At 37.5% G+C, this 72,089-nt stretch overlaps 2 protein-coding genes across 2 annotated transcripts; one reads left to right on the top strand and one right to left on the bottom strand.

Annotated features, from left to right (window-relative positions):
• Nucleotides 1-44,542: 44,542 nt before the first annotated feature.
• Nucleotides 44,543-45,130, bottom strand: LOC149849183 (uncharacterized). Its single transcript, XM_090007547.1, has one exon. The coding sequence runs from the start codon at nucleotides 45,128-45,130 to the stop codon at nucleotides 44,543-44,545; it is 588 nt and encodes a 195-aa protein (XP_089863673.1).
• Nucleotides 45,131-65,648: 20,518 nt separating this feature from the next.
• On the top strand, nucleotides 65,649-70,796 carry PNSB1 (NDH-dependent cyclic electron flow 1). Its single transcript, XM_089998883.1, has 6 exons — nucleotides 65,649-66,318; nucleotides 68,008-68,198; nucleotides 68,574-68,831; nucleotides 69,697-69,802; nucleotides 70,052-70,137; nucleotides 70,519-70,796. Exons 1-6 carry the CDS (start codon nucleotides 65,698-65,700, stop codon nucleotides 70,682-70,684), a joined length of 1,428 nt encoding a protein of 475 aa, XP_089855009.1. The 5' UTR covers nucleotides 65,649-65,697; the 3' UTR covers nucleotides 70,685-70,796.
• The last annotated feature ends 1,293 nt before the right edge of the window (nucleotides 70,797-72,089 follow it).

The following is a 72,089-nucleotide window of genomic DNA, read 5'->3' as shown; positions in this document are numbered from 1 at the left end:
GATGCCCAAATGTGAAGAGAAGATCAAGCTTTCATTGATTTAATAAAGTTGAGAACAACGACCAAATATTGACAAGACGGGCAGAGGACACAAAAGACTGGGACTGTGTCGTCCCTACAAGACTGACTGAAAAACAAGAACAAAAAGCAGGAAAACTTAAGGCATTATCCTCCTCATTTGGTTCCCTTGACAAATAGGGTTCCTTCGTTGGAGGCTTGGCCGACGAACCCCAACCCTGAATTGGCTAAATGTCGAGCAGGAATGATCGGTTCCACTATACCGTCTTCATTCTTTCCCATGCCTCGAAATGGCTGGTACCCATGCTTTATCAGCAAATCAAATCCCCTTTTAGCTTTGGAAAACTGAGGGTACAAGGGATGATCTTTGAAGGAAGTACAATCAATACGCCCTCCTAGCTTGAAGAAATGAGGTCCTTGCCATTGGACCATGGTTGTCGTATTTTCTTCTTTCTGAACATCCTTCAATTTCAACATCTCTAAACTTTCGTTGAGGTTGATTTCATCACTTTCTCGGATGCTGGGGATGTCAGTTGTAAACGTCGGACGGAGGATCATAGGCTGTGGCAGCCTCTCTTCGGGATCTTCTCCCAGAATGGTGGTGATCATCCCTCCCTTAGACCATTTAATGCATTGGTGGAGGGTCGATGGAACAACATCGACATTGTGGATCCATGTTCGCCCCAACAGAAGATTGTAGGTGGGCGGCACATTGACGACATGGAACAAAACTGTGTGTACTGAGTAATTGATGAAGATTTCTAAAAAGATTTTCCCTTTGGCAGTCTGCTCGTGGTTATCGAAGCCATATTGTAATTGGATCAGGCACATATTATTCTTTCAATCCCAAGGCTTTTGCTATCATCTTTGGGAAAATATTAAGGTTGTTGCCTCCATCAACAAGCACATGCGGGACAGTCATGCCTCTGGTCCTTACCATGATGTATAATGTATTATTATGAAAAGAATGAGGTCTTGGCAAATCCTCATATGAAAAAGTGATAGGCGCATTGGTCATCGCTTGATTCACAATTTGTGCCATATCTTCTGCAGTAGTGCCTGGCTTCACCTTGATCTTTCTCAACAGATTATTTAGCATTTCTTGATGCTTTGGGGAATCATGAGTCAGTTCCAAGATTGTAACATTGAAGAGTGTCGTGACTGGCTTCTGCAATGGATTGGCTCGCTCTTGAGCTGCTTTAGAGGTTTCTGCTTCTTCTGTAGGGATCTGCTTTTTAATGAACTTCTTGGGGAAACCAGGGACCCTTTTGTTCTCAGCTGATGAGTTCATCTGACTCAAGATTGAGATGATGTTCATTTTTTTTTGTGTAGGCTGGTCCCGATGCAGAACCATGACCTGATGCTGGAGACTTATATCCTCACTGGAGCATGGGCATATATGGTTTTGTGGAAGAAATGAGCATTCTGAGATGGTTGTTGCTGAATGATTTGGGAATGGAGCTGACAAGATTTCCATTTTTCCTTCCTCTTCATCTTCTATGAGGATATTCTTATCTATGCAGTTTTGTATCAAATGCTTGAGGACAAAACAGTACTCTGTATCATGCCTCATTGCCTTGTGGAATTTGCAAAATTGCTCTTTGAACTTTCCCATGATCACTGGAGGATCTGCGATTTTGGGAAGTTTAACCATTCCTTGGGACAACAGATATTCTAGGACTTTCTCTAGAGGCTGATTCAAAGGAGTGAATTCACGATCCCTACTCTAATTGTTGTGCTTAGATTTTTCTTGGAGATCCCTTTTTTGTTGGGAACCGCTCGTAAGAGGCCTGCCACTGTTCTTGAAGAACTTTCCTTTCCATCCTCTGTTTTGATCAAGCTTTGCATCACTGTTACTGTTGTTCTTGTTTCCACTACCATGACTGTTGCCTGGGGCATCGACCGAGCAAGCGACATATGCCTTTTTCTTTTGATCCTGAGTATTCTTGACCAGAGTAATGCCCTCGTATACTCCATTCTTCATTCCCATTTCGAGTCATTCGGCTCGTTCGGTCAGCTCAATAAATGATTTGGATGGGTATGTGGAAATGAGGCTTCTTAAAGGCTGTGAGAAATTGTTGAGGATAATTTAGAGGGCATGTTCCTCGGAGATGGGATTCCTCATTTTATTGCAAATACTTCTCCACTTGCGGATGAAATCTGTAATAATCGCAATTTTTACATTTAAAAATTTTAGTATTTTAGGAGTAAAATGGGCAGATCTGGGCACAGATCCAAGTTTCGGATCCAGAACCCATATCTATGTGACACCTATTATACAAGATAAACCTATTTAAATATTAAAATACGTAAATAAGAAAATAAATAAAATAAATATATAAGTGGGGTTTTGGATCCAATTATGAATCCACATTTTTTTAAACAAGGCCCGGATCCAACCCGTTGTTGGATCCCGAGTACGGGTCGCGGGTCGGACCCGGACCCGACCCACACCCTGTAAAACGAAAACAGTAGGGGATTTGAAAAGGGGGCAACCCGATAGGCAAAAGAAGGGGGAAAACCCCTCCCCCCGATATATCGGGTGTTAGGGTTCAGCTGAACCCTAACACGTAAGGAGATGGGGAGGTGGGGGAGCACACCGCAGCCGCCGGGAAGGTATGCTTCCCTTCCTTTTCGGGTGGCCACCCTCCTACAAAGGGGGACCCCCGAACCCCTCTTTCTCCCTCTCTCGCTATCCCATTCTCTCTCTCACTCTCCTCTACCTCTCTAACCCTCGAAGCACCCTCTGATCTCAGGCCTGCAGCTCGAGACCTTGCTGAGAGAAGCTGACCTCTCCGGTGGTGGTGCTGTTCAGGCCGACCGACCTCCTCTCGTGGCTGCCGCAACCTCCTCGCCGGATAATGGTAGGTTTGCTGTTTCTTTTCGGGAATGCTATGGGTCGAGCATGAGATGAGAGTTGTCGGGACACCCTAATCGCGAAAAAGGGGGGAAATCCCTAATTTGGGGTTGTCTCTCAACCCTAAACCGAAAACCCCAAATCTACGATTTGGGGGTTTCGGATTATTATGAAAAAGGAGACTATTGTGTTTCATATTTCTGAAAAAGGGAGAAAGATTTTTCGATGCTTGCTATAAGGTTCGTTTCGGTTAAAAAGGAAAAAAAAATTGTTTGCTGGGCATGCGTAGGTGATCCGACTTAGTAGGTTTGTATGAATGTATGTTATGTTGATAAAATTCTCTCAAGTTGCAAGCTCTTTAGATCCAATAATTGTAATCAGACATACTTATGACATTGGTTAAAATGTAGAATATTGGGTCTTAGTATCTCCATCAACCATCATACCATTTATCATAAAATGAAATTTCTATTGGATGTCGATTTTCCTGTAGGAACATCGATTTTTGTTGAATTAGTTAGTATCATTATTTTCTGGTTTGTAGCAGCACCCTGTGGTCAAAAAGGTAGTATATAGATGCAAAACAGAAATTTTGTTTGTCGACTTTCATGCAATCATGGTTTTCTTTCATTATGCTATGGCTTATTCCTTCTCAGTTGCCAAGGAAAACATAGAGCGGGAATGTTTCTTTAGGTCTGGTTGTTGAAGTAAGTTTTCACTGTAACATGCTTAAGATTCATGTTTTTAAGAAGATCTTTAGAATAAAAAAATTATGCACAGATCCATATACTCAAACAATCTAGCTAGAATATATGTATATCAGCAAACGTATACATGTATAGGTCAAAGGCTTCTAAAATTTGACTAAAATTGTGAAATATACAACTAAATCACTACACACAGCATTCTGGATCCTGAAAGTAGCAAAATACCAATGTTGGAACTTACATGGTGGGATATACCCAACTGTTTTAAATGAGCCATGGACCTTACAAAATGTACTAGATGTGCCTATATTGTGACATACATCAAGATGCTATGTTTTTGCATGTGGTATATAGGACAGCATATGCTAGTTATAACAAATTGTAAACATTTCAAGATAGTTATGAGAAGCATGTTGCACCTTTAACATTTTGTAAGCAGTATGCATGAAACTTCAATCTAGCATTAATGAATTATCAGTAGTGGGTTTGTGAACGTGGCAATTAGCATTTCTCTAAAATTTATATCTTCATTGATACTTATAAAGGACAGAGCTAAGTTAATGAGGGTTCTTAACAAAGAAAGTTTTGATCACTCTTTTAGTTAAGTAAACCATGGTGGTGATAGATAAATAAGAATAATTTTCCTTTATGTGTAATCGTTATGGTTTAAGGCTGGCACGTGAATCACCAAGACTGGTACTTGAAGGTTTCACCGTGGCACTCAAGATGAAAAGGTTAATACCCACATAAATATTAACTTTTGTGCTTGACTGGTTTAAAGGCACCATAGCACTCTGAGTGGGTTATGCAATGAATATGAAAAAAAATATATAAAAATAAATGGAGGTATGTGTACTTTGGCAAAATGACTAAGTTTGGGAACTTACCACTATGGTAGTAAGAGGCATATGGGAAAACACCCTATACTTCGGGAAAATAATTAAATGAAAAGACTAACCCACTCAAATTCAGGCTTACCTTGGAGAGGGTAGGTGGTACAAAACTCCGGGGACGCGTTTAACTGTTTTGAGCTAAAGTGACTCGTTGGTCCCCAGTCCTCGGAGTTGGGGGACCCGGACTACCAATATGTCCTAGGTGGTAGCTCTTTGTTCTTCTGCAGAAGTTATTGATGCATTATGTTTTTGGTTTTGGCCTTTAGGAGTTTCTCTCGATCACTGACCGCTCCCTTGGGATTTCAGTCACAGTTAGAATGTTCGGGTTAATAAAACAACTTTGAATAATATACCCCCGAACGTTCTTTTCTGTGATAGTTGCCTCGGCCTGTGTGTACCCACGGGATAAGACAAGATAAACATCAATTAGAACATGTTAGGTATCACCATGAGTGGAGTTACTAGGGAGACTGGTTTATATTCTTCTAGCATGTTCTGAGCTGGTGATGAAATGATGTCCTGCAACATGTAGATATGAGATAATCAAATTCGTATTGGGACTACTACACGAATGTTACGCATGATTGTTATTGTGTTGTATAAAATGTTTTAATTGCTTAATGCCTTGTTTAATTGTTGTCGTTGCATAAAATTTTTAAATTGCTTAATTATAACTGTTGTATAATCTGCATGCCTGCTTAGATATATGTCTGTTACTGCTGATGCATAGTCTGCTTTGTGCGATTCTTAATAGGCTGAAAAATTCACACATCACATACTAGACTCATGACATACCTGCATTAAGAGTACAGTCTTTCCTACTTAGACGTGGTAGTCTAATTCCTATAATTTTTATCATTTTCAGGCACAGAGTAGTTCTATGAGCGACGCGGGATGAGGCGCTGACCAAGATTTGATCTACTTGTTCCCTGGCGATTCTACTTTCTTTCGGATTGGAAATTTTATTTTGAGACTCATAATGTGAAAACTCTGATGTTGGATTCTATTATTATTGAAATAAAAATAAATGGTGTGGTTTGCTTTTTCCTTTCTGTATCGTTCTGAAATGCTTAACCCTGGAATCATTAGTTGTTTCCGCGTTAAAAAAAAATCCTCAAAAATCTGGGTTAAAATTTTGGGGCGTTACAAAATCTCTGGCCTTCTCACTGCTTTCCTGCTTGAGGTTGTACAAATGATTGAGCGTGGGCAGAGCTTCCGTGTTAAACAGAAATCGCTCAATGAACATGTTAACAACCTTGTCGAAATCTCTCAACTCAATGGGGTTGACATACTCTGCATACCACTTAGCAGCTATGCCTTCTAAACTGCGGGGGAAGCACAGGAAAAGAGCATGGTTATCTTCACTGAATCTGGCACATTCTGCAAAGAACATTGCAAGATGGGCCTTGGGATCACTGGATCTATCAAACTTAATGAATTTTCTGGGGAGGTTCTTCAAGCTGCTATCTCCATCTAATCCAAGGTAGAAGTCCTACCTGGTATATAATTTATTTCCTTTGTCTCAGTTTTGCATATCCTTGACTATCTTGGTCAGTGCTTGGATCAGATCTTCCGTGGGGACCTCGTACTTAGGTTTATTCACCGATACAGGCTCTTTAGCCATCCTTATAGACTGTCGCAGATTTTTTGGGATATACATCAACTGCTCTTCTTCTTCAAAATCCTCTTTTGCTGACTCTGTGTCCTCAGAGGTGGTGTCACGCTGGACCTTCTGTTTACTGATCTGGACATACCTTTTTATGGGCTTTCTCTTGATTTTGCTTTTAGATGTTGCTTTCGTCGGACCAACACCAGCATGCTCAGACATCATCTTTGACATCATTTTCTGAAACACTTTGTACATGGCAGGATCAACATCATCTTCCCTTTCTGAGCCATGTCCCCTAGACAATCTGGGAGAGTTCATTTCCTCTATCTCGCTGTCACTGTGTTGCTGAACGGTTTGCTTACCAGTTCTCGTCTGAACCATTTTTGAGATGCCAAAGTTTTCCTGTAGAATAAGGGAATGGTTAGAGTACTAAAGAAGCTCTTTTAAAAAAAAATCAAGAAAAGTAGAAATGAAGAGTTTTGGTAGACAATTTTTTAGGTTATTCCATTACCCTGGGATTGGGTCATCACAAGATTTGTGTTACCATTTTCATGATAACAGAAAAAAAATGTGCCTTGTTACCTAGGCGAGGTCGTCAACCATGATAAAGGATATTGAAAAAGAATAGGAGGAATGTCCCATTACCAGGGATGAGGTCGTCACAAGAGTTGTGACCATTTATGCCATAAAATAAGTAAAAGAATAAAATTTGGCCCAAAAAGCTTTTTAATAGAACAAAAGTAGACTTTATTGATGATAAATTCAAAGATAAAGAGAGGGTGGGCAGACAGTTTGCCACCACTCTTGATATTCATAAGGTACATTGGGTCCTGGAAATATAGATAGAGAAATGAAAGAGCCTCAAGTGTATTTGGCCGCATGGTATGCCCCAAATTACCGATCTGACTGCAGATTAAATTCTGGCATATGACCTGCCGGAAAACAAGTGCTGGCTCAAACCTGCCTCTGCGAAAACTGTCTAAGAAATCTCTCGAACTGATAGTCGACACAGAAGAATGGCCCCAGCAATCTGTACCGCTTGTAATGTGCATATGTGTAGCGAGGAACTGACTCTTTCCGGTCAAAGTAATCCCAAACAATCTCCTCCTGATGCAGTTTCTCGATCAAGGCTCGACACTGAATGGTTGTCTTTGGCTTCTTGCTGTTAAACCTGAAGGAATTGGTCTTTGATGGAACATGTCGCAGGAACCATGACTGCAGGGCATAGGTGCATCCTTCCACCAAGATGGTCTCTTCAAGAGCGAAACAAGCCAAGCCTCGGTAAAGAAAAGCTAAGGCAGCCATGGAAACTGAAAGCTAGCAAGACTGCTTGCTTCCCTATCTTCGAAAGAGTTGGGCAACTCTGACTTCAACAAAATTTTGGCCATCTTGAAAGAATGCTAATCCTGTTGTGCATAGGACCATGGCATTCTGAATTCTATCTTTGGCTGCTCGAGACAAAGTATCAACATCCTTGTATGCTCCATACTTGCGATAAAGTCCAAACAGGTCAATGAATTTATCTCCGCTGATCTCAATGAGAGGCCAAAATCTGCTCCTTGTTGTTCTGTCCAAAGCTTTGCGAACACTTACTTATTTGATGTTGATCAGGAACTGCTGCTCGACCGGATCATCTGGCCGACCAGCTGGTTCTAGCAATCCCATAATGTCATTGAACTCATCCATTAGTAGAGTCATTTCTCCCCATGAAAACCAAAATGTGCATGTACGTGGATTCCAACGCTCTGCCATGGCTTGAATCAGACTTCCATTGATGGTATGCTTGCCTACTGCCAATGCCATCTCCAATCCACAGTCATTCAAGTGGTCTGGGAACATACGCAAGAAGGTGGCGAACCAAGAATAATACCACCGGGGGAAGAAAGAATGACTCTGGATAACCCGATGATCTGGGAGTCCATCTCTTATTCGACTCGAGACATGATCAGATAGAATGAAGAGAATCAGATAGAATGCAGGACTTATGGATGCACTCTTTGAAGAAATGTGAATAGATTTAAACCTGAAAATTTTTGAAAGATCGAGGGAATTTAGAAAATGGTTTCCAGGGTTTTGGAGCATTTTGATATAAAAGAGAAAAGAACGAAGACAAAGGAAAACTATACATCTGGGTTCAAAAATAAAGAGGAAAATTTTGAATGATATACCTAGAATTTTGAAAAAAAAGTTAATATATAGAGAGAGATTCAAAGTATTACACAATTACAGCTGCACAACAAGGATGCACAAACAGTCACTCCCTAAAAGCTGACTTTAAATGCAATATTTGAAAAGGTTCGTAGGACCTTAATCCTAACTCTAAGGTTTAGATCATCGGATTTCAATCAAGGTATGTTGATATACCCAAGCCGAAGCTCGAAGTACGTGGCATAGAAATATTTCTCCGGTTCTAAGATAATGACTTCCCAACATCCTTGAGCACCTACCGATATACCTCGGGCTAAGGCCCATAGGTACGTGGTAGGGGGGCGCTAACCCAAATAGGTGGTCCAGTTGTGAGGCTCTCTCCCGAACTATGGTTCAGTGAGACAACCCAGCAACGTGAAGACCGGGACAATATAGGTAGGGATGTTTTCAAAAACATGTTCAACATGCAAGAAATTATATGGCTCTAATGCAAGTCCTAAAGAGATAGAATTTTAAATGAAGAGAAACATATACTTACATATATTGTTTACATTCAATCTTTAAAATTGAGGAGGGTTGTATTTCAGACCTAAGACTAAGTGATCATGGAATAATCTCCTCAATATGGTCCTACCAAAACCATACTTAAATCCTGTATGCATTATGTCAGCTAGGCAAAGTCTAGGCTCCTAAGGTTTGCATGGAAAAGAAGCTGACATTTAGAGAATAAAGACTTAGAAAATATCAAATCAAAGCAAAAAGGGCATAATTCGACTGGACAAAGACGGATCCCATCTCGGTCGCCACTCCTGTGGTCATGCAAAATTTTTCCTCTTGTTCCTTTATTCCTCCTTTTTGAAGGAAAAAAGAGAAGAAGAGAGAAACTCTTTTGCAAGGTCTCACTTGACCTAAAGAAATATTTTAAAAATCACTCGCCTCCGTTTTAAAAATTTGCGGGAAAAATGGAGAGACGGGATTCGCTCGTCGGTACGAGGTTCGACCGTTCCTGGCGCCTTTACCAGAGATAATCGAACCAAGGATCAAACAAATGCCTTTTGCTTTGCCTTAATATTGTCTAAGGATTTATTCTAAGTCCTAAATGCACAAAGAATCATGTTTCTGCAATGCAGAAATATATGCTTTTAAAAAAAATAGTTTGGAAATTTGGGATTTCCCAAGTGATTTTTGAAATAAATTCAATAATGAAATGAAGAAATGATTCAAAGGCTGAAAATTGGTTTGGAAAAGTTAGATTCTGAATCTAACTTAGAACTTGAAATAGATCTGGAAGAAGAGACTTGAAATTCCAAGTCCCGGGATAATCAGAGTTCGGAAAATAGATTTTGATTTAAAGAGAAAAGAAGAATTGGATTTTGAATTTAGATTTTTGAAATAAGAAATGAATTTTCAAAGTCAAGATGGACTTTGAATTTGAGTTTGAATCTAGAAATTGAGATGAACCTTTAAAATGGGATTGGAATTTGGACTTAAACAAATGAGAGAGTTGAAAAATGGAACCGAGTTGGAATTGGAAATCAAGTTGGAGAATTGGATTTTAAAATCTGAATCCTAGGTGGGATTTGGATTTGGAACCTAACATCTTGGATAGAATTGGGTTTTGAATCAGGAATATAAGATGAAATTGGATCCGAAATCCAGAATCCAAGATAGATTTGGATCTAGGATCCAAGATGGATTTGAAAAAAATCCGAATGGGACTTGAAGATAAATTAGTTTTTTAGAAATCTGGATGGGGTTTTGAAGATGGATTTGGATTCAAAAAATCTTGATTTTGATTTTTGAATCTTGAATCTTGAATTCAGAGAAAAATCAATTTTAGAGTTTTTACCCTCAGAACTATGATTCTTGATTTCAAAGTGAAATTGAATCTTGAAGATTTAAAACTTAGTAGATTCCATAATTTTTGAAATTTGAAGTAAAGAATGACTTTGATTTAGAAGATGAATCTGAAATTTCAAAGTTGAATTAAACTCTGAATTTTGATCTGGGATATTGAATTGAATCTTGAAAATGAATTTGGAAATTGACTTTTGAATGTAAACAATGAATTTGAATTTTCAAAGTTAATTTGAACTTTGAATTTGGATTTTTGAATTTGAAATTGAATTTGAAATATAGAGATGAATTTGAGATTTCAAAGTCAAATTGGATTTTTAAATTGAATTTTGAAATGAGATAGAATTGAGAAGATGAATTTGAATTTGAGAATTGATCTGAAAAAGGAGGAAGGTATTTGAAGGATTGTCTAAAAAACACTTGGGTTTTTCAAGAAAATTTTAAATGATTTAAAAAATATGATGTAATTCTATCCTAAATGATGAATGAATTTAAAGAATTTTGAATTTTGGATGTTTGAAAAACATATTTCATTCTTTAAGTGAATTTGAAATAAGATTGAAAATATAATACATTTCTGAGTAAGGCCATAAAATGTATTATATAATAATCATATTTAAATTCAAATAAAGAATAAAACATATTTTAGTGCCTTTATAGAGTTTAAAATGAAATTATCTCTCAATTTATATCCTAACTATGGAAATTGATATATATTTTGAGTTAATTTTAAATTAAACTCTGATAAAGAAATAAAATATTTGAAAATATGATGATTTTTTAATGAAGATCCAATGTGGATCCAATGTTATCTCATAAAAGATGAAAACCCTAAGTTTTGTTCACAATTTGACTAAGGCCATAAATGCAAATCATCAACTTAGGATTTGATCACCTCTTATTAGAATGGTGCACGTGCCATTCGTGTTCCCACTTATGGATTTTTGAAAAATAAGGGAAAGATGACATGGAACAATCAATTTATGATGTTTACATGCTCATTCATTCTAATCTAGGATTGGAAATTTAAATGTTCTCATTAATATCTAGCTATTACAACTTGAATTGAATTTGAAATTACAAATCCTAAGCTAAGAAAGGAAATGACATTTTCATACATTCCCTGCAAAACAGGGTTAGCATAAAGCAGAAATGCAAAATATGAGAAACACTAAAAAGACAGGTGGTTATGCCTATTCTAATGAAGAGGATATGTACAAGATGTTCTACCTAAAATGAAAATGCATATGGTAGGCCTTATGTTTAATGAGAAAACGTACGCATATGTATAGTGAAGATCTATGTGAGAGAGGCATATGCCAATGCCTTGGACTAGATGCAACCCTACTCGTTTTTTTTTGCCTAAGGTGTTATGCCTTAGGCAAAGGAAAGATGCCTATGAAGAGATGTATATGGGGGACTGTAGCAGTCCCTGGACTGTTGTGCATGAAGCTTTAGCTATCCGGGATTGTTGTGTGTGAAGGCATGGCAGCTCATAGATTGCTATTACTTGTGAGATACAACCATGACAGTCATGGGGAAGTCCAATATGCACTTAACAAAAGACTGTACTGCTAAAAAGGGAACTACCTATGCTAAGGCTGGGTCTGATGCTTATGCACTATGAGACATAAGGCAATGACTGCTATACAGATGCTGGGATGCTTCAGAGATTACGCCGATGGATTTTTGCCCAAGGTAATGCATATGCTTAATAGGAAAAATGTACATGTGAGGATGCATGATAACAGGATATGTATCAAATTGAAACTTGACTTTTGAATCGACAAAGCACACGTTTTGCAATGGATCACGTCTTGGTTTTGAGTAAGTAGGACAGCCTACTTTAAGTCAACAAACTATATATTTTATAGCAGTTTAGAAAGCTGATCTTGAATCAATAAGACATCCGGTTTCCCCTCAGCAAATCCCACAGTAAATCAGGAATTTATTTCATGATTGCAAAAAACAGGTGTTTCACATTAACTCAGAGAGATGTTACCAAATAAATCAGAAATCTGATTTTCCTTGTGAAAGGCTAATGCTCAGTAGCTTCATACAACACTCAATCTTGATGTAATTGGTGGCTGAGAGATGAATGTATGACTGACAGGTGGTGAGTGTGGTGGCAATATTGTAGCAGTGGGATGGTGATAGTGTTTTTAATGAAGCTATGACAGTGATTATAGAACTATGAGGTGATATGCCGTGACATAGTGAAAAGGTTCTATAGGGGTTATAAAAAAAATGCTAATATACAAAATATGATGTGTTTAATGATTGGAAAATGTAAATACATTGCTTGATATGTGAATTGGGAAACACACAGGGATTTAGTACATGCAAATGGAACGTTTGGTGTTTAGCTACTATACAAGCTGAAGATACTTGGTGATTTGAACAAACATAAACACCCAAAACTGAAAGGCATCCAATCAGTGAAATGTATTGAATAACAATGAAAATGTGCAGCATTAGGTGTGTACTGAAAGTGGATTGCATAGGTAACAGGGGAATGGCAGATGCTTTTATATGGCATACAAATACAGCTAGTGGAATGTGCACATAATGTGTATGTGTATTATGAGAGATATGGGAGATATCTAGTGGGGAAGGTAATGTGCCTTGATCATGTGAAGTTGCAGGAGGCACAAGGGCAGTAGGTGGTGCTCAATCAGGAATGCAAGGACTATGTAGAAATGGTCTAATGACATGCCAGACAATTCATATCAATCTAACCTATAACTGAATGTTAGGATGTTGATGTATACTACCTATCAATACTTATATCAACACAACCTATACTGACCCATCATGCATACAAACCGACACTCCGACCTCAATCGACAATGTATCCTAACCTCACGCACTGAAGTTATTTTGCTCAACACTGATATACTGTTAGTACAAAATAACTGATATATTCTTACCTCTAATTGTGTCGGATCAAATTCACTAACACATGATACCTAACATAAATTAATGCATGTTGCTTAGCCAAGACTGACCTATGCTCTAATGTGGGCTTGCTAACCTACTGACGGTTAACATAATAGCACAGACTAACTGTTAGCCCACATTAATACACACTACATGATGTCAGCACACTAACTGTTGGTATATGCCGACTGTAAGAGGCCACCCAACAAAATCTATATCAACCTTCAGTGCTCAGCACTGATTTATTTACTTATATGATTCACATACAGGCGGGTTACTTAATATTCTACTTCCTAACTCAAAGAAATCATAATGGGGCTCACATGTGATCTAAAAAAAAAGAATATCAGATATCAAAACACATATATAACACACTACAGATCTATTGTCGAGCTCAGGTATGGCCGTTCCTTGTAGAAGCTACCGACGAATGCGAGATATGTTCCATTGGAGACCAGTTATCAGATTCTTTTCAGGAAGGCCATGCACATAGATGAAGTTCAGTAATAATCAGCTTAAAAAAAATGATCATTGAAAATTCCTGCAACTGGAATAGTTCTGTCCCCTGAATAAAACTGGAACATGATTGTATATCCAAAGCCTCAAATCATTGCCTGATACCCATCTACCGATCTGATAATCGATTTCAATATCAGCAACATTCAGCAATTGCTGAAATTCTGTAGTAACCTTTAGCAATTTCACACAATTTTAATGATCAAACACGAATCAAAATTATTCATATCACTAGCAAACACTTTGCTCAATGGATTTTCAATCAAAAAAAAAACTCTCAAGTGTTCAGAAATTAAGAGGAATACACTTGCAGATATTCTGAAATCTAGATTTGATCATTAAGGATTTTAATATTTGATTATTCCATCAATTAGGTAAGCAAACTCTCGAATATTCAGTAGGAATCCGACATCCTTCACAAATCTGGACTCAGTTTGAAGATTTGATCCAGCTTTCTGACGAAATTCAGATTTTCTGAGTGATTTCAGATATTCCTCAGATCTGGAATCTATTTTTTATTCATTCAATGAAGAAATGGCAAACAACTGCTAAGTGATCAAGTAGTAAACAGAGTCCGAACTAAAGGAAAATGTATAAAACTACAACAAAAGACAAAAAGCCAAATATGAAGTGCAAGGCCAGATGATATGCAAGAATGTATTAATACAAATGATCAAATGTAAGACAGTAAATAAACAGAACTGTAAAGAAAGGAATGAAATTCCAGTAGAGGGGGGGGGGGGGGGGGGGATAATGAAATACGATATAGATCGATAAAATAAAATTAAAGACAATAAGGCACAACACAGTAAACACAAGATTTATACTGGTTCGGTCGAGTTACTAACCTACATCCAGTCCCTAAGTAAAACACTTGAGCCTTTCACTATAAAATATGTGTTACGTGATAAATAATACAACACCCTCTTCCTCAGAGGTCTACTTCTCTCAACAGAGAAGGGAAACACCCTCTTTCACAGCGGTCTACTTCTCTCAACAGAGAAGGGAAACACCCTCTTTCACAGAGGTCTACTTCTCTCAACAGAGAAGGGATACAGTAGATAACAGAAAGTTACAATACTTTCCTAAAGAACCTTCAGAATGATATGCAAAGTATGAATGCACGTATGAAGATTCTCAGAATGTTCTCTCTATGAAAAATGAATAGAATAATCTCTCAAAGGAACATAATGTTCTTTTCTTTTTCACACACAGTTGATTCTTTTGTCAAAGAGCTTTTCTTGTCTTTTTCTCTTTCTTTTTCTTAGCGCTTTTTCAGAATATCGAGTAGGAGTTTTTCTCTTTGAAAGCTCACATGTGTCTTGTGAAATATTATTTATTTGTATATATATATATATATATAGGTTTTTGAAATTAGTCGTTGCTTTTTGAAATGATTGTCCTTTTGTGAAGTGTCAGGTCATCTCAAAACATAATTTTATGAAAGAGTGTGTGAAATGATATGTGTACAACATTACTTTTTCAAAAAGTCGTAATTCCATAAATTTAATATTTGAGGTACACTATACGTTGTTTGTAATTAAAAATGAGTTTTAATTTGTAATGAGTCTTTTCTCATAATAAATTATTTATAGTACATTGAACGTTGAAGTATAATTTTGTCTTTACTCAATTTAATGATTTGTAGTATATTAATAGTTTTCTTACAAATCGTCACTTCTTTGGTTAAATGTATGTAAGTACAATAAATGCTTTGTTAAGTACTTTATTTATAAATGGTCATTTCTCAAATGCTTTTTGAGGTGGCATTTAATGTTTACAAAAAGAATGATGGCTTTGAATATAAGTCATCATTCTTGGGTGTGTATTAAATAAATAAAAAGTCTTTTCCAAACTTAATTGTCTTGTTAAACAATAAGTAGTTTTGTATAGAATAATATTTGTTTTCTCAAATCGTCAATTCAAGATGAAGGATTGTATATTATGAGTTAATACATTTTGTCTTTTTCTTTCATATTTGAAATCATTAGCTTTTATATCTTTTCAAGATGTTTTTTTCATAAATGCTTGTTAGAAGGTACAATTAATGCTTTTAAAATCATGAGCTATTATATCTTGTCAAAATGTTTTTTTCATAAATGCTTGTAGGAAGTACAATGATTTGTTTCAAAAAGATGTTTTTGAAATATCGTATCCTTTTTTGAAAGCTTAGATTTTTGTAAATACACGGCTTGTATGATATTTAAAGCATATAGTGTAATATGAAATATGCATGCTTCTGAAGGTTCTGTTACATATGAATCTAAAGAAGAAGAAAATCTTCATCTTGAAGTAGCCGATCTTCTTGGATAATCTTTACGAATGTATGGCCCATCAAGCTTTTTCTTCAGAGTAGTATGATTGCATCAAATAGTTGTACTTGATCAGGTTGTCTCTATTCTTTTTAGGTGAATTAACCTTGCATCAAATACTCGTTAAATGCATGACATATCATATTCAGTCATAATATAACATATTCATGAAGGCATATCATATTTATCATATCGCATGAAAGCATATCATATATTTATCATGTATGACAGCATATCATATTATGTATCATCAAAACATAGTTTCTCAACATTCTCCCCCTTTTTTATGATGACAATATATGCTCCCCTTGTCAGTAAGTCATATGCATAATGATAATTTGAATATGATATCATAAAAAATGCATAAGAAAAAAACATAAGTAAAAGTTTAAGTTTAAGAAATCGAACTTCTCCTACATAGGAGAGATAGGTTTTTCTCCCCCTTTGTCATTGACAAAAAAGAGGGATCAGAGTAGGAAAGTTATTATTACAGACCAAAAAAATATAGTTCATTTGGAATCAGACGAGGGATGAAATTTTCGAAGGAGAGCATCTTGGCCAATCTTCAGTGAGTGAAAGGTTTGCTGCAGAGAGGCTTGATTCTTCAGCAGGAGATGCTGTGTGTTCTGGACATCTATAAGAGCAGAGAATATATCTAGTTCAGATGTCGGAGCCGGATCTGCCTCACCAGAGCCTTCATCGTCAGAATGTTATGGGGGTGACCCTTCTTCGGAGAAGTAGGTATCATAAAATGCATGTGTAGAATAGGAGACGATGTCATTGTGAAGTAGCACATTTAAGTACTTAAGAATATGAGTGGTAAAATATCCAAATGGAAGTGAACAAAAGGTTCAAAAATTAATCATGTTGTTGAATATGATGCTCGACCAGTTGATTGGGAAGGAACAAAGGATTGCATAGATTAAAAGAGAGATTTCGTTTGGCACGAATCTCTTGGACGGTTGTTTGGGAAAGACATTGTGGGATAGAATCTGTGACACAAGCTGAGCATGAGGTTTCAGATTGCTCATATGCCACGGAAAGTGGGTGGATCGTGTGGAGTGAAGCACTTTTTTGAACACAGTACGATCTATAGGTACTATGTTTGGTAGTTTGATTTCATAGGATGGAAGGTTCAGAATGCACCTTAATGAGTGAATGTCAAAGGAAATTATTTTACCATGGACCATGGTGGTGACAGCTGTTTGGTCATGGTTCACTGAGAGGTTGGTATAAAAAATCTTGATGAGATGGGGATAATAAGACGCAGTGTTTGATGATCCTAAAATTGGAACAAAGTCTTGTAGGAAAGTTTCAAGATCAAAGGAGGTGAAGTCTTGAAAGTGAACTAACCTACCTGTTTGGATGGGAAGAGAGTTTACAAAATTGTAGTTGTGAATGAGATCTGGATATCTCAGTTCAGAGGATTCAATCATGCTGACATCATCAGAGAAGGATTTGGAAGAGGAGGCCATGGCGAGTAACTTGAGAGAATGAGAAATGAACTTGGAGAGTGTAAGTTGATAGAAGTTTTTGAATAGGTGATGAATTCGTGAAGAGTGAATCATTTTATTAAATAGAAGGATGAAATTTATTATAATAACAAGTGAATGACAATTGAAGTGAATAAAGTTTGGATTTTAGTTGAGTGGATTACTCGTGAATATCTATTTATATCTTAAGGCACTCGTCAATGAGAGATCAAATCACTCTTTGGAAGAGTGTGTGGATGAGAATTTATTATATTATGATAGATGACAAAAAGAACATAGTTTTGAAAATTATTTTTCATTATAAGGAAACCTTGATATAGAAGAGTCCATTGTATTGAGAGAGTAATCATGGTTTGAGTATGGAGTGCTCTTTGGAATTATGTGTGATTGAAAATGGATGGCCAAAAGAGGATAGATGAATAGAAACAAAGAAGTGTGTTGCACAATGTAAATAATGACCCACGGATTTTGAAGAATTTGATTAAAGAGGTGATGAGATATGAAGTGTCTTGGAATGAGGAAAATAAAAGATATCGTGAGAAGGGATGTATGTAAGAATGCTATAAAGTGATACCATGTGAAATAGAAGGTTGAATAATGGCCTAATAAGACAAACAACAAGTTGGTATATATAAAAAAAATGATTTTACTTAAAGAAGATAGATTCAATATCGTAAGGGATGCTTTGAGAAAGAGACAAGAGAGAGTTATGAGAGAAGAGTTATGATTGCTTATGTAAAAGTGATTTTTATGGATAGGCGTGAAAGGAGATAGGTCATCATGTGATGTGTACTTTGAAAGATATGACATTTTGAAAGAAAAGAGTGACATAAAGTATTTGTTTTGTATTAAAAAGCTTGTGGTTTTTATGAATGTACGTGAATATGAGAATGACTCTTTTTGACTTTGAAAAAGTGGTAAAAAGAGATGATGAGAAAAGAAAAACAATATATTCGAGAGATAAAAACAATGATAAGAATAGATAAAAAAATAAGAATCGACAAGAAGGAATCGGATTTGAAAAGAACTTAAAATATATAAAAGATAAACTAAAAAAAATCATAAGATATTGCAACGTTTTATCTAAAAACTACAAATAAGTGTGATTAATTATAAGTCACTTAGTTTACAGATTCCTAATTCTCATCTAATTTGTATAAAGTCTTCATTTTTTAAAGGTTTAGTGAAAATATCTGCTAATTGTTTATTAGTGGGTATAAATTCCAGTTTGATTATGTTGTTTAAGACTTGTTCTCTTAAAAAGTGGTGTCGAATTTGAATGTGCTTTGTACGTGAGTGAAGAATAAGATTTTTAGATAAATTTATAGCACTTATATTATCACACAAAATAGTTGTATTTTCAAATTTTAAACCAAAGTCTTTTAATGTATGTTTCATCCAGATGACTTGTGTACATGCTAGGCTTGCAGCTATATATTCAGCTTCAATAGTTGATAATGATACGCAATTTTGTTTCTTACTGAACCATGAAACTAGTGAGTGCCCTAGCATATGACATGTTCCACTTATGCTTTTTTTGTCAGATTTATTACCAGCAAAATCAGCATCACTGTATGAGATTAAATCAAATGTAGATGATTTTGAATAGAATAACCCAAAATCAATTGTTCCTTTTAGATATCTCATTATTCTTTTTACAGCTTTAAGATGTGATTCCTTTAGATTTGATTGATATCTAGCACACAAGCAAACATTGAACATGATATCTGAACGGCTAGCAGTTAAATAAAGTAGTGATCCTATCATACCTATGAATAACTTTGTATCTACAGTCTTACCATCTTCATCTTTGTCCAATACAGTGGTTGTGCTCATAGGGGTATTCTTTGAAGCAGTTGAGTTCATGTTGAACCTCTTCAGAAGTTCATGAGCATATTTAGACTGATTGATGAAGACCCCATCCTTGGTTTGCTTAATATGCAGTCCAAGAAAGTAGGTGAGTTCTCCCATCATACTCATTTCAAATTCTTTCTGCATGGACTTAGAAAAGACTTCACAAAGACTATTGTTAGTAGATCCAAAGATGATATCGTCCACATATATTTGAACGATTAAGGTATGATTATCCACTATTTTTACAAATAAAGTTGAATCTGCTTTGCCTACAGAAAATTCAGTTTTTAATAAAAAAGTTTTAAGTCTATCATACCAAGCATGAGGTGCTTGTTTTAAACCATATAAAGCACGTTTTAGTTTAAAGACATGATCCGAAAATTGTTCATTTTTAAACCTGGAGGTTGTTTTACATAAACTTCTTCATTTATAAAACCATTTAAAAAAACACTTTTAACATCCATTTGGTACAGTTTGAAATCCATATAGCTTGCATATGCCAAAAACATTCTTATAGATTCAAGTCTAGCAACATGAGCAAATGTTTCATCAAAATCAATACCTTCCTCCTGATTGTATCATTGAGCCACTAGCCTTGCCTTGTTTCTTATAACATTACCTGTTTCATCCAGCTTGTTTCTGAAGATCCATCTTGTTCCAATGATTTGATGATCTTTTGGTCTTGGTACAAGATCCCACACATCATTTCTTTGGAACTGATTCAGTTCTTCAGTCATGGCTAGCATCCAGAACTCGTCAATGATAGCTTCATCAATCTTCTTTGGTTCAAGTTGAGAAATGAAAGCCATATTTACAATACGTTCCAGCTGAGCTCTTGTTTGAACCCCCTTAGTCAGGTCTCCCAAAATTTGCTTTTGAGGATGATCTCTAATTTCAGCAAATGTTCTTCAATGATCATCTTCATTAGATTTAGTTGTGTTATCTAAGAAAAAATTTGTACTTTCAAGATCATCATCATTAGTCTGCTTATGAACAGATTGATCAACAGATTCACAAAAACTGACATGCATAGATTCTTTAATAGTATTAGTACTCTTATTAAAAACTCTGTATGCTTTACTATGACAATATACTAAGAATATGCCTTCAACAGATTTAGCATCAAATTTATCAAGGCTATCTTTTGTGTTAAGGATAAAGCATTTACACCCAAAGACTTTGAAGTAGTCTATTCTAGGAGTTCTGTCATAGAATAGTTCATAGGGAGTTTTATTTAATAAAAGCCTGATAAGAACTCTATTTGAGATATAGCATGAAGTGTTAACAGCTTCAGCCCAAAAATATTTAGCAAGATTATTATGTTGGAGCATAGTTCTAGCAGATTCTTGAAGGGTTCTATTCTTTCTTTCTACTACACCATTTTGAGGTGCAGCTCTAGGAAAGGCAAAGTTATGAGAGATAACCATGCAAGTTAAAAAAAATTACAAAAATATCATTATCAAATTCTCCTCCATGGTCACTACGAATTTTAACAATTGTAGAAGATTTCTCATTTTGTAACTTTTTACATAAAATTTCAAATTTACAAAACGTATCACTTTTATTTTTCAAAAATATTACCCAAGTGAATCTTGAGTAATTATCAACAATGACAAATGCATATTTATTATGATTTAGACTAGCTATTCTAGAAGGACCAAAAAGATCCAGGTGAAGAAGCTCTAAAGGTCTTTTACTTGACACAATATTTTTTGATTTGAAGAATGATTTTGACAGCTTTCCTAATTGACAAGCATCACAAAAATAGTCCTTTTTAAATGATATTTTAGGTAACCCACGTATCAAGTTATTTTTAGCTAATTTAGACATATATTTGGAGTTAACATGTCCCATTCTCATATGCCATAAATTTTGAGAGTCATTATTAGCTATAAGACAGTGTTCAGTAATATTCTCTAGGTGTAATTCATATATATTATTTTTTCTTATACCTTTCAAAATAATATTTTCGTTGGTGTCTGCTTTGAGGCATTCATCATGTTTAAAGCTAACATTATATCCTGTGTCACACATTTGACTTATACTTAAGAGGTTATGTTTTAAACCTTTAACAAGGAGAACGTCTTTAATAAGAGGTTTATCGATGTTACCAATGTTGTCAAAACCAATTATTAGTCCTTTGTTGTTATCTCCAAAGGTGACAGTTCCTCTTTTATGATGAAGAACAACAAAAAGATCCGGATGTCCTGTCATGTGTTTTGAACATCCACTGTCTAGTATCCATCTGTTATTCTTTTTTAGTGCCTGCAATAGATCAAGTAAAACTTCTTTTTGGTACCTGACCGGGTCCCTTTTTGTTAGACTTTAGAACCCATATCCATTTTGATTTGGGTTTGTCTACAGACTTAGAGGAGTACATGGTATTAAAATTGAAGTTGTAATACTCTTGCTTAGGCTCAGTAGAACCTTTGACAAATGTAGTCCTTTGATTCATACAAGAAGGTTTATTTAGATGAGAGTAACAAATACCATTCTTGTAAAAAGAGAATTTTTGAGAGGATAGGAATTTGTTCAGGTTCTCTTTCCCTTTGAAAACCGTTTTCATAAGGTTTTCAGTTTTGCTTTTTAATTCTGAAATTTCTACTTGAAGATTTTTAGTCTTGGAACTAGTAGAACTGATTTCAGAAGTAAGAATAAAATTTTTCTTTTTCAACTCAAAATTTTCAACACTGAGTTTTTTATTTTTCTGGGAAAGCTCTAAATTTTTGGATTTTAAAATTTTGTTTTTGAGAATTGTTTTCCTAGATTCTTCAAAGAGATCTTGAAATGCATTTAGAAGTTCATCAAAAGAAAATTCAAAAGATTCACTTACAGAGCTTTCTTCTGCCATGAAGCACATATTTGCAGTTTCGGCTTCATCGTCACTTGACTCTTCACTTGTGGATGGTTCTGAATCATCCCATTGAGCATGTAGAGCCTTTTCTTGAAGAACTTTTTCTTTGGTTCCTCGATTTTGGATTTTCTTTTTACAAGAGGACAGTCATGTCTTACGTGACCTGGCTTATTGCATTGATAGCACATGGTATCTTCCTTGAAGTCTTTCTTTTCCTTGTGCTTATTTGATAGCATGTTCTTTCTCATGAAGCGCTGAAATTTTTGAGTAAGCAACGCAATTTCAGATTCCTTTTCTGAGTCCTCATTCTCAGAAATGGTTGGGAAGGCTAGATTTTTCTTTGTAGGTTGTTCATCTTCCCTTCTTTCTTTCATATGAACTTCATAGGCCATAAGATTGCCTATTAAGTCATCCAGGGTAAGCTTGGATAAATCTTGAGCTTCTTTAATAGTTGTGGTCTTTTTCTCCCAGTCAGTTGTAGGAGATCTCAAGATCTTCTTCACCTTATCGGTCTGGGAATAGATTTCTCCTAGAGATTTAAGATCGTTGATGATATTGGTGAATCTGGTAAACATCTCTGTGATGGGCTCATTTTTTTTCATTTTGAATAGCTCATATTTTCGAACCAGAGATAAGATCTTAGCTTCTTTTACTCTGTTGGTTCCTTCATGGATAACCTCCAGAGAGTGCCAAATATCATATGTAGTTTCACAGACTGATATTTTGTTAAATTCATTTTGATCAATGGCGCAATACAAAGAATTCATAGCCTTTGCATTTAGATTTGCCATCTTCTTTTATTCATCAAACCATAAACTATAGTCTGAAGATGGGGACGTGTATGGACATTCAACAATTTTTCACACAGCAAAGTCTAAAGATTTGAGAAATATGGCCATCCTGCATTTCCAGTATCCATAGTTGGAGCCATTGAAGAAAGGAGGGTGAGATGCGTGTTGACCTTCGATGTCACGAGCATAAGAGGTTGATGTCATTTGTGCTGGAAGACTTGTTATGTCGAAACCAGCAAAACCAGCACTAATACCAAATGAAATTCCACTAGAGGGGGGTGAATAGTGAAATACGATATAGATCGATAAAATAAAATTAAAGACAATAAGGCACAACACAGTAAACACAGGATTTATATTGGTTTGGTCGAGTTACTGACCTACATCCAGTCCCCAAGTAAAACACTTGAGCCTTTCACTATAAAATCTGTGTTATGGGATAAATAGTACAACACCCTCTTCCTCAAAGGTCGACTTCTCTCAACAAAGAAGGAAAATACCCTATTTCACAGAGGTCTACATCTCTTAACAGAGAAGGGAAACACCCTCTTTCATAGAGGTCTACTTCTCTCAACAGATAAGGGATACAGTAGATAACAGAAAGTTATAACACTTTTCTAAAGAACCTTCAGAATGATATGCAGAGTATGAATGCACGTATGAAGATTCTCAGAATGTTCTCTCTTTGAAAAATGGATAGAATAATCTCTCAGAGAAACAAAATGTTCTTTTCTTTTTCACACACAGTTGATTCTTTTGTCAAAGAGCTTTTCTTGTCTTTTTCTCTTTCTTTTTCTTAGCTCTTTTTCAAAATACCGAGTAGGAGTTTTTTTCTTTGAAAGCTCACATGTGTCTTGTGAAATATTATTTGTTTATATATATATATATATATATATATATATATATATATATATATATATATATATAGGTTTTTGAAATTAGTCGTTGCTTTTTGAAATGATTGTCCTTTTGTGAGGTGTCAGATCATCTCAAAACATAATTTTATGAAAGAGTGTGTGAAATGATATGTGTACAACATTACTTTTTCAAAAAGTCGTCATTTCATAAATTTAATATTTGAGGTACACTATATGTTGTTTGTAATTAAAAATGAGTTTTAATTTGTAATGGGTCTTTTCTCATAATAAATGATTTGTAGTACATTGAACGTTGAAGTGTAATTTTGTCTTTACTCAATTTAATGATTTGTAGTATATTAATAGTTTTCTTACAAAGCGTCACTTCTTTGGTTAAATGTATGTAAGTACAATAAATGTTTTGTTAAGTACTTTATTTATAAATGGTCATTTCTCAAATGCTTTTTGAGGTGGCATTTAATGTTTACAAAAAGAATGATGGCTTTGAATATAAGTCGACATTCTTGGGTGTGTATTAAATAAATAAAAAGTCTTTTCCAAACTTAATTGTCTTGTTAAACAATAAGTAGTTTTGTATAGAATAATATTTGTTTTCTCAAATCGTCAATTCAAGATGAACGATTGTATATTATGAGTTAATACATTTTGTCTTTTTCTTTCATATTTGAAATCATTAGCTTTTATATATTTTCAAGTTGTCTTTTTCATAAATGCTTGTCAGAAGGCACAATTAATGATTTTGAAATCATGAGCTATTATATCTTGTCAAAATGTTTTTTTCATAAATGCTTGTAGGAAGTATAATGATTTGTTTCAAAAAGATGTTTTTGAAATATCGTATCCTTTTATGAAAGCTTAGATTTTTGTAAATAGACGGCTTGTATGATATTTAAAGCATATAGTGTAATATGAAATATGCATGCTTCTGAAGGTTCTGTTACATATGACTCTAAAGAAGAAAAAAATCTTCATCTTGAAGTAGCCGATCTTCTTGGATAATCTTTATGAATGTATGGCCCATCAAACTTTTTCTTCAGAGTAGTATGATTGCATCAAATAGTTGTACTTGATTAGGTTGTCTCCATTCTTCTTAGGTGAAATAACCTTGCATCAAATACTCGTTAAATGCATGGCATATCATATCCAATCATAATATAACATATTCATCAAGGCATAGCATATTTATCATATTGCATGAAAGCATATCATGTATGACAACATATCATATTATGTATCATCAAAACATAGTTTCTCAACAAGAAAGAGGGGGGGGGGAACTACTAATGAAATTAGCAGGATATTAGAGACAGAACCAAGTGACGAAAGAGATTAACACCTTGCTTAAGAGGAATGGATCAACATTTGATTTTCAGCAAACCAAATCTAAATCCATCCCTAACTTGGAGCAATTATCACGATGAACATTTACATTCTGCAGAGCGCCAGTATGCACCTCCCCCTTTCTTTGGAATCAGATTCCATTCCATTGCAAGACACCAGGTCAATGCACAAGAGATAAACCAGATACACAGAAGAAAGGAGGAGACAAATCAATGGGTTGAAATAAATGCTATAAGTAAACCGAAACTGCGTATCTAAGCCAGAGATAGATCATGAAATAGAGAAAGAACCCAGTAATACCACAGATAATTAAGCGTAATGAAATTCCTCACTATTGAAATGGATGAAATGGAAAGCACATAAAGTAGAGATTCAAATAGACTATCGAAAGCTATTGAGTCTACATAGCATACATAGAACAAAAAGAAGTAAATTGCAAGACAAGAAGATGTTGGAACACATTTGTTCCTTTTTCTGTAGCACAGGGGTGAATTGATGTTGCTTAGGCAACTCAAGATCACTTTTGGTGCGTCAATGGGGGTTAAAACAGAAAAACAATGAGGAAAATCAGAAGAGCCAGTAAAAGAAGGAAGACTCACCGGTTAGCCTTGCATTGCAGGAAATAGGGAAAACAATGGGGATGTTAATGGCGGATAGATTCGAGAGGCGCTGAGCAAAATGGATGCGAGAAAATGGATTCGAGGAGCAATAGCACAAAAGAAAAATTTTATATCCTCAGGGCTCCTCCCTGCATCCTTTTTATAGAAGGAGAGGAGGGGATGACGGTTGGGGATCAGCAGTGGAGATGAAGGGGTCGTCGATGGGTGGCCTCCGAGCGAGAGAGAGAGCGAGGGAAGATGGTTCTAGAAGGGGGTGATCGTGATAAAACAGAGAGTGTGCGAGAGAGGGAGACGAGCACGAGAGAGAGACCGTTGCAATTTTTCTATTTTTTTCAGAAAGAGGGTTCCTTTGAAAGGAATTTTTCTCAAAGGTGTCTCCGAACCGATTTTCTTTTCTACTTTGATTTTTTTCGCTCTTTTCTTCCTTTTTCCTGTATATATTTTTTTGTATTTTTTAAAAATATTTACAAAAGAGGGGTTTTCTGAGAATTCGGGCTTCGAATTTTGGAAATTTCTTTGGAAAATGGGTTTGGGTCCAAATTTTGAGAAAGTATTCAAGCTTTTTAACCTCGAATCAAGGAATACAGAGTAGTGGATCCAAATGGATATCGAATGGACTGTCTGAACCTTTCAAAAACTATTTTTGGCATTTTGTAATTTTAATTTGAAAATCGGATAACAAGGCTCAGATTTGGATTTTAAACACTGGGTTCGGATCCAAAATCGAGTCGGATATATAAAAATGGAGTTTACTCCAGAAAATCCGAAGAATAATTGAATTTTGGATTGAAATTACCTTGATTTTCTCAGAACATGGGGCTAGGGGCAAAGGGAGATATTTACAAAGTTTTGAACAATTTGGGGTGTTCACACTCATCCTGCTTCTGAATACTGGCAAATTCTGGCTGTAAGGTTCTTGATAATTTTGAGGTAATGTTATGCGAAGTATTGCTGCGAATAGAAATTTCTCGTTTGATTCGCGAGCTTTTCATTTTTTTTTACCTTCGTGAAGATACGAGTCGAAAATCGCGTAAGTTTAAAATAAATAGCAATTGAGGGAGATCTGTGATGAATTAGCCTCTAAAATTTTTAGGGCAAGTTTATAATGCATATATTTGGGTTGTCCCCAAATTTGAGGCCCGAACGACGGAAAACCCCCATCAGTGCATGTGATTTACGGGGGATAGCTTAGTGTTTTAGCGAGGGCCCAAACGAGAACCATTTCCTATGTAGAGCAGATTTTTCTCTAGGTTAAGCTTTGAAATGCTAATTGCATTAAAAATATAAAATAAAAATAAATATATATATGATGTAGAACAATTAAAATTCATTTAATAAAAAGATTGGTAAAAAGATTGTTCTTCTCTTGTTGGTCAAGGGTCGACCAAGTCTACGATCGTCCACTTAGAACGGTCTTGGCCATGAGACCAGCTGGTCATGTTGACTAGCTGGAATGATGGCAGAATTGTAATATGAAAGGGACGAAATTCTAGGGAGGGCCATGATTGGCCCTACCCAAATTAAAAAAAAAAAAAGGGAAATGGAATTAGTGTGGTCGACTTTTCCTCCTTGGAGGGTGCGTGGAGGCCACCATAATGACGTTGGAGGAGCCTTTTTCCTTGGGATTCAAGAGAATCCCAATGACACTTCCCAAGGGGAAGGTCATAATGAGGATTAAACCCACCTCATTGGGTGCATGGGGCGGCAGCCCCATGGCATCCTTGTAAAATTTTAAAGCCCTTTCAAATCCCATTTTTCTAGTGGAAGAGTTGAGCGGCTGTTGGGAGTCGTAACCCACTCCCAGCCTTTCATCCTAGTAGGTGAATCCCCATCGTCCATCTCACCTACCCACCTTTAAGACCCTCTTTGGAAAAATCGAGAGCTCCAAAAAAAGGGGCGATTTTTCCTTGAGACACTCTCTCTCATTCTCTCTCCCATTCTCTCTTCTCCTTCTCCCAGTTGTGGAGTGTACCTCCACCACCTTTGAGGAAGACCTTCCAGTCGTGACATCCTTCCTCTCCCAAGCTTCTAAGGTGAAGTTGCATCTACATGCATTTTGTCCCATTGGAAGAAATTGGTAAATAGATATCATGAAACCATGGAATCGATGCACCTTTGGATGCTCAACCCATAGTGGATTAGATATTTTAATTCTTGTTTTGGGTATTGAGAACCCTCCTTTCCGTTGCATGGGATGTGAGGGACTAAAAAAAAAACCCACCGACTATGCTTTTGGTTTGAAGGTTTTGGTTCCATTCTATGGTTAAGAACAAAAAAAATAATAATAATAATAAGAAAGAGAAATATGCATAGAGTTAGTATAGTTTTATGCCTCCTAGTGTCGGAGATGATTGCTTTTTTTTATAGAAAATATCTTGGGTTTCTTGTTGTTGTGACTCAATAATCGAATGTCATTTTTCCCCTTGATGCGTCAATTAAACCATGTTATTGCTTAGCTTTTGATGGGATTTCATCCCGGTTTTCTTGCATCTTGTCTTTGAAGCTAATTTAAGTTTTGTTTCTTTGTTGTTGTAGGGTATATTCGGTTGGTCTGTCCCCTATTGGGATAGACCTAGTTAGGCGCATCCTGGTCCGAAACGGGGCTCGGCCAGGTGCTTTCAGCTCTCTTGGTCATTTGAGGCCTTTATGCTTTTCCCCTTTGAGGCGTGTGGCGGGCCACCGGGTACCCATGGCATCGGGTAACCTGGTCGGCCTAGGCGTTGGTCTGGGCCTATGTCCTATGACAGAGCCTGGTCCGAGCCATGGGTTTAGACCAGAGAGTCTGTCAGACCGAGGGGTCCGGTCCAGAGGGCCAGACCATAGGCTCAACCACCTTCTTTTCGACCTAGGCGCATAGAAGTCGTCGGGTGCTAGGCGCACCCAGACAACCCTATTATGAGACTACTGCCCATTGGTCCTGCATGTTTGGACTGAACCATGGGTTCAATCCAGAACCTATTGGACGTGTGCGGTCTGGTTCAGAGGACCAGACCCACTTTTCCTTGTTTTGGCTTTGGGCATATGACAGACCGTCGAGTGCTAGGCGCACCTGGGTCACCTTGTACCAGGACCATTGTCCCTTTTGTCTAACCTGTCTGGACCAATCCAAGGGTTCAGTCCATAGCATATTCAAGCATGTTCGGTCTGGTCTAGAGGACCAGACCCGTTTGTCTTCGTTGGTTTTTGTTCGGTTGGCCTTGGCGCCATGAGGGTCGCTGAGTGCTAACCGCACCCGGATAGCCCCTCAGCCCCACCATGCTATAATGGCATGACAAGTCTGAACTGCGGGTTCAGACCAGCTTTGTTTTCAGCCCTATGGGGTCTGGTCTGAAGGACCAGACCTGTGCGGTTTGCTCTGGCCATTGGCCCTTGGTAGAATGTTGCAGTTTGTTGCATTCACCCGAGCGCACTCGCTTTCGAGTGTCTTGTTGTGGATCGATTTTGGAGCTCTGGTTTAAAAGACCAGACCACAACCCATTGGGTTGTTTTGGTTGGTTCAGGGTACCGAGAGATGGTACACCCCAGGCAGCTTCGCTAGGTTAGTGTGCTCCTCGCACTAAGTGGCGCCCTAGGCCGAACCGAGTGGCCTTGAGGCGACCCAAGGTCTTAGCCACTACGATAATTGTTAATGTCATAAAGAAATCTACACGTTTAGGTTTGGTAACAGAAAGGAGATTCCACGATTTGGTAGGGCATCGAGCCCAGTGTCGGTCAGTTTGGTAAGTTCGGGATCGTTGACTGACAGTCCCCTTATGCCTTGTGGCAAGCACTATAGGTATGTGTTCGGAGTGGCCTAGAGGCAACAGTCGGGTGTTTCGAGCACAAAGGCACTTTGTGCCTTGATGCTCTGAACTTTTGGATGACCGATTGAGTGGTGAGCCCACAGTAGTCCACGTGGTGCCCTGATTGCTCTTTTGGTAAATTCGTGATGGGTCTGTGGCAAGTGATATGTCACTCGGGTACATTGACTTTTCCACCAACGTAAGGTTTGGCTATAGTTGGTGTCATTGGGTCTGCAGACGCGGCATCCAACCATGGAAATGCTAATGTTATTCCCATAAGTTGGGAATATCCTAGATTCCACTCTTGACACGTAAGTGTGTCAAACTACGTAACCTAGAAAGGTGAAGTATTGTTACTGGGAAACTTATAATAACTGTTTCAGCATGATTGTACTAATGATAATGCTTACAAAATATTTTTGAACCTCATATCTCCTGAAGTTGTGGAAATGTACACTCACACACACATTATCATGTGATTGCATTATGTTTCTCAGTTATGCATTTGTAACATGCCTCTGTTCCTTATAGTATGTGATTAACCATAGATCTTGTGGTTCTTAGTTCGCACTTTTCACGCAGCATATCTTGACATTCTTACCGCTTTGTGCGTACCTCGTGTGGTACATTGTGAGGCTCGTGCTTGAGGCAGCGATGAATGCATGAAAAGCACCTTATTCATGTAATGGAAAGAAATGCACAAAAACCTGAACACCACAGAGTATGTGAAACAGATTGTTGTGTAGCGTTGACTCAGTTAGAGTCTTTGGGCGATGGCCCTTCATTTCATAAGTATGCTCATGGATGAATGTACCCTAGTAATAAACAGAATAAAATGGTGTTATGATCGCTTTCATGAGCGATGTGCTTTTGTTAGCCGTGTGAGGCTGAGCACGTGGATGGGCAGGCTAAGTCCTCATTTGCATACCCCGTGGGGACCACGAGGCACAAATTCTTTGATAGGAGGTATAACTGAATTATGAGCCTAAGAAAGATAAACCCTGCTTTGTCCCATTCACAGATGGTTCACCTTGGAGAGGGTAGATGGTACAACCTCGAGTGATTTGTCGTTACTACGACATGTGTTTTGACAAGAGCTGTAGCATCCTTTGACCTCCAGTCACTCAGAGTCATGGAGGTCGAGGTTACCTTTTTAGGACCTCACTACTGCAGTAGAATGGATTGCAATCCTTACCTATGTGAGAGTTTCTCTTAGCTGCGGCTGCTCGCATGAGGTTTACTCGATCTGTAGCATCCTCGGTTACCACATTAAAAATTGAATAACAGACACCGGGTGCATGACTCACAGAATACGAGGTTCCTTCGCGTACCCAAAGGAGTAACAAGAAGAACTTAAAGGCTAACCAATTACAGCTAACATATTGTAGTTGTTACTTTACTTGCTCTCTTGTTTCAGTTCTTGTTACGTTCCTTTACTGCTCTTAGTTACTTGTTTGGCAGTTGTTTTAGTTCAGTTACCTGTTTCACTTGGTTAGCACTTATCACATATGCACTTACTTGACACAGACACATATATTTGTTATTTCATGTTATTGTTTCTTCACCACCTCGCAAGAGGACTGACCCTATTTTATGGGGATACAGGTGATGAATAGGTACAACAGCGATGCAATGGCGCACAATGGAGGCTTGGGGACCCACACTTAGCTGCAGATTCTGCTCCTGTTGGGTTTGGGTTTTGAGGGGATGTTTTCCCTATATTTTGACAGACTTGTAGTACCATGTCTCATTTTGTAAATTTTTAAACTGATGGGTTGTATGCCCCTTTAAACTAGAGATTTGTACTTGTTTTGTAAGATACATGTATGCTTTACTTACTTGTGGCCCGCTCAGGCTTGCGGCCTTGTTAGCCTTTTTCCTCCTTTGTTTTCCGCTGTTTTCGTAAAACCATTTAAAAAAAAAATCCCCAGAAATTTTCAAGGTTTTTCCAAGGATGGGGTTTGGGGCACCACACTAGCAACTCTTGAATCGTTGAATCAAATTTTGTTAGCTCTTCAATCTGTTTTGCTGTCTTGCTGGCCCCTGCCCCTACCTTTGCCTTGCAAATTCTGGCCGGTTTGGAATTATTTTTAGAAAAATTGGGATTGACAACAAGCCTTTTGAGCAGTTTAGGAGCCATGATTTGGTACCCTGAAAAGCGCAAAAAGGTTTTTGAGAAAAAGGTAAGAGATTCAAAATGGTCTTTTATACAGAAACAAAGAATAATGACATAGACAAAAAATGTAAGCAAAGAATAATATGCGCCAAGATGTGAAGAGAAGATCAAAATTTCAATGATTGATTAAAGCTGAAAACAACAACTTGATATTTACATGAGACTTAACAAGAGAAGGAAAAACTGGGACTGAGTTGTCCCTACAAGACGACAGGAAAAACATGAAAGAGAAAACAGAAAACAAAGGCATTGTCTTCATTCTGTCCCTTTGATGAAGGTAGTTCTTTTGCCTGATAACTGACCCGTGAAACCCAAACCTGCACTGGTAACATGTCGGGCGGGGATGATCGGCTCCAGGACGTCATCCTCATTCTTACCAAGTCCCCTAAAGGGTTGGTAGCCATGCTTCATCAAAAGATCAAATCCCTTTTTGGCTTTCGAGAACTGAGGGAATAGAGGATGATCTTTAAGAGGAACGCAATTGAGGCACCCTCTGATCTTGTAGAAATGAGGTCCCCGCCACTGAACCACTGCTGTGACGTTCTCTATTGGCTAGACTTCCTTCAGCTTCAGTATGTCCAAACTGTCACTCAGATTGATCTCATCAACTTTTCGGATGCTCAGGATGTCGGTAGTGAAAGTAGGACGGGGAATCATCGACTACGGGAGTCTTTTTTCGGGATCTTTCCCCAAGACTGTGCTAATCATGCCCCCTTTTGACCACTTGATGCACTGGTGAAGGTTTGAAGGAACAACATTGGCATTATGTATCCAAGTACGTCCCAAAAGAAGATTGTATGTGGGCGGCACGTTCACCACATGGAACAACACGGTATGCACTGAATAATTGATGAAGATTTCAAGGAAGATCTTCCCCTTGGTTGTCTGCCCATGGTTATCAAAACCGTAGATCGTTATCGAATCTGGGGTATGTTCTTCTTCTTTCAGGCCCAAGGCCTTGGCTGTCATTTCTGGACAGATGTTGAGGTTGCTGCCCCCATCTACTAGCACATGCGGGACTGTCATGCCTCTGGTTTGCACCACTATGTACAAAGCATTGTTGTGGAATGTGTGAGGTTTTGGCAAGTCCTTATCTGAGAAAGTTATTGGTGCATTCGTCATGGCTTGGTTGACAATCTGAGCCATGTCCTGCGGGGTTGTGCTCGGTTTGACCTTGATTTTTCTTAGCAGATCATCCATCACTTGTTGATGTTCAGGAGAAGCATGGGTCAAATCTAGAATGAAGATGTTCAACAATACCGTGATAGGATTCTGAATTGATTTAGCATCTTCATCTTTCTTTGAAGTTGGCTTAATGAGGCACCTTAGAATCCTTGGAATCTGCTTGGTGGATTCTGTTGTCACCTTCGCTGGCTCATTGACCGGTTTTTTGTTGCTGAGAATTGAAATGATATCCACCCTCTTGGTGGAAGACTGAGCTTGATGGAGTACTGGGACCTGATGCTAATCTTGAATGTCCTAGCTGGAACATGGTTGGATATTGTTTTGAAGAAACGTTGCTTGTTCTAAAGTAACTGAAGCTGAATGTTTGGGGAAAGGCTTGGATAAGATATTCGGCTGCTCTTCGTCCTCATCCTCGATCAACAAATTTTTGTCGATACAGTCCTGGATGATATTCTTAAGGACAAAGAGAACCCTAAATCTATCCATCTTCTGCCTTTCCACCTTCTTCTCCTTTACGATCCACCGCTTCTTCACCTCCCCATTTCTTCTTCTCGATTTTTCTTCCTCCTTCTTCCTTTCGATTTCCTCTTTCAAGCCCTGAAAATCCCGCAAATAAGAGAAGCTGACAGCAGCACCAGCTTCCCCTTTTCCCTTCTTTGGATCCTCTCCTTCGAGCAATCAAGGGATCTTCGACTCCCGGCAAAAGAAGCAAAAGAAGAAGATCCTTCTTTCCTCCCTCAGGATTCCTCCAAAACCAAGGTTCCGCTGAGACAGACATTCAATCAATCGGTCGTCAAAACTTTCAATACGTCAGTTTGCATTGTGAGGAATAAGACATATGAAAACACAGTGGAAATTTTGTCAATGGTATTGGTGACCATTCGTAGGTATGTATATAAGACCAGTTAGAAGGCACGTGGATATCATGTTTGGCTTACAGATTACACTTGTTCATGTGACTCCAACTCTCATTGACATCTAATGTATGCGTCCACATAGATTGAAATCTTTTGATATATGCGAATATCATTGCATACCTTGGTACCATTGAATCATGTGAATTGCCACCTACACTTGAACCTTTGTCCGTTGGATGTACTGATTTATGTAAACAGTCTTATATGCATTATACACAGAAAGAACCAAAGTAATGTTATATACACTTATGCAAAAAAAAAAATAGTTTAGTTTGTCAAAGTATGATATATCTGTACAAGAATGATTGTTCTTTTTTTTTTTTTTTAGCATGCTGATATTTGCTACAGATTTGATGTTCTTTTACAAAGTATATCACAGGTTCAAGCTTGATATACATGTACATTGCCTCCATTGATGGTCACGGTGGTACCTTTGCCACCTCTATTCAGTGGGTGATGAATGGTGAGGGAGCTGAAGTAAGTCAGCAACAACAGAAGTATCATTCCAAGAGAAGAGAAAGAGCCTTTGCAACACTTGTTGACACGTTTTGCAACATATCATCCTGCCGATGAGCATACCAGATGTACAATTTGCAGCAAATGTGATGCAGTGAGATACCCCTGTCCACAGCTCAAGCAAGGTGTTATATTTATCTATTCTCAATTACTTCAGTGATGCAAGAGTAGGTAATGCTTTGAGTTTTGGACATTCGCAAATGCTAATTTTGTCAAGGCATTCCATTGATCCATGGGCCACTGTGACTGGTCATCCCTCAAAATTTTTCAATCCATCTAACATCAACAGTTCTAGCACTGGGAATCGCCTTGCTCTGTGCCTTCTTCATGGGCCAAGTGACTGTAGATGTTCCAGTGGTGGTACGGTGGAGGCTGCAGCTCTTCTAGTATGTCTTCCATTCTCTGATCGACTTCTTCAATTATTCAGTATTCTTGTCTATTTTATCAATTTGTCTGTTAAACTGTAAATCTCTGGGTCTTGCTAATTTTGATGAATAGAATGACGTTGTTAAAAACATAATGCTAGTTTCCTCCATCAGTTTAGCATATTTTGTATCATTTGTACTTTCAATACATGCCAAATTTTCTATGGCAAAACCTCCCCTTAAATTATTGAGATGCTCCAGTTCACTAATATCACACTTCTCAGGGCACTCATCACTCACTATCTTTTTTTTTTATTATTATTATTTTATTATTCGTAAGTTGGTCAATTTACTTGTTTGTTTAGGGAGACATTGTAAATAATGGGTCAATGTATAGATGCCTGCAAATTAATGGTTTTTGGCTAAGCACTCTTTGCCTATTAAGGATAGGCGTCATGCTTCTATATCTGTATTTGAACTCCAGTTTTCCTTTCCTGCAATAAATAGAGCAAGGTCATGTATCTTGAAGCTGACTACATTGTTGTTGGCATCTGTTGTTCGTTTTGAATCAAACACCGATCAATCAAACCTTTAACATATTTATCTGCCATGATGTCAACATCCTCTACAATATCTGAAAGAAATCCTTCTTTGTTATATGGGATGTGTTTTACATTATATGAAGATAATGGAGGAATAGCTCTGGAACACCGTGTAGATAGAGGGAGTTCGTTAGCTTACAATCTTGTTGTGGCAATTGGAGCCAGTATGACTATAATTTTTGAGCCATCTCATTTTCCTAAAGCATTCCCTGTGTCAAGCTTTGTTAGATTAATAAATTGTAAGATCACAATTGCACTAAAGGTAGGATTTATACATACACCAAGAGTAACTGCTGCACTTAGTAAAGTTCCTGGTATCTCAATGGTGTTTGTTCCACTGAAGGTAATCATATTAGGTGCCCAGGAATCCATATGTCTGCTGCAAAAGTCACAATTTTTTTGCAGGGAAAATTCATGTTGTTAGCCATAGCACCCTTACACTGCTGCATTTTTTTACAGAGCAACCTCAAACCACAACAGTGCTGAGCATAGCTGTGACTTTCTTACACCTATTCCATCCTTATGCTCCCAGCGGCATCCAACCCATCATATCTTCATTGTTGCTTCAGGGCCTCCAATTCCATTACACTCCATTACACTCCGGTTGCCACACCATTTAACCCCACCATCATATGCACATTTACCTGTTACATAGCATCTCTTGAGCATGATTACCTGCTTCACTTGCCTTCCCCATTTTACCACACTTGCACCTTCACACATACACAACACCTACACTAAATATCTGTGCACACTCCACCACTCGTTAGATATGAATTTTTCCATTTAGAGGGTATAGGTATATTCCAACTAGTTTAGAATACCATCCATATCTTCTAAGCAAGCTTACTTTAGGTTCGTTACTGTTTCAGGAATTTGCATTTAGGATGTTACATGTACATTCTAATACTCAGCATGTGATTCCAATATAGAATTTGTCATTTGCTTCACATTTTTTTTTAGTGTGTAAGATATGTGAATGAATATTTTGATTGTATCTTAGGTTTAAGATGATATTATGAGAATTGCTCCCTATATATATCATGTGTGAAAATTGGAATTTTTCAGGGATTAGGTAGAAACTGTTTTAGTTTTAGGAGTTTGATCTTAATTCAATTCAAAATTTGTAATAAGTTAGGCTTTAATAAGGATTTACATTTCCTGTTTTAGATAGAATGAATGAGCATTGTAAATATCACAAATTGCCTGTTTTCATGCTTTTTGTCTTTATTTTTCAAAATCTCACGAATGGTGAAACACGAATGGCACGTGCACCATTTCGTAAGAGGTAAATTAATCCTAAGTTGATGATTTACATCAACGGCCATAGTCGGGATGTAAACAAGACTTAGGATTTTTATCTTTTATGAAATAAACATTGGATTCACACTGATCCGTTTCCAAAAATTCATCATATTTTTCTTAAATATTTTTCTCCTTTTATCAGAATTTAACTTAAAATTGGCTCAAAATATATACCAATGGTCATAGTCAGGGTATATTGAGAGTTAATTTCATTTTAAATTCTATAAAAGCACCAAAATATGTTTCATTCTTCACCTGAGTTTAAATATAGATTATTATATAATACATTCAATGACCATAGTCAAGGATGTATTATATTTTCAATCTTATTTCAATTCATGTAAAGAATGAAATACGCTTTTCAAAATCCAATTTCAAGATTCTTCAAATTCATTCATCATATAGGATAGAACAGCATCATGTTAAAACTCCAAGTGATGTAAATATCTTCTTCAATCAATCTTCAATTCTTGTAAAATCCAACTCATTTGTTCATTTTCAATTCTGTTTCATTTTCAATCTCAAAGTTCAATTTAACTTTGAGATTTCAAATGCATTTTATATTCAAAAATTCCAATTCAAATCAGATTTCAAAGTTCAATTTGACTCCAAATTCAATTTATATTCAAAACTCCAATCAAATTCAAAGTCTAAATTGACTTTGAAATTTTATTTATATATTCAAGATTCAAATTATAAATTTCAAGGTCAATTCAAATTTGGAAATTCTTGACTCATCTTCTAAATTCCATATTCAAACTCCAAATTCAAAGTCTAATTTGACTTTGAAATTCATATTCCAAGTTCAAAATTCTCAAATCAAATTTTGAAATTCCAAATCCAAAGTTAGGTCCTAAATCCAACTTGGATCCAGATTTCCAAGTACAAATCCCCACTTTTTGGATCTCAAATTCAGATCCAAAACCCATTCTAGGATCCAGGATTCAACATTCATATCGGATCTCAGACTTCAGATCCAATTCCCCTTTAGGATCCAGAATCCAACTCTACATTGGATCTCAGACTTCAGATCCAATCCCATCCTTAGGGTCCATAGTCCATTTCCACTTTTGGATCTCAGACTTCAGATCCAACTCCATTTTAGGATCTAGAATCCAATTCCACTTTGGATCTTAGACTTCAGATCCAAAACCTATTTTAGGATCTAGAATTCAATTCCATCTTAGATCTCAGATCCAAAATCCATTTTAAATTTCAAATCCAATTTAGAGTTCAGATTCAAAGATCCAGACTTTGGATTCCATCTTGGAATCTAGATTCCAAATCAAGTTTTATTTTCAATTCCAAATTTCAAATCTTAAATTCAATTTCACTTTCAATCTTATCTCTTTTCCTAAATCCAAGTTCAAAGTCCATCTTCTAAAAAAACTTGAAAATTTCATTTCCTTCCCCTTTATCTCAGCTTTAAATTATTCTCTTTCCAAAGTCAAGATTTATTCTTTCAACTCCAAAGACTTAGAACTTCTCTGATCTATCTCAAGTTCTAAAGTTAGATTCGATCATTTCTTCACTCCTTTATCAAGTTCATCTCAGAATACTTAGAAATTTTTAAAACATTTTTCAAAAGGAACATACATTCTTGCATTGCACAAGCATGATTCTTTGTGCATTTAGAGTTAGAATAAATTCTTAGATTATATTTAGGCAAAGCAAAAGGCATAGATTCGATCCTTGGTTCGATTACTCCTGGTAAAGGCACCAGGAACGGTCGAACCTTGTACCGACGGGCGAATCCCGTCTCTCCATTTTTCCTGTAAAATTTCAAAACGGAGGCGAGTTAAATTTCTAAATATTTTTCAAATCAAGGTCAAGTGAGACCGCGCAAAAGAGTTCATCTTCTCTTTTTCTTTCTTTCTTTTCTCTTCTCTCTCTCTTTTCTTTCTTTTATTCTTCTCCCTTCAAAAAGGAGGAAAATAGAGGTTAGAAAAGGAAAAGAGAAGGAAGAGAGAGAAACCATAAGAGAGGAAAAATTTTGCGATGATCACACAACGTGCACAAAGCACTAATCGAGGTCATAACACCCTCTCATCCAATCGTCGTAGTACTAACATGCCTTGCATGTTCAAGAGTACACTTACGAGGAAAGGGATATAGGTCCTTAATAGGAGCCTCAGGAGTGTGTTTTGCAGAGATGTAATGTTTTAAAAAGCTATTTTAACATTTTAAATCTTTCGAAACGACCCACAACTTGCCAACATATGGCATGTGATTTTCTCGAATCTGACAACCGATGACACAGTGTCTAGGTGCTATGCAAGTCACGACACTGGTTTTGGTAAATGGGCTTTACAAATGAACCCATCACCCAACAACTTGATCTTGCCCCAGATCGAGGGTTCTCCCAAAACATATTGGCTAAAAATAGAGGAATAGGTATTCCTTCCGAATACGCTGAGCCAAAGGCAAGGCAAAAAACGAAAGACAATAATGCGAAAAGTAAGTGCCTGGGCGCGAAGCGTGATGGCAAACAGAAACTGGAACTGCGAAAGCAAAGGACAAGGATCGTGAAACCGCGTCCTTGAATTAAAAGACAGTAAGTAGTAAATACGAAAGCAAAAGCCTGGGCGCAAAGTGCGACGGCAACAAAAACAGGAAATGCGAAAGCAAAGGACAAGGATCGCGAAACTGCGTCCTTGAATTAAAAGACAGTAAGTAGTAAATACGAAAGCAAAAGCCTGGGCGCAAAGCGCGACAGCAACAGAAACGGGAAATGCGAAAGCAAAGGACAAGGATCGCGAAACCGCGTCCTTGAATTAAAAGTGTACTTATATACATATATGTATATAAATATATCATTAAGTCCTTTCGATCTTTAATTATTTAAGCTTGATTTAATTATAAGTCCTTGTGCAACTTCTCCTACCTTGGGGTATTGCGAGAATGAAGTCGTCAACGAACGTAGGTGATCGTCGGTTTAGTTTGCGGGGCGCGAATGGGCTCTGTTGCGTAACACTGCAAAAGTACGTTGTTTAGCATGCAAAAAATGAATAAAGATAGGGAGAAAACTCGGTTTCTCCGTAACTCAATGCAGGGGTCATCGGCCCCTACCGTTACGAAAAAGAACAGAATAGGGTCCAATGACCCATGCCGTTAAAGGAGATAGGTGTAGGGGCCATCGGCCCCTGCTGTGATAACAGTAAGAGGGGCAGGGGCCTTTGGCCCCTGCCGAGTCTTCAAAAGGAGGGGCAAGGGCCTTCGAGACCCTTGTTGGGTTTTAAAGAAAGGAGGGGCAGGAGCCTTCGGCTCCTGCCAGCCTTCCAAAAGAAAGGGGGCAGCGCAGGGGCCAAAGGCCACTGTTGAGCCTTTGAAAAAAAGAGACAGGGGCCAGAGGCCCTTGTCGGCTAAAAGAGGGGCAGGGGCCATTGGCCCCTGCTCGGTTTCCGAGAGATAAGGCAGGAGCCTTCGACTCCTGCCTCCTTCTTAAGGAGAAGGGTAGGGGCCATCGGCCCCTACATGAAAGAGAAGGGCAGGGGCCATGGCCCCTGCCAGAATGGTGAAAAAGGCAGGGGGCAGAGCCCCCCCTGCCTGCTAAGAAGATGAGGGCAAGGGCGGGCGAATCCCCCTGCTTGCTGAAAAAGAGTAAGGCAAGGGGGGTGGAGCCCCTTGCCTGACAGAAAAAGGGAGGAAGAAGAAAAGAGGGGGGGGGGGGTGTTTACCTGGGCTGCCGAGGGAAAGGAGGTCGTCGGGAAGGGGGCTCGCCGGCGAGGTGATCGCCGGGAGGGGGACGTCGCCGGCGGGATTCGTTGGGGAGGAGAGTGAGGGATAGGGTCGGGGGGTCAGGGGAGGCTCGTAGGCCCTCCCCTTTCCCCCCTCTCACCTTTTAATAGAGAGGGGGCGCACACAGGGCCCGCCCCCTGTGTCGTCGGAGATTCCCCCTACCGTGGGCTGCTAGCCCCTCTGAAAAGGCTTTTCGAGGGGCTGGGCACGGGTTGGATCCGGGTTGGGTCTGGACCCGACCCCGGTCTGAGTTTTTTTTTTTTTGTTTTTTTTGCTAAAATCTGGGTTTTACATCCAACACTCCTTAAAATAATTTTGTCCTCGAAATTGAACTTATCGATCAAAGTACAAGTCAGGGTATTTCTCCCTAATATCAGAGTCAGGCTCCCAAGTACATTCTTCTATCCCATGGTGCCTCCAACGCACCTTTACAAGAGATATCGTCTTTGATCTAAGCACCTGATCTCGACGATCAACGATCTCGGCTGGTCTTTCCTTGAAAGACAGATCCTTCTGAATGTCTACATCATCATAATGGATGATGTGTGATAGGTCGTGAACATATTTCTGAAGCATGGATACGTGAAAAACATTATGAATTTGAGCGTACTGAGGAGGTAAAGTCACACGATAAACTGCTTCACCAATCTGCTCCAGGATCTCGAACGATCCAACAAATCTAGGGCTTAGCTTTCCCTTTTTCCCAAAACAAAATACACTCTTTGTGGGAGATACCTTAACAAAAACCATATCTCCTATCGAGACGGTGAGCTCTCGACGACGATGATCCGCGTAACTTTTTTGCCGACTCTATGCAGTACAGAGTCGCTCTCGTATCATTTGCACCTGCTGAGTGTAGTGTTGTAGCACTACAGGAGATTCCATCCTTCGCTCGCGAACCTCGTCCCAGTAGAGAGGCGAACGACAGGGCTTTTCATACAAGGCCTCGTAAGGGGCCATCCCGATGCTAGCGTGATAATTGTTGTTGTACGCGAATTCGGCGAGACTGGTGTGAGAATCCCATTCTCCCTTCCAGTCCATCATGCACGTACGCAGCATGTCCTCCAAAGTCTGAATTGTGCGTTCAGACTGTCCGTCTGTCTGAGGGTGAAAAGCGATGTTGAACTTTAAATTCGTACCCAAAGCGATTTGAAGTTGTCCCCAAAACCTCGAGGTAAACCTTGGATCACGATCGGAGATGATAGATACCGGAACACCGTGCAACCTCACAATCTCACGAATGTAGAGATCTGCCAAGCTATCTAATGACTCACTAATACGGATAGGAAGGAAATGAGCTGATTTGGTGAGTCGGTCCACGATCACCCAAATCGCATCGTTCTTTCTTCGTGTCCTAGGCAAACCGACGATAAAGTCCATAGTGATGTCTTCCCACTTCCATTGTGGGATCTCCATCTGCTGCATCACTCCATCAGGTCGTTGATGCTAGATCTTAATCTGCTGGCAAGTCAAACACTTAGAGATGTACTCGGCCACGTCTCGCTTCATCCCGCTCCACCAATATCGGCATTGCAAGTCTTTGAACATCTTCGTGCCTCTCGGGTGAATCGTATATTTCGATTTATGGGCCTCTTCGAGAATCTCGTCTCTCAAAACAGGATCATCTGGGACCCAAAGACAATTTTTGAGCCAAATGCTTCCATCGTCCTTAAGTCGGAAAGGAGTATCGGTCTGCTGTGTACGAGCCTTCAGCTTCTCGTACTGCGCATCAGTCTTTTGCCCAACAAGGATCTTGGCTAATAGCTCAGGTTGAGCTATCAGATTAGAAAGACTGATAGAATTTTATGAGACTGCAAACTGTTTCCATGAAACCAAATCCTCAATCAACTTCCAACCAACGTATAAAAGGTTGACGGAAATGCTAGAAGCCTTACGGCTGAGAGCATCAGCTACCACGTTCGCCTTTTCTGGATGGTAGGAAAGGGTGAAATCGTAATTCTTGAGAAATTCTAGCCACCGTCGTTGCCTCATATTAAGCTCTTTCTGTGAAAACAAGTATTTGAGGCTCTTATGATCCGTAAAAGCCTCGAATTGTTTCCCGTACAAGTAGTGTTGCCATATCTTCAATGCGAACACCACAACTGTTAATTCCAAGTCATGAGTCAGATAATTCTTCTCATGAATCTTAAGTTGTCGCGAGGCATAGGCGATTACCTTACCATTCTACATTAGGACGCAGCCCAAGCCTGTCCCAGAAGCGTCAGTATAGATCACGAAGCCGCATTGTCCTGAACGCAAGGCCAAGATAGGAGCGGTAGTAAGTCGCTCCTTCAACAACTGAAAACTATTTTCGCACGAATCGTCCCATACGAACTTAGCCTCCTTTTTTAGCAGCTTTGTCATAGGTAGAGAGATTTTGGAAAATTCCTGGATAAATCTTCGATAATATCCAGCTAATCCAAGGAAACTTCTGATGTCACGAACATTCCTCGGTTGCTGCCAGCTTAGTACGGCCTCCACCTTTGCAGGATCCACAGACACTTCTTCCTCGGATATAACATGTCCCAAAAACATAACCTCCTTGGGCCAAAACTCACTTTTAGAGAATTTAGCAAACAAACGCTTCTTCCGCAAGGTTTCCAAAATGATGATCAGGTGTTTGCGATGTTGATCTCAAGTCTCTGATTACACCAGAATGTCATCGATGAATACGATGACGAAGGTGTCTAAAAAGGGTTTAAACACATGATTCATGAGGTCCATAAAGGATGCAAGAGCATTGGTGAGACCGAAAGGCATGACAGTAAACTCGAAATGCCCATACCTGGTTCGAAAAGCCGTCTTGGAGATATCATCTCCCTTAATTCTGAGTTGATGGTATCCTGACCTAAGGTCGATCTTTGAGAAAATCTTGGCATTCCGCAGTTGATCGAACAGATCTTCGATACGCGGTAACAGATACTTATTCTTTATCGTGGCTTGGTTGAGCATTCGATAGTCGATGCACAACCTCAATGATCCATCTTTCTTTTTAACGAATAAAACAGGAGCTCCCCAAGGCAATACACTAGGGCAAATGAATCCTAAATCCATCAACTCCTGTAGCTGCTTCTTGAGTTCCTCGAGCTCGGCTGGCACCATACGGTATGGAGCTTTAGAAATTGGTGCAGTACCTGGTAGCAACTCGATGTTGAATTCAACCTCTCATGGTGGGGGATGTCCTGCCAGCTCCTCTGGGAAGACATCTGAAAAATCCTGAACCACCTCCAGATCTCTTATAGAAACTTGCGTCGGCTCGGACTGGACGACACTGATTAAAAAGGCAGTGCATCCCCTTCTCAGGTAATTTTGTGCCTTTAGAGAAGAAATCAACTTGCTTGCACGGACCGCCTTTGCGAACTTGAATTCCACCTTAGGCATCCCTGGTGGAGATAACACAATCTTGCTTTCATGGCAAAAGATTTTGGCATGGTACTTGTGCAGCCAATCCATGCCTAGGATGACGTCAAATTCGGTCATATCTAGAAGGATAACGCAGGCCGGCAAATGTCAATCTGCCAAGACTACGTCCAAAGCTGGCACGTAGGTCGCACAAATAGTGTTTTTCCCAATCGGGTTATAGACGTTGAGAGCATTATCTAACGAACTTACAGGTACGTGCAAGAGTTCAATAAATTTTACAGAAATAAAAGAATGAGTGGCACCGCAATCAAAGAGTACGAAAGTTGCTTGGTTAGCAATCAAGATGGTACCTTGCACAAGCTCGCCTTTAGTCAGTTGTTCGACCGTGGCAGTGTAAACGTGTCCCGGTGCTTTCTTCTGGCCGCTGGACTGTGGTTGCTGCGCCTGGTAAGGATGTTGCTGTTGTTGCGGTTGCGGCGGTGGTCGGGGGAGCAGAGGTGCTCCACCATTCCGTCTGAGGTCATCAACCGCCTTCTTGCGGCACTCGCGAGCGAAGTGGCCCATCTTTCTACAGTACAGACATCCCCCTGTAAGCAGAGGGCATGCCTTCCCAGGGTGAGGTTGTCCGCATTTGGGGCAGACATCGCTCGCCTGCTGCCGGGCAGGAGGGTTGCCCTGAGGTCGCTGACGTTTTGAAGGAGGATATGGCTTTCTTCCACCTTCCTTGTTTACGAAAAAGGGCAGTCGCTTGGTTTGACCGCCAGAGGGATATTTCTTTTGATCGCTACTCGCAACAGGTAGCTTCTTGCTTTGGGTGCTCTTGGAGCGTTCCCAATCCTCGGTCAGGAGAGTGGCTGCAACAACAACTGCGGAGAGAGTCGATGGCATGCTGTTTAGGACCCTTGGTCAGAGTCCTTCCTTTAATCCGCGAATGAATTTCCCCGCCCGCTCCCGATCATCTGCGAATAAGTTGGGGCAATAACGCTCCAACTCCTGGAATCTGGAGATGTAGTCCACCAGACTTGACGTGCCTTGGCAAAGTTCCAAGAACTCCACATTTTTCCTCTCCCTTGCATGAGGAGGAAAATAGTTCTCCAAGAAAGCCTTTTTGAAGGTCTCCCAAGGAATAAATGAATCTGTTGAGAACTGTATGTTCTGAGTCGTGTCCCACCAATGGCGGGCGACACCCAAAAGTCTGAAAGTTCTGAAAAGAGTCTTTTTGTCTTCTGGGACTGTCAAAACTTGGAATACTCGCTCCACTTCCAATATCCAGTTTTCAGCTACATCGGGGTCGGGCTTGCCTGTGAAGGTTGGAGGATCGAGCTTTAAGAACTTTTCATATGATACTGCCGCAGGGTGGCTTGGTTCTGGGGTGGGTACTTGGTTGTGCACTTGATTTTGCATGGCGCTAGCCAATGCGCTCAGGGAGTTCATGATGAATCCCCGTTGATCTGACCATTCGTCAAATGAACCTTCGTTCGAACCTTGAACCATCCTTAAAATAACCAGATGATACATAAGTCAACACTTGAAGGAGAAGAATAATATCAAAAAAGGTTTATCGTATTTCCGAGTAATAGAGATTACAAAAGCCCAGCAGTGCTGGTACAAGAGGACACTTACAAAAAGACAAAAACAAAAACTGCCCACGGGTACAAAAACCAACAAGTTTTATCTCCTTTAGGGATGATGAGAGTACTTTTTCAAGTACTCTCTTGTGATACCCGCACGCCTTAACCCGCGCAGAGGGGGAAAAGGATGCAAATCCTCATTCGGGACTCCTTGCCCGTGAAGAAGAGTAGTGGGGGAGTAATGTGGCGAGGCATCCGGTGCATAGGGTGGCGAATCCGGAGTGTACATCGGAGAATTCGGTATGTACAGCGATGAAGCTGGTGTGTACACCGGAGAATCCGATATGTACAACGGTGAAGCCGAAGTGTTCACTGGAGTATCTGATATGTACTGTGGTGAGTCTGGGGTTGGTGTGTATATTGGTGAGTTGGGGGAAGGCATATGAGTGGGTGGAGCGACTTCCTGAGCACTTTCTAGGGGTAATATTTGTCCATCACAAGATGGTGTGTCTGTAAACACCCCAAATTTTCACTCACCTTTCTGATATATCCATCAATCATCACATTTTAGTTCTCTGGAACCAACGAAGGGCAAAATGGTCATTTTCTGAGATTGAACCTTGCAGAAAGTCTAAAAATTCATTCTTGAGCCTCCAAATTTCTATATTTAGGTTCAGAGATGGAAAATTTCAAAATCCTTTTCTGGACAAAAAGCTAGAATTTCCAAGTCCGAGCTCAGAGTGACATTTCATAGAACTTGTCTTTGCATAGCATTGCATCATTTCACTGCACAACATGTCATTTTGAGATCCAGAACTCCTGATTTTCAAAATTTTCAATCCAGATTTGATTTTTAAAATTTTCAAAATTGATTTTCAAAACCCTGAGTATTCAAAATTACCAATTTTTTCCATTTTACCCCCAGGACTTTTGAATTACAAAAGTTTTTCTCAAGAAAACAATCTGGATATTTGGATATTGATTTTAAAGATTTTATCTCAAAACCTTTTTTGCAAAAAGCTTTTAAATCTCTTTACAAATTTTTTTACATTTACTATACCCATATTTTTGCCCTGAAAAACCAATTTTTCCAAATTCTTGAAAATAAACAAAGTTTTATCTCGTGTTATAAAAAATCCAAAAAAAAAAGAAAAAAGAAAGCTTATTTCTTCTATCTTTATTTTCAAATAAATGGAGCGGGACCCACCCGGAGATCGCACCAATGGGCAAATTCTTCTTTTTAATTTCTTAATGTTATTTATTTATTTATTTATTTTTAGTTAGTGGGCCCACACACATGTGGCACCCCAATTGAAAATAAAAGATTTGCAAAAACAAAATAAAACTTTATTTTAAAAAGGATTTTAAGAGTGGATTGAGGTGGCATTTCCATAAAAGCCACTCATTTATTTCAATACTCATTTTTTTATTTTATTCTTTTTTATTGATTTGTTTACATAATTTTTTTTTAAGAAGGAAGCAGCCTTAAATAGGCACAGCCGAACTTCTAAAAATAAAATAAGTTTCATTTTACCTAAAACTTAGGTAAATGAAAGGAATTTTTTTTGAAAATATAAGAAGCGCCCTTTTTAAAACGGCTACATTAAATTCTACAGTTTCAAAAATCTCCAAAGAGATGTAACAGAAGTTTGGAAAGGATTGCGATCTTTTGAAATGAAGCTGAAAATCTCTTTAAAAGAGGGGGACCTTTTTTTTTTTCCTAACTCTTCACGGCTTCCCCTCTCAGCTAGCAGGCAAGAGCTTTTATTTTAAATTGAATTTAAAACAAAAATTCCTAATCTAAGTAGGAATTCAATAATTTCTACATATTCTTGCAAAACAAGGTTAATGTAAAGCAATATGCTAAAGATATGGAAGATATCATGGCAAAATTGACATATTTATAACTAAATGTGACATCTACCTCTAATGCAGTATATATATATATATATATATATATATATATATATATATATATATATATATATATGCATGCCAATGAGAAAAATATATGCAGATATACAGTTAAAGAGATGTATGGGCAAACGTTCATGCTAAAGAGGAAAAACATACATGAAAAAGAAAATTTACATGCAGTGCTTATACTAATGAGGAAGGCATATACATGTGCTTAAGTTTGATATGAATGCCTATGCTAGATGGTATGCTAATGACTAGCTGGGTGATGGGCGACTGAGAGTGAATAGGAGAGGGACTATCATGGGTGTGCAAAATATGTGCAAGGGGACTGTAGCAAGTGGTGGCAGGTATGTGCTAAGTGTGAGGTACAGGGAGGTAGTTTAGTGAAATCATACATGCTGGGAAAAGTAGAGTTGCAGCTATGAAGTGGAAGATGGTAATGGAGGTGCTGAAGGCAGGTTGCCGGAAATGATACTAAATATCATGATATATAATAGGTGGCTGGAGCTGGAAGATTGAAATGGCTTGTGATGAAGGTGGTTTTGAGCTCTAGTAAAGATGGGTATTAGGTGTTGGTGTGCAAGGGTATAGGTGATGCCTTACAGGGGAAGGTGAGATTGAGTGTTTGTGCATGAGGAATAAGGTAGTGTTGGGCTGTAACAGGGGATTGTCGTGTAGAAGGAATGCAACAAGAGAACAAATGAAAGTAAGGTGTTGTATTGCTGAAGGGAAACTGTGTGTAAGGGGAAGGTAACAGTGAGTGGAGTGAGGCAATGTAGAGACTGAAATGAAGTTACTGTGAGGTGTTGTAGTCACAGTGGTAGGGAAAAGAAAATATAGGTTATGACAGGGGAATAGTGTATTTTGCAGGAAAAGCTTAAACAACAAATATGTTGTGTAATGATGGTACTAAGTGAAGTACAACCACATGCAACGATAAAAAAATGAATGTAGTGACATGGTTGGAGTGGGTGCAAATGGTGAAGTATGTGATGAATAGTGCTATTTACAGGGAACACAAGTGTATGGTAGGTTGCAAGGTGGTGTATTGGTTGTTGTAGGTGACAGTAATGGATGGGGATACAACAGGTGGTGATGGAGATGTTAAGGCATGACCTGCTGTGATGGCAGGTGGGTGAAGATGGCAATGAAGATAAAATGAATGCTGACAATGAAGGTGTAAATAGAAGTGTAATGGGATAAGCACAATGAACGTATGTATAGTGGAATGATTCTTAATTAATATGCATACCATGGTATGAAACTTAGAAGACCTGATAATAATGGAAAAAGATGAAGGATTGATTAGAATGAGCTGCAATGACCCACAATTCATGGACAAAGTACCATAGGTGAGGATCTTGGACCATTCCTCCGAACAAGTAGGAATTATCATGGAGCCTAATCAAGCAATGAACCAATGCAAGGATTCACAAAAACATTGTATCATGTGGTGATAAAAGCTATAGCAGCAAACTGAACTCTTATATATATATATATATATATATATATATATATATATATATATATATATATATATATATATATATATATATATATATATATATATATATATATATATATATATATATTGGTTACCTCAACTTTTCTTGTCATTGACCTTAGTAGACAGAGCCAAATATGCTTCAGACAGCCCCTGGCATTCTGTCTTTGCCAAGACATGGTACAGTACCTGGGTCATTAATTTTACTACAACCACAATTGTAAGGACGCCTTTCTTGGCCCATAACGTGTGAGCATTAGCTATCTCAGTAGCAAAAAAAAAAAGTTTAGCTGCTGCAGAGGAGATCTTCCACATAAAAAAAAATAGAAATTACTTTCACAAAGTTCACCTTGTAGGATGTCCCCTTTCTCTGATTAATATGAGGCCTACTCAACATATCTCATGGCTTTAATTCTGAGGGGAAACAACCTCAAAATCTTCACAAATCCCAGGAAACAACAATCAGTCACGAGACTTCTAGTAAAATGATATTCTATAGTTGCCTTGATTTTCCTCTTTAAGAGTTTAATGCAACAACAAAGGAAAGAGAACGGAACCCACAAAATGGAAACATAAACTCATTTCTTAGCCCTACTGCAAAATGAAAATACAGGAGAAAAAGGCGACATTTAAAAACCACATTCTGGAGTTTTGATGGAAATGGTATGCCAGATGAAACGAGTGCCCTCAAAATTTTATCAGTAATCTATTTACTTAACCTATGATATCTAGAACGAACAAGAAAAGAAGATAAAACGAAACAAAATAAACAATTGAACAAATCAAAGGCTTAGAGGTGTGGCTAAGGGGACAAAAAGTAGATAAGGGACAAACTAAGATTGAAACTTAAATAATGATGTCAAACTGGGGCAGAAAGAAGAAAAAAAAAGTGATTGCAATGTAACATGAAAGAAAACGAAGGGAAAACAACATAAAAGTAAATGAATGCCAATGATATGCGAATAAAATAAATAAGACCTCTACACAGAATGGAGACCAAACCTATTTAGTCTCCTGCAAAAATCCAGATGCAGGGGACAAAATAGAAGATGCAGTAGTTGTGCCTATACTACAGGGGTGAGCTTCATCTGAAGGATTTCTGTGAAATTTCTGTCTTCACCAACCAGATCGATGATCGACACATTCAGTCTTGGGCTGCTAGCTTCCCAGCACAGCGCATCATAAAATTTATAGCGACCATAAGGAAAATGAGAGAGAAGGTTTTTAGAGACAGCTGGTATAAGCCTCCTGCCACGATATAAGCATCAATTTATGCTCATCACTAAGATTTTGCATAATGGCACAATTTATTTTAACTCTCCTTGTTTCATTTTCTTGATCACCATTTTGGAGGGGGAGTGGTTAACAGAAAATAGAAAAAAATGCAATGGGTCAGTAAATGAAATAAACAACCAAATGAAAGACATGGGTATACGAACATGAAGCTTATTGTGCATGTCAGGTGTTGCCGATGGCTAAATGGGAAGATACTATATGATGTAAGCAGAAGATTAGAAAGAAGAAAACGATGTAGCCCAACTCATGCTCTATCGAATCTAAGCATGATGCTATGTTGCTTTTTTGCAAACGAATCCGATGATGTTCCAATGATCGATACATACTGGCATGATGCAAATGCATAAATGAAGGAACATAAAATCCAAGTCGAATAAAAACAATAAATTAGACTGTAAAGAATATCAGATGCCATGAAAATGCAATGGAGCAAAGTACTTTTAGAATGATTGAAATACCATAAACAGTATGAGAAAAACACCATCCGAAGGGCGATCAAATACAGTCAAGAACAGGAAATAAAAGGGGAGAGACAACACATAATCACAGTCAACAAAAACAACTAAAAAAAACAAAATAGGGAACTGAAATCAAAATACCCGTCGATTATCAAAATAAAACCAGCAATCCGATACAGACGGGGAATTAATATGATAAAAGAAAATTAAATAAGATATGCTATGGATTGGAATTATGACGATATTGCTAACGATGGTCATATCAACTTAATTCAAGTATAAACCAAAGAAATTTGATAACAACAAAGAGGAAGGAGATGTTGGAGTAAAAAAAAACTTTGTTGATATTGCAATGTGTAGGCTGGTGATGCCATAAGCAGACCAATGCTACAATGGGTGCGTTAATGGGGGTCAAAACAAAGAAATTAAAAGAAAATCCAGAACAGTAAAAGGGAAGAGGGGTACTCATCGTAGTTCTGCTGCCAGGATGATCGGCTTCCTTCAGCCAAATGGAAGAAAACCAGAGAAATCAAAAGAAAAAGAAGAAGAAGCAGAGGAAAGGGGAAGAAGAAAGAAGCAGAGGAAGAGGAAGTGTCGAGATGGAGGGGTGAAGAGGCGATGCTCCTTTTGCTTTACTACAGACTCATTTTGATTCTCTTAGAGGGAAAAGGGAAAAATCGAGAAGAAGAAGAAGGATATGGTGGCTTGAAATGTGGTGCGAATGAAGGAGCCTCGACTGTTTATTTATAACGGGAAACCATTATGGTTTTTACAATAGGGGTCCCCTATATTTTTCAGAAATTTCAAAAGAAGGTTTTCAGAAAAAGAGTTTTTCAAAAGGGGTTTTTGGTTAAGAAAAGGGAACAAGCTATTTTTTTTTCAATTTTTGAAAGAAAAACCCCGAAAGTGTAGGGGAAATATGAGGACTTTTAACAAGCGGGACCCAAATGAGGTTTTAAAAGGTTTTTGTAAAATTATTATTTTGAAATATTCAAGATTTTTTGAAATGAGGTTTTTGAGAAAAGTAGGGTTTATTTTGGAAATGGGTTTCAGAAATGGGTCTAGATCCGAGATTTTGAGAAAATATGGAGTTAGGATCTTAGATTGAGATTGAATAAAGTTAAAACTTCTGAGAAAATACAAAGAATTGAATCTTTTTTATTTTTTGAAAAATAGAAGATCCGAGAACGGAATTGGATTCGAATATCCGATTTGGGTCCAAGATTGGGTCAGATATGAAAATTGAGTCTGGATTCCAGTGAATCCAAGAAATGAATGGAAATTTGATCAGAAATTGACCCAGTTTATTCAGAGAACGGGCCAGGGGCAAAAAGGGAATTTTTTGGATTTTTTAGAAAATTTGGGGTGTTCACAGTGGTTCATCAAAGATTTTAGCAAAATCTTAAGGCCGTTATATAACCTACTATCGAAAGACCAACCGTTTGTTTTTTATGATGCCTGTCTGAAGGCATTTGTGTCTCTGAAAGAGGCCCTGACCACTGCACCTATTCTTTGATCTCTCAATTGGTCAATGTCTTTCAAGATCAGGTGTGATACTTCTGATTATGTGGTTGGAGTCATTCTTGGCCAGAAGATCGAACGATGATCTTATGTTATTTATTACGCCAGCAGGACCCTCTCCGATGCACAAATGCATTATACAACCACAGAGAAGGAGTTGTTAGCTAAAATATTTGTGCTTGAGAAGTTTCATTCATATTTGTTGGGCTCCAATGTCATCATTTATTTCGTCATGCCGCCTTGCGGTATTTGATGAGTAAAAAGGATGCAAAACCACATCTCATTCGGTGGATTCTTTTGCTACAAGAATTTGATCTTGAAATTCGAGATAAGAGTGGATGTGAGAATCTTGTAGCAGATCATCTGTCCAGACTAACTGTCAAGACATCCACTGATCATGGACAGATTGATGATTCCTTCCCGAATGAGCAGCTTCTTCATGTCAAGCGTCTAGCCTAGTTTGTGCATATCATCAACTTCTTGGTGATCGGAGAGTTCTCTATGTATTCGAACAGGAATGAGAGACATCGCTTCTTGTCGCAGGTGAAACATTATTTCTGTGAGGATCCTCAGTTGTTTCGATTATGCCCGGATTAGATGATTCAGAGGTGTGTCCCCGAGGAGGAGTTTGATTCTATTTTAGAGTTTTGTAATTCTTTGGCATGTGGAGGGTGTTTTTCAAGCCAGAAGACCACTGCGAAGATTCTCCAGTCTGGATTTTAGTGGCCGACACTTCATAGAGATGCTCATGATTTTTGTAGGAGATGCCTACGCTGTCAGCATACATGTAGCATTTCCAAGCGTGATATGATGCCCTTTTCCCCATTCTTGTCGTATAGATTTTTAATGTCTGGGGCATCGATTTTATGGGCCCCTTTCCACCATCGTTTGGTTTTGTATATATCTTAGTGACAGTTGATTATGTCTCTAAGTGGGGCAAGGTTGTGACCACGTGGACCAATGATCATAAAGAGGTGCTTTGATTTATCAAGCATAATATCTTTAGTAGCTTCAGTGTTTCGAGAGCGATGATTAGTGATGGCGATACATATTTTCAGAATGTTTAGGTTGCTTCCTTACTTAGGAAGTATTCTGTGCATCATCGGATTGCCACACCATACCAGCCACAGACGAGTAGCTAGGTCGAGGTCTCCAACAGAGAGATCAAGCAGACTCTTGAAAAGACAGTTCGACCAGACCACAAGGGCTGGTCCGTGTGCCTTGACGATGCCCTATGGGCATATAGGACTGCTTTCAAGACTCCGATTGGCATGTCCCCATATTGATTGGTTTTTGGGAAGCCATATCATCTCCTTGTTGAATTTTGATATGGCATAGGGTGTATTAGGCTATCAAAAAGTTCAATTTTAATATAGCCCAAGCTAGCGCAGAGAGAAGATTGCAGATGAATGAGATTGTGGAGTTGCGAAAAGATGCATATGAGAGCGCCGAAATCTACAAGGCCCGAGCCATGCATTTTCATGATAAGCACATAGTGCGAAAACCATTTGATCCTGAGCAGAGGGTTTTGCTTTATAATTCGTGACTCCATCTTTTTCTAGGGAAGCTGAAATCTAGGTGGGATGGCCCATTCATAGTACAAAGAGTTTTTTCGCATAGTGCTATTGAGATTTTGGACCCTTGAATAGGTGACATATTCAAGGTCAACGGGCAATAGCTGAAGCCTTATATTTCTGATGTCGTGGTTAGTCTGGACATTAAGGTCATTGACCTCGTTGATGAGTGAGGTAGAACACAGGGTTTGTATGTTATATTTTTAGGGATTAGATTCTTGGTCCTTTCGTAGTTTCTTAAGATGCATTTGTTTATTTCTTTATTCATGGGCATGAATGATAGATCATGTATGCATTGCATTTGGTGTAATTTTTTTTATGAGTTATATCATTGAGACATATGGAATCTCTACAGAGCCATTCGCATGCTGTATCAGGTAAGGTTCCACAACATAGATTAGGTGACTTCTACTACCCTCACATTTATTTTTTCTCATATGCATTCACTCAGTTTCATGCAAGCATGGGGGAATGCCACTGAGGACATTGTCATTCAAGCATAGGGGAGGGTGTAGTTTGCACACCCAAAATTTTTTTGTCTTTATACTTGCACTTTTAATGATAACTCATAAAAATTGGGCTTTTAAGGAATGAGTTTGATTTTATATGAATGTTTTATATAATCTAATGTTTTTTGAGAATTTTTAATCCCCACGGAAAAATTTTTTACACTGATCTAGAAAAATATGGTTAATTATGTGAATTTCAAAGAAATAAAGATAGATGCATGTTAGAGTTTATTTTGAATCATAAGTATGAATATGCACAGTTTTATTTTTGAAAAACTAAGCAAATGAACAACATTGCATTCATGAGCTCAAAAAGTAAAAAGAGCATACGTTTAGTTGTTTGGTATCTTCGTACTCCCTAGTAACTGGGCTCAAATACAAGTTGAAGTGTTTGATTCCTATGTTGAAAAAAATAACGAAGGAAGTCACTTCTTTGTCTAAGTTGATATATGTGGCCTATTTGGTTTGAGCAAGTAGAGCCTGAGGGGTGTTTACACCTGGTGCCCTAAAGCCATCTGGTTTATGAGTCACCGACCCGAAAGCCCATTACATGGACTTTATAGAGCCTAATAGATGTTGACATTGCACTTGACAAGAAGTAAACTATACGTAAACTATTAAAATGGAAGGTTTAGTGACTCGAGCAATTAAGTCTGAGGGATACTTTGTATCTGGTGCCCTAAGGTCATCTGGCCTGAGAGTCACTGACCCAAAACTCATTATATGGGTCACAAAAGCTGAAAATTTAAAATAGTGTTCAACAAAAAAAAAGAAAAAGTGTAGAAAAATTAAAAATCTGAAAAAAAGAAAGAAAGAAAAGAAAGAGCATAAAAAAAAAGTTCACTGCTTAGGAATAAATAAAGAGAAAACCTATGCAGAAAACATAGAGTGAAGATAAGTAAACAATGTCATGCATATATTTGATTTTCTAAGAATAAAGCATAAATGATTATGATATTTAAAAAAGTAAAAGAAAAAGTTTGATTCTGTGGTGGCCTGTAAAAGACTATAATTATGTTTTGAAAGTATAATGTCATGAAATATTTATAAAAACAAACTCCTTAACTGCCTAATGATTCTTGAATTGAAATCTTTATGCATACATGACAGAGATGTTTGTGGGTAGCATCACTGCAAACTCTCACAAGACCTTACTCATCCACTCGGGTAACCCAGGGGTTTAAAGGGCTTGTTGCATATGCTAAATGCAACCGTGATTCCTACGAAAGTGAGTTAGGCTTTTGTCTTGGTAAGTTTGTTATTTTTGCTTTTTGCTTTAGTTTGCTTGAGGACAAGCAAACGATAAGCATGGAAGAATTTGATCATGCATATATTTTATATTTTATTCATCTTATTTTATGCATGATCTATAGAAAAATTGCATTAAAAACTTTTTTTTATCATTAGTTTCAAGAAACTGCATTGAAATTGAAAATATTAGAATATTGCCAATTTCAAAGCTTGCCCTGCATTTTTTAGTATTTTATTTAATTTAGGAGTTTTTAATTTGTAGTTTAATTAAATTAGGAGAGTAGTTACTAAGTTTAATTAGTTTAGGAAGAACCTCTTTTGAAAAAAAACACGTTTTTGAGGAAGACTTGTTTTGAAATTTTTAAATTTTTTTTGAACTTCCATAGAAAATAGTGTTTTGACCTAATTTTTTATATAAATAGAAGTGTTGAGGTTTGAGAAAATTGTTTTTCCAGCCCTGTAGCCTATGCCCCCCTCTCTCTCTCCTCTCTGCCTCCCTTTCATCCTTTCTCTCCCTTGTTCGATCGACTGGTTGCCTACCTTGTTCTTCTTGCTTCTTATGCTTTTCAATATTTCTTCTAATCTCCATCATCGTCGGTTCCTCGCATCCCCTTTGTCGGAGAGAGAGTGAAGTTCGTTTGATTGCAGCGAGAAAGACCATTTTCTTCTTCTCAACCCATTTGTCGGAAGCGGATCATACAGTTTGCTTCTTCTTCCTCGTTTCACTGTAGTTTTAGTTTTTGCATCTTATAAATCATCTGATTGCATTATATGCATATCTAGTTAGATTAGTTTTAGATTCAACATCTGAAAAATAAAAAGAAAAAAATACATATTTTATTTTAATCTAGTTTAGTCATTTTCTTGATTTATGCATAGAACAACCCTAATTTAGGTAAATCGATAGCTTTAACATAGTGTTTTGTATCTTTTCTTGATTTTTAATTAAGTTTAGGATAGATTTAGAGTAGAGTTAATCTGCATTGTATTTCCAATATTTGTTGCTTTGTAGATTACTTAAATAAGGTTTTGATTCTAACCGATTTAGCACTTCACATAGTTTTCTCAAATATCATTTTTTTAAATAACGTCAAATAAATCATAGTTTCTCTGTCTGTTCACTGTTCAATACCTGCCAGTAAGTTTCATCAAATATTAGATTAGTTTTTAGTTAGTTAGATTAAGTATTAAATTAGATTAAGAAAAAAAATTAGTAAACGACAGAAGTAGCATTTTAGCCGATATTCCTTTCTTTATTCAACTATCATTTTTTTTAGAATAGCTCAGATTAAATGTTGTTTGTTTTATTTTATCAGTCAAATAGTTAGTCTTTTGGTTCCAGAAAATTTTCCTTCAGTAGATTAGACTAATTGAATCCATAATTAGTTAGAAGAAAACTAGAATACATAATAGTCGATAGTTATTTATTTAATTTTAATTGTTGATGAGCATTGATAATCGATTAGTTAGAGAGTTCCAGTCAGTTCATTATTATTCACAGCCTTTAGTAATAGTTTGGGTCAGCTTTAATTTATTGAGTTACGTTAGTCTTTGATTTCAATCTTGCATGTGATTTGGGTAAGTTAGTTAATTAGTCACTTTTTGTTATGTTAATTAGTTAATCAGAATAGCTAGTATAGGTAGTTTTAGTAATTTTTTTTTAGCATTTCCAGACTTACTAAAGATAGTTTTGTTGTACCGTGGCTTAGTTAGTTTCTTATTAGGTGGTTACTTAATTATTTTAGTCAATCATTGAATTAATTGTTAGCCAGATAGAGAGTTTCTTGGTTGTTAAATTAAATTTCGTATGATTAGTTAGTTGTTGTATATTATAGTCTTTATTGTTTCATAATTAATTAGTTAGATTAATTTGTTTAATTTGTTCTTCTTCAGTTACATCGATTCTTAGTATTAAGTAGTTAGTTTAATTGTTAGTTTCACAATTTATTAGTAGTTAATTAGTTTCTTGATAGTTAGTTAGTTTTGCTATTTTGTCATCTAGTGTTTTAGGTTGTTACAAGTTAGTTCATAGTTATATGTAGTTAGTTTATTTCATGTTAGTTTAATTCATCCTTTTTTATGATTTTTAGCTGAAACTAACATTAGATTTCTGTGAGTTTTTGTGTTTTGTTTTGTGTTTTGTCTTTTGAGTTTTGCAGGGAAGCGTTTAGATGTGCGGTGAGCCCTCGAAAGTACCTTTGAAGAGCCCTCTGAGGTCCCCAAAAGGTCCTCAAAGAGCCCTCAGAGATCGAAAGTTCAAGAAAACAAGCATAACCTCAAGGGGACTAAAGACTCAAAGCACATAAGACTTTTTTTCTTTCTTTTTAGATTAGGCTTTTATTTTATTCTATTAATTCAATTTGGGGTTTGTAATAAGGCACTTATTATTTTTATTTGTTTAAGCCCTCTGTAGAGGGCCACACTCTCATTTAATTAATTAATTTTTATTTTCAAGGCAATAAAGAGTAGCTTAGTTATTTATGGAATACAAAGTATTTTTCTCGTTTCCTGAGTTCGACCCGAACTTCACCACTAGTGTGAACCGGTTTTTATTATTTGATACACGATTTACACAAACATCTTTATTGGAAATATCTTTTTAAAATACTCTATTGAAAAATTGCATAAGCACCTCAAGTTGGCCCAATGGCATAACGCCCATTTTGAATTAACTGGACCAGCTGGGCGGCACTACCATCATTCCCAATGAGGATGGACTGATGTGGCTGGTCAAGGGAAGCTTTGAATATCATTGACCCAGGTATATATTATTCAAGATCTAGGGGCACCAATATGGATCCAGTTGGTGGTATTGGATCTTGTTACAAGATCTAATACTTAAACTGGATCTTTACACACATATTACTTTGGATCAAATATTAAAGTTGTAAAAAATAAAAATAAAACTACCCAATTTTTCCATACATCCTCTTGTGCCAAAAAAAGATCCTACAGAGCACTAGAACTATCCGGATCCATAGAATTCGTATCCTATAAAAATAAAAATAAAAATAAAAATAAAATAAAAAGAAATATCAAGTGTGATTCCTAACTTGCCAAATTATAATCAATACTACAAAATATAAATATTAATAGAAATAGGTTACTTTGAGGATCCAAATGGACCAGAAAAGTCTTGAATGAGATTGGATCATCTCGGGTATCGCTGCCCTGATTTGGTTTGGAGAGTTGGATTAGGATCCAACTTGTCTAGAATGTTGTGGTACTTCCTCCATCACACTTTCTCCATTTTGGCAGTGTTCTAACAATAGGGGCATCATCATGCCATTCAAACTAGTTCAGGCAAGTCTTTTGCCAAATATTTTGACAATACTTTCTCTGTTTGACGAAGAAAGCAGGACGACCCTTTCTACTTTATAGAAAGTACTTGTCAGAATTTTGACAGCACCTCCTCGATATGACAGAGTACATGCTACTCTCTTTTTGAGCTTTATTGAGTTTCTTTTAAAAATTTTGACAACACTTTCTTTCTTTTATAGAGAAAGTGTTGCGTTCTTTTAAAGTCAGTGAGCATCTTTTCAGAAATTTCAGCAACACTCTCTCTGTTTGGCAAAGAAAATGCTATGCTTTACTCAGGGATAGATGCGCACCATTGTGCATACTTTGCATCTATCGTGGTTCGTTGGAACCTTAGGCCTTAGCTAGGTCATGCGCAAGTGACTTAGGTTTTTATGAAAAAATGATTTTACGCAAGAGTGAAACCTTTCCAATAGGAGTTTCTTTTGTCAATCAGAATCTTGATCGAGGTGAAGCATATGGAATCACATTGGCGATTTGGAGTTGATCTCCATTTGAATGCTCATTTATGTGCAGCTATATGTAATATAAGCAGAAGCCTATGCGATATAACGCAATGATGTAAATGAAAGAATATTTAATGTTCAACGGGGGAAACTAAACTAAATAACTTGTAAAAAGCAAATACATATATATTTGCAGAAAGTTAGAGCCTTGGCATCATTCGATGCGACAATAATTTTAAATGCATAAGCAAATTGTAGAAAACAGGAGCCTTGGCATTGTTCAACGCGATGACAATCTTAAAAGAATAAGCAAATACATATATATGTAATATGTAGAAAGTAGACGCCTTGGCATTGTTTGACACAACGATAATCTTAAAAGCATAAGCAAATACATATATATTTGCATAAAACAAGAGCCTTTATCGAAAAATATCCAACGATAGTCGCAAAGGAACACACACAAACACCGAAGTATCCTAGAGGGCGTAAACCAAGGACTAGGGCTAGATACTATTTTTAAGAATGCATATATCATGTCTTCAATATAAATATCTAATGATGGTCGCAAGGGTATGTACGTAAACATCGAAGTGTCCTAGAGGGTGTAAATTAAGGACTAAGGTTTGATACTATTTTTAGGAATATATATGATCTATACCACACCACAGCAATTAACAATTACTTGATAGAGAAAAAGAGAGAGATCGGCAAGCAAACTTACTCTTTAACAGGTGAAAATGGCTTCGGTTGCACTTCAACCTGCTTTGAACTTAGTTTTGGCTAAATTGAGTTCGAACCTTCTTTAGAGAGGCTAAACTAGGTCAGATGGGTTCGACCTAGTTAAGAAAAAAGAAGAGTAGATCAAGCTGCTAAGACCAAGTGGCTTGGATCCAACTGGGTTCGGTCCAAGTCAACTAGGTCAGGTGGGTTCAAACTTAGCTCAAGTAGGCTAGGTCTAGGTTAGGTGGGTGAAACCTAGGCTAGGACCAAAAGAGTCTTGTCTTGATCAAGCTTGACTAGACCTAGTTGGGTTCAAACTAGGTCAAGTAGGCTTGGGATAGGTCAAAACCAGGTCAAGTGGGCTCAGGTAGGCTAGGCTAGGTAGGAGAGGTTCTAGATAGAGAAGGGGGGGGGTGAATTTTTTAAAAGGGGAAGGGGGTTCTATTTATAGGCCAAGGAAGCAAGCTTCCTTAACCTTCTTTAAGGATGAGGCTTATCCTTTTTACCATTTTACCATTCTCTTTTAAGATAAGGTCAAGTGGTTCCTTAGTTATGGGGCCCACTTGAATTTTTCATGGGATATTTTATCGATTCCATGAGATATTTTTTTAGAGATTTTTACATGGGGCCTACCAACATTTTTTTGGGTCTCGTGAATTTTTGAGGTTTCAATGATTTTTTTTTAAATTCTGAGTATGTCATTCTCTTCGTATCGACGAAACTAAGAAAGTTGGCTCATACAAATCTCCTAATTTTACTAAGGGAGGAAGTTATGGCTCCTTAACTGGTTGAGCATATATTTGCGAGGATACGTACGTCATAAGCATAATTGGTTTGTTGAAATCTATTTGTTTTGTAGTTCGGGTTCATATGCTATTTTTACATAAAATACCTTGAGGATTTATTCAAAATTTTTATTGAAAAATTATGGGTCTTACATCTCATATCTCTCGATGTAAGCAAATTGTATGTACTCACACGGGGTTAATCAAGTGAAACATAAATCTTACCTGTACAACTTTACTTTACTAAAAATGATTTTGTTGCATACTTTAATCATGTTGATGCACTACTATTAATTTTGATATACTTTAAGATATATCATGTGTGGGATTTTCCAAATGTGTGTGAATGTTCAATTGAAGCTTCAGTGGTATTTCATGAGCTTATTCATACTTGCTTCGAATGATTATAATTTTATTTTCAAATGTTGCATTCTCTTATACGTTGACACATTGTTTGTGTGCTTTGGGAAATGTTTTCTACTGTGACTTATGAAGTCTGACTCATATTTACTATAAATTTTTAGGTCCAGAATGATAAAGCCGAAGCGATTATGGGATGCTGCGATTGGTGCCGTAGGGTCTACATTTTCTTGGAATATGGGACATTGCTTAATTGCTATTTAAACATTTCTTAATTTCAATTTGACAAACTTAGTGTAAATGGTTATTTTAATTCATGCGTTGAATAATATTTTATTATCATGATTTAATGCTCGTGGATGTTAATACCTATAACTTGCCCAAGACTTTATCCTATATAGTTTAAATATTTCCGTTGTACTTGTTTAAAAAAAATACTATATTTTTCGGTCAAATTTTGGGGCTTTACAATGAAGGGCAGGGATCTAGCCAAGTTTTACAAGTGTTATTATTTAGCTGGACAAGACACTAAGGAATGTATGGTCTTAAAGCATATAGTACAAGACAACTTGGACAAAAGAGAACTAGTCTTAACAGGAAAAAACAAACCCTGTACTTCTTACCAAAACCTAGGAATTTATCAAAATCCATTCTCTAAACACCAAGTCAAAAAAGTAGACACTGAGGCAATAGAAAAAATTGAAAATTTTTCTCAACCTAAAAGAAAACCCAAGAGGTGATTTGGGTCTCATCTTCTCATGAAGAGTCCTTTAAACCAATCCCCATTTCTTCTAAGATAATAGAAATTTTAGACCAAAACCTTTCTATCACCCTGATACAAGAGATCATATCAAATCCCTTTGAAGAAGAAAGCTTTTTCATAGAAATTTTGTTTTTTGAGGAATATTTGGATTCTCCATTTCTGTCTACGTATCCTTTCAACACACCACCAACCTCACCTGAAAAGGTCTAGACCTACCAAGCTAATCAACAACAAAACTAGGCACAATCGTGTGGATTGAATGAAATACGAGAAAATTTTGATTCAAAAGGTGAAGTGAGTTTAAAAAGAAAATTTCAGTAAAAGTTGTGTCATCCCCACGTGCCTCTTCTAGCAATATCAAGATAATTCCCAACAGAACAGTGGTGAACGACAGGGGCGTAGCTAGGATTCATGTGAGGGGGGGGGCAAACAGGGGTGTAGCAAAAAAATTTATTTGGTGTGATAGTCTGGGGTTCGAGAGCAAAAAATATTTGTTGGTTATGTACTTACCTGTGGCCCGCTCAGACTTGCGACCTGGTTACTTGTTTACCCCTGTTCTTTGATTTTCGTTGTTTATCGTAAAACCATTTAAAAAAAAATCTCCTTAAAAAAAAAAATCAAAGGTTTTCCAAGATCGGGGTCTGGGGCACCACAAGGACGGCGAGTCCAAGAGGACAGGCTTTAACAAAGAAAATTAAATTTAAATAAATAGACTAACGTGCTTAAATTTAAATTTAAATTTAATTCATAATGGATCATGCATTTCTGGTCTATAAATGCATAATCCATATTCCCATCTTGGTATGACATAAACAAGAATATTTATTAACCATGATTCAGAAAATTAAATTTAAAAAATTTCTGGATTACAATGAACAAGGAAGATGACATGAGCAAGCGACTGCTATTAACATGGAAATAGGGCAGCTTGAACTAATTGAGGAAGAGACAGAGCTAGAGTGCTTCAAATTGCATCTCATATTATCATATACATATTTACAAGCAAACTGTATATTGTCACAGATGAATAAACTACAAATTAGGAATATAAATATGAAAAAGAAAAAATACATCGAAAATAAGATAACCTATTTTGTGAAAATTTTATAATATACCAATAAAATCAAGATATTTTTTTATAAAATTCACCGTATCAGTAAGCTCATAAAACAATTATAAATATTTCATATGTATTCAACTTCATATTATCATATACATAATTACATGTAAACTGTATTTTGGCACAAATAAAAAAATAAACAAAGAAATTAAGTACAAAAATATGACACAATCTATTTTTTAAGAAATCTAAGATATACCAATAAAATCAAGATATTAATTCATTGAATCATTGAGCCTATAAAACTACCATAAATATTTGATATGAATTCAACTTCATATTATGATATGTTTACATGCAAATCGTATCTTGGCATAAATGAATAAAAGAAAAATTATGAAAAAAAAATACATGAAGTTGTTCGTTGTTTTTGGACGATTATGCGGTATGGTCTTGTACTCTCATATTTTGCTTGCTGGTGTGCAGCCTAGACGTAGGAATTGTGTAATTTGTTTGGATTCTTTAATTAGAAGGTCTTGTTGAGGAAATTATGTTTTATTGTTTGATTCTACTATTTGAAGTCTATGTATTCCTACATATTTTGGGGTTTCAACCCATTAAATCATGTTTTTAAATGTTGTGATTTTAGGGGTAAACTAAATAGAATTAGACATTCTCTATTTTAATTAGTTGGACTCATAAAAATCATGCTTTTTGAGGGATCTGCATGTTGTTGTGATTTCATGATTACAGAGTAATGAATTTTGATTTAAAGTTTTTATATGTTGTTTCTAGCTTTGTTATGCTTGTAATTCAGTTGATTTTAGATCTGTCCCTAAGTGAGAATGTGATTAAGTGCATATTGGATGAGATAGGATGCCAAACGATTTGGGGAAAGTATAGTAGAACTGTAAAACCTGCCAAATTTCAATAATTATAAAAAAAAAATAAATGCTAAGATTCTTCAAAATAAATACTGTAACATGATATGGATTTGATCCAAATGGATCTTGAATCCAAACAGGATCAAATAGATCCAGTATTTGGAATCGGATACGATGAATGGATTCGGATCCTAGATGGATCTGAAATCCAATTAGAATCTAATTGGATCTTAATGGATCCAAATATGGTCGGATTTCAATCAAGATCCCAAAATCTAGTTAGAAAGTTCAGAAGATCTAAAATATATTTTTGGTGTGATAGTCTGGGGTTCGGGGGCAATTTTTTTTTTTTGAGATAAAATAAAAAATGGCTACAATTATTAGTAAAAATCTATTTCATATGGACAAATTAAACTATTTGCTGCAGTCAGGGCTGAGCTAGGACTAGGCTGGGCTAGGACTGGGCTACAAAAATGGATAAAAATCTATTTCATATGGAATCAGGGCTGGGCTTTTAAATTTTTATTTTTTTTTAACTGGGCCAGGAGGCAGGACTGGGCTACAACCCAGTTCTGCCCCCCCCCCCCCTCCCCCAAGCTCCGCCTATGGTGGACGGACAGTCATGGATGCCAAAAAAAATTAATGGTGCTTGAGCAGGCCAGGGCAGACTGTCGTGGGCGTTGTTCCATCCTGTGATTCAAACGCACCCTTAGGGTGCCTTTGTTACATGTTGCCTTGTGAAAACTGTGGGTGGGCATCGGGCCGAATAAGCCTGCTAATGGACCGGGCTGGCCCATTGGGAAAACCCCAGCCAACAGCCTGCCCATTAAGCCTGTGGGCCTAATCGGGTCAAGCCTATTATGTAATATATATTATATATTATATTATATATAAAATATATTGTATATTATTTATATAATATATTATATTATATAAAAAATATATTGTATATTATTTATATAATATATTATATTATATTTATTGTATATTATGTTATATATAATATATAATGTAACCAAAAGCCTTGTTCGGCCGAGCTTGGGCATAATTTGTAGGCCCAAGCCAGCCCCCGGGCTGCCTGGCCCGATGCTCACCCTTCCGGAGGAGAACATATAACCTGCGGCGCACCCTTAGTAGGAATGAGTCACATGATGCAGTCGGGGAACACACATTTCTTATGAAATGAATTCAAATGTGTGAAAAGCATGAGCGTTTGTTTCACAGACAGAGGTAATGGGGCTTGTTTCCCATCCAACGCAGCCTCTTTTGCGGCTGAAACAAACACATCCTTAGAAGGCATTTGTTACACTTCCCTCAAGAAAAGCCACTTCCCTTGAAAATGATGCCTAGGAAGGAACCTCAATGAGAGAAATGAGCTCATTTTAACAGGAAAGATTCTCCGTTGCATTTATTATATGAATATTTTTCACGAAGCTATTTATTTCGCTTGGCTTACCGAAGAGACAACCTTTCCTAGGAAAGATGGCCTTTTACATAAGACGACTCATGGAACGAACACGGCACCCATGGCTTGTTTATCTGCATCACGGGTCGTTCATCAAGGTTAAAAATTCCCATACCAGGTTCAGGTTTTAACCATGTCGCTGGTCATAATTACACGATCCTCAGGTCCATTCAATTCAATCTATGTCAGCAGTGACACGTTATTTCGGCTCCCATGCACAAGGCATGACACGTGAACACGTTATGGCACAGGTCTTGACAGTATTCATATTTTATATAGTATAGTTTTTATGTGCCTTATGATTAATAAATGGCTATCTATCGACATCGTTAAACGTGTAGTTTTGATATACTAACCAATTAAAAATACGTGTCCTCACGGCCTACTTTTCATAAGATACGTTCATGCGTTGAACATTATTATGGTACTTGCCCTAAGCCGTGTCCATGTGACGTGGTTTCAATGGTTTGGATTTGGATAAACTGATGTCAACATTTTAAACGCCCAGACTTGGTAATACGAAGGAGGGACCCAACTCCAACTTTATCCAACCCTCTGCCACACGTTAAAGAACCCCAACGGCTATTTTTTCTTCTTTCTTCACGGCTGTGGAGAGAGAGAGAGAGAGAGAGAGAGAGAGAGAGAGAGAGAGAATGTCTGCAACAACACTCCCACTTCCCATCAAGTCCTTCTTCACCACTGCCACCAACGCTTCACACATCAAGCCAGCGCCACCATCCTTCTCCTTTCCACAGTCCCACTTCCACAGGTCAGCCTACCCAGCACCCAATTCGCAGATCCAAAAACCACCACTACCATCATCCTCAATTACCACAAACGTCAAGAAGAAGAACCCATGGCTCGATCCCTTTGACTTCGGCGACGACCCTGAAATGGAGTACGGCGATCTGTTCGCCGACGGCAAGCAGGAAGAGGATCCGAGGCCGCCTGACAACCCCGACAACAAATACGGCTTTCTGAAATTCCCGTTTGGGTACAATGTGGAGGTCGCTTCATTGGGGCTGAAGATAAGAGGGGATGTCAGGAGGTGTTGCTGTGTGATTTCCGGTGGGGTTTATGAGAATCTGCTCTTCTTTCCGGCCATCCAACTGATAAAAGATCGGTATCCCGGGGTGCTCGTGGATGTCATTGCCTCAGCCAGAGGGAAGCAGACGTACGAGATCAATAAGAATGTGAGATGGGCTAATGTCTATGACATGGAGGATCCTTTCCCTGTGCCTTCAGTCTACACAGATATGGTCGGTGTGCTTAAGGTTGGTTGCTATTGCTTCTTCATTTTTAAAATAAGGAAAAGTTATTTTTTTAATTAAAATTGAAATATAAAATTCGTTTCCCTGTTGGTGAAATATTGAAGGAAAATTAAAGGGCACCCTGAAAAAAGTTAAAAGACTACTAGCGATAATCGCTTGAAATGCCCCTATGGGCTTGTTCGAACTGGCAAAATCGGATTGGCAAGTCGAACATGAACAACGAGTGTCTCAGCTCTGTTCAGCTCATATAAGTCCATTGAGTAGTAATCAATATATTTTATATATCATACAATATAATGTAGAACAAATGGCGGAAGTATTTGGTTTGCATTCAGTAGGTTTTCAAATTTCCAGCTTTGAAATAATGCTACTTCCAGTTCTAGGACAAGACAACGTATTTTTTCAGTAAACAAGCCAGCTTCGGCTCATTTAGCTAGAGGTCATTACGAGCTCAAACTGGGCTCGGCTCACTTCAAGAATGAGGCATGCTTGAATACTTTGAGATTGGCTTGTTCGGCTCGTTTACCAGCCCTGCCCATAAGTACGGGTGCTGGGACATGGGCTGGTACGTGGTATGGCACGGGTTTGACTGGTATTAACACATGGCTGTTTTATTAGAGAAGGGTGTTAGAGAAACCCCCTGGGGGAGAAGGGGGCTTGTCAACTTCACTTTAACTTTAGCTTTGATTTTAGTTTTGACCTGTTGAAGTCCTCGTCTTGACCATGTTCGCTTGCATAATGTTCTTGACATATTATATCTGAAGTGTTTCCTGTTCCTTGTTCACCACATCATTACTTTGCCTAGCAGGCTTTATGTCATCATCCATCTGTTCTTTTCATTAGGAATGTTGAAGCAGGCAGCAAGATATATAATATAATGGTACAGCTGCCTTTGACAAATAATCTGACGGTAAGATAATAACCATACGAAATCGGCATAGGAGGCTTAGAATGAGAAAATTATGCATTTCAAATATCTTTCATTGTCTGTTTGTTTCATTTCCACAAGAGGGCAAGGCCTTTCATGGGAAGGGGCACAGATTTCTAAAAAATCCTACCTGTCAAAGATTTGCACACAAAAAGTGTTAAGTAGTGGGAAAAAACTTGGGTCCACTTGTGGCATCACGACACTTCTCCATTGTGATGATTTGATGCTTGTTTCCTTAGTGATGAAAGGGATTGGAAGCTCAGCACTTTCTCAAGAAAATTGCACGAAACAATGGAGTCCTAAAAGCCCATTTTGTTTCATACGGCTTTTATGAAAAAATTGCTGAGCTGACATTCTTTTTTTTACCCTTTCCACATAGTTAAAACAAACATCCAAGCAGCAAAGTGAAAAAGTGCCAAGCTGGCACAAGTGGGTCCCAGTGCTTCTCACTACTTTTTTTCATGTGCAAATCCTTTCATACCATGCCTCGTATGCAAGAACTTTCATGAAAAGGCTGAGCTGGCAGGATTTTTTAGACTGTTTTTTTGGAATGAAAGACCCTTCTCTTCCTTGGGAATCGAACAAACGGGGCCTTGCCAAGGGATTCAAATTTGGTCATTAGATACTTTTTAGAATGATTGAGAAATAGCAGGAAAGTTTAGTGCTTGTCATTTTCAATTGGAATTCCTTTTCTATACATACATTACATTAGTAAGAGTAATAGTAGCCTTGAAACGGCAAGAGAAGGATCTTTTGAATGACAGGGAAGGTATTACGACATGATCCTGTCAACAAAGCTGGCGGGTGTAGGGCATGCAGCATTTCTGTTCATGACAACAGCACGTGATAGGGTGAGCTACACCTATCCCAATGTCAACGCCGCAGGTGCGGGGCTCTTTCTTTCCGAGACCTTCACTGCTCAAGGATTGAACTTATCCCAGAGTGGATACAACATGTGAGTCCACTTGCTGTACTGGTTTTACATTTAATATATACTCTCTCTCTCATATGATAAATTGTTTTTTTGTTTTTGTCATGCTTTTATAAGCAAAATATCGGAAAAAATATATTCAGAATTAGGAAAAATATGTAGAAAGGGACAATAGATATATAATAAAATAAAGTAACCCATTTTTTCCCGAGATAGTCAATATAGATGCAAGTTCCATGATATTTTCCTTAAATGATACCATCGTGATATTTACAAAATATCGCTGATATTTGTCACTATGGTTGAATTACGCCGATCCTTGACATTCTTAAATGAAGAAAATGCCACCTCCGTGGGATTCATATGAAGGGGTTGTTTCTTATATATCCTTCTGTTTAGGTACCATCAAATGATTGAGTGGCTAGGAAGACCGGTAAGAAACGTGCCAAGGCATGAAGTGCCACCATTGAAGTTGTCAATTTCAAAGAAACTAAAGGAGGTTGTGGAAAAGAAATACAAGGACAGCGGTGCAGAGAAAGGCAAGTTTGTTGTGATTCATGGCATTCAATCTGATTCAGAAGCCAATATGCTGTCCAGGGGAGATCCTGACGGCTTGTTGCCTATCCAAGTATGGGCAGAAATAACCAAGGAAATAAGGTAAGTTTACCGTTCTTTTTTTCCCTAGAACATATTATATGAGAGGGTTCTGTCTTTCCAAGAATTGGCTTTGTACACAGTCAACAGCCAATTTTAGAAAAGACAGAAAGCTCTAGTAGAAGCCAAGTTACAATATGCATTATCACCCATATACACCTGCACATGGTAAATAAATCATAAGAAAAAAAAAAAGATCTGTATTGTAGCAGGAATGCTGCTTAGAATCTACCCTATTAACAGCAGTAAACTGCTAAAACAAATGGTATTATTCTTCAGCTTCAACTCTTAGACATTGCTAACAGATAACAGATCCTCCCTGTAGAGATCCCAAAAGAGCGATTTAAATTAGATGAATGACCACATGCAAATGAACCTTACAGACCTATGTCACAGGGATACTCCATTTTGACTGCCGTTCCGTATTCCTTTATATACACGTCATAGAAATGGCCGCATCCCCATATCGGCAGCCATATCCATGTGACATAGCTACAGACTTATATTTGGTACATGAACACGTGCAGTCACTGGCAACCTAGCTCGTTTGTGTGTGTGTGTGAACGGACACAAGCACCTGCTCGTGCATGCATCTAGCTGAAAGATCAGATAGACGCATAAGTTCTAATTGATTTAAATTTTCGACACCAATCTCTATGGATATTAATTACAAGTGTTATAGCTAGTCTAAGTCAGCAAGTTATTCACAGTTAAAATGGACATAAAACTTACTGAAAGAATATATTCTCATTTAAAGCTGAGATGTTGAAATACTTTGTCATTGCACCATCCTGAAAGTGTGGGAGTAGACCAGATTATGACATGATCTTAACATGAGGTGGATATCATGCTAAATTGACTGCAACAGGGGTGTCAAGCCTCTCTTTGTCATTCCACATGAAAAGGAGAGGGAAAACGTTGAGGAGATGGTTGGAGAAGAATCCAGTATTGTGTTCATCACTACACCTGGACAGGTTAAATCCACCCTTACTCTATTGTCCTTTATTTTTCTCAATGTGATGCTTCAGCAGTTATGTTTCATGCTGCCAACTTCATTCAGTTTTCTATTCCAGCCTTTGTAAAGGAGTAAGATGCTCAAAGAGAAACCTTGGAAACTTAACACCGAACATATTGCTAACTAAATTCAACTTTTGAAATACTTAGTACTAGACATAACTCACTGAATTCTAAACTTCGCACTGATTGCTTCATTTATACGTCAGCTGGCAGCTCTTATAAATGACTCCATTGGAGTAATTGCTACAAACACAGCAGCAATACAACTTGCAAATGCCAGGGAGAAGCCTAGGTAACATATATTTGTACTTCACCTCAGTTCTTTTTTATGCCAAAGTTATCTAGCTTTTCTAAATGATTGGGCTAGATGTTAGGGATGTAAGCAGATCGGATTCAAGAAGGATGTAAGTTTACTGGATCTAATAAGATTTGGCACAGGGCTCTGGAATGGAAATGAAAAGCCTTTACTAAACCCAGATCCAATAAAATATTTTCCTCTATTGGCTGTAGTTTTACTTACAGTCAAGTTTAAGATGGTATAGATTTACCACTGAATCCACTTGGACAGGGTTCGGTTGGTTGAATTTTCAGAGCCAAATCCACTTTCTCGACATCCCTATCTAGATGGTCCACAAAAGTTAAAATTGTTCTGATTCTATTTATTTCATTGCAGCGTTGCGCTTTTCTCATCAGAAGAGAAGGGAAGGCTATTTGTTCCCAATGCAGAAGAAAAGAGATGTACAGTTATAGCATCAAAAACAGGGAAGCTGATAGATATTGATATAGAAGCAGTTAAAAATGCTATCCAATTTTTTGAGGTTTCACTAATTCTTGCATAGAGGGAAATTTAGTCTTCCAAGATCTTCAAATATATGGATCTGACAGCTCCTTGCTATTCATTTATTGTAAATTTGCAGTAAATTTAATATGCACACACATTAAACATGAAAATGGAAGCATTTCAAGAGAATAATTTGGATAAAAAAAGAACAATTGTAGGAAAAACGGCATGTGATTATGCAGTCACCTATATCGGTCAAGGTATTTCTTGGCGAGAGTTTTTCTCAGATATTTTCAAAAGGTGGAAAATCTCGGAAGCTTAAAAATAAAAAAAATATAAATAATAGTAAGAAAGAATATGTTTTACAAAAATATAAAGAAACAAGTTTCAAAAGTTCTTAAAATACAGAAGAAACAAAAAATAGAAAAATTGAATTTAAAATATATATAAATAAGTTTTTTTAAATTACAAAAATATCATGATAATTTCGTGATATTTTCATTATACTGATATTTTGAAAATCATGAGATTTTCCTGATATTATTGGTACCTTAATTTTTCAGAATTTCTTACACTATTTTCAAAATTTCTCCGATATCAGTGACTATGGAATTATGTGTTGAATATGAAGCAACAACTATACCATACAAAGATTGAGAGAAAATTGTTGAAGCTCATTAATGGTTTCAAGCTGATTGGGTGAACTAATTTAGTTCAACAGCCATCAATGCCTCAAGAACATGTACAAAAAAACAAAATAATTGCATAGACTATGCAATTTTCATATTCTGCAATTTTTTATTTATATCTTTTATAACCTTGGTGGATTATTTAGTTTTACAGAACATCATAATCCCAGAGAGATTATGATTATTTTTCCTCATTTTAAAGAGTAATGACAAGAAATTATATAAAACCAGCGTAAGGTGCCGTGACTATATTTAAACTCTTTTTTGTTTTTGCTTTAGAATGTAACTATATCTAAACTCATAAATTGAAATGTCGTGTTTGAAACCCCTCAACCTCACTTTAAGAGTTTGAATGATGAAAAGGGTGAAAGAGTAACCCTACTACCAGTGTGTGCCAAGATTGTCCGAACACAACACGGCTTGCACAACCTCACTTTAAGAGCTTGAACGATGGAAAGGGTGAAAGAGTAACCCTACTACCAGTGTGTGCCAAGATTGTCCCAACACAACACGGCTTGCACTAGGTTTTCCGTTATAAAAACTAGCACACTATAGTAGACCATCCATATGGCCCGGCTCTAGATAAGTTTATAAAATATTTATTAGGACAAAAAATATGACTATTAAATAATATGTAAATATTTAAAATAAAATATTTTTTTGTTAAAAATGTATATGAAAAAATATTAAAGTAAAAATACAACTTGTAGTTGAGGAAAGTAGCTTATCACAATTTAATGGTAAAAGAGTAGGAGGGAAATGACTTGGTAGGTC

This window comes from Nuphar pumila, chromosome 1 (genome assembly GCF_984573655.1).
Source record: "Nuphar pumila chromosome 1, dmNupPumi1.hap1.1, whole genome shotgun sequence".
In the NCBI taxonomy this organism is placed as follows: Eukaryota; Viridiplantae; Streptophyta; class Magnoliopsida; order Nymphaeales; family Nymphaeaceae; genus Nuphar; species Nuphar pumila.
Note: the sequence above shows the minus strand (reverse complement) of the source record. Positions and strands in the feature narration are given on the sequence as shown.

What these genes read in the sequence shown, in the direction of transcription:
- LOC149849183 (XM_090007547.1), bottom strand. Translation starts at nt 45,130, where the DNA reads ATGGTTCAAGGTTCGAACGAAGGTTCATTTGACGAATGGTCAGATCAA.
- PNSB1 (XM_089998883.1), top strand. Translation starts at nt 65,698, where the DNA reads ATGTCTGCAACAACACTCCCACTTCCCATCAAGTCCTTCTTCACCACT. An exon ending in ATATGGTCGGTGTGCTTAAG is followed by an intron (nt 66,319 to 68,007) that starts GTTGGTTGCTAT and finishes TTTGAATGACAG; the next exon opens with GGAAGGTATTACGACATGAT. An exon ending in GAAATAACCAAGGAAATAAG is followed by an intron (nt 68,832 to 69,696) that starts GTAAGTTTACCG and finishes TGACTGCAACAG; the next exon opens with GGGTGTCAAGCCTCTCTTTG.